Consider the following 72089-nt stretch of genomic DNA (forward strand, 5'->3'; position numbering starts at 1 on the left):
TGCACATGTGAGCGTTGGAAGATTACAGGAATTTTAAATGGAGATCAATCCCAAAATTATGTAAGCGATTATAGTTTATTTGGTATCCCGACCCTTGCTTATAGCATCCCAGTTCTGAGAACTGTGTTTGTGGATCGTAGCCATATTTTTTTACTATGTATTTCAGGAAGTTTGAGTCATCGTTTTTTTGCCAATATCTCAAGTAATCGATTGGTGGTATGGTACTAAACAACTTCTCACACCCTCCCGCATAATTTCTGATAAAAAAAAAAATTTCGTATCAAGAAACAGATTTTAAAAATATGCTCTTGAATTTTTGGGATACAGCTAAACCCTAACCAGTCAAGATTTACGAATTCATTCGGATAAGCACTCCTGGGGTGCTTGTTCCTCCCAACACCGACCCTTCCTCATTCTCTAAACCTCACTTCCCCGTCTGTTTTCATTCACTTCTGTGTTTTCATTCATTCCCCACCCTCTCTCTCTCTCTCTCTCTCTCTCTCCTCAAATATTTGTTATGCAAAGGAATGTTTTCAGGCACATATATGTATTTATAATTTTCAGCTGAGCAATGTAGGATGAAATGAGCTAACAGCCTATATGGTTATACAGAATTTAGGAGTTTCCGAAATCTTTGTAGTTGATGAATGAAATGTCGGGTTAAATGACGGGTTTATCACTTGTGAATCCAGTAACTATAGAAAGGTTGTCTCGTCGCTTTTCAGACTTATTTAATGGTTGAAATATCTGGATGCAGAAATGCATTTGCTATACTTCTTCTTGAAGTTTACAGCCGGGAGAAAGCTTGCTCAGAAAATTAAGAATAAATCTGAATAGGTAAGATATTGCTTATGGTGATATTTCAGGTCATATGTATAAGGGAATAAGGAAGGTAAATTGATTCATTTGACATACATCTATGATATCGTAAACATTGTCTCAAATGAGTTATAAACTGTTCTAATGATTTTCATCCCACTATTTTTATAAAATATAGTAGAAACAGTGATTTAGAATAAACATGAATAACTTTTCATCACTGAATTATGTAAAAACAAAATAAAACAATCACATTCATGAAGAATGTAACATACGCCACGGGGTGTAATGACGCGAGGAAGAGTAGGGAAAAGAATGGTGAGTCGAGGAGGAAAGTTGGGGGTAGTGAGGAATTTACACTAAGGAAAAGTTCAGTAGTTTCCAAGCCTGTGTGTCCGAAAGCGTTAATCAGTTTGCTGGCTACCCCATCAAATTCAGAAAGTAACACACCGATCCATCAATTAATTTGAAAGATATTGGCAAAAAACGATGACTCAGACTTTCTGAAATACATAGTAGTCAATTCAAAATGTCGTGAAACATAGAGATGATTTCAGACATTGCCACTATTGCCTTGCTGCCATTTATTAAATCTCACTTACAGCTAGAAAACAGCGTAGATGTGGTAGCATGTTCTTGTTTATTTTTCGTTGCTTCTGTTATTTATCAGTTTTACTTTGATTGCTATTTGATGTAAGTTATGTACATTCAGATTTTTTTATATTTACTTTTTCTTTGTTACTGATTTTTTTTTTTTGCAGGCATTTTGTTCGGCAGTTTTTTCCTTCGGGAGTAAGTTAAGACGACCCCAGGCTCGCTCCATAGTGATAAAAATCGAAAATGACTCTCAGATAAAGATTCTATTAAAATCATTGGGTCGATAACACTAGTTCAGGATAACAGTTATATCAAGCATACGACGAAGAACCTGATTTCGATAAAGTTTCCTGACGACGACTGGGCTCATAACAACGGCCATACTGAAACGAGTCGAGAGAAAATCATTACCAAAGATGGACTCCTCTGAGAATCATCACGGGCGGGTCTCCATCATTTCCGACGGAGAATATGGGGCTCATTTTCAACAAAGGTATTTGAATTATTATTAATTTTATATCAACCTTTTTAGTTTTACACGTTTTCAAGTTGAAAGTCTCTATGTAAGTCAATAAAAGTACATAATCGTTGAATAACTTTTTTCGTAGAAGGACGAGAAAAATAACAATTGTACGGAAGTGTGCATGTAGGAATTTATATAGAATATAAATAAAGCATGTTTCATTTAAAAATATCATAAAAACTGAAATTTGGACTTCGATGGTTCTTCCATAACTTTTCTTGTACCGAATGAGATTCTTTTATGTCTATGTTATAACGACCAACTAATAGCTCCAGTCGTATCTCATACATTTATCGCATCGTTTATTTTTTATTTGTCTAGGACCGATTATATTCTGTAAGCCGTACAAATAACTTGGCTTTATCCTTCGGATTATAATCAGTGGTCTTCCCCCGGTTGCTCCCCTTCGATGTGGTTGTTCTTGAATAGACTCAGAGTAGTCAGCATTCCTGAAGGTAGTAGTGAAACTACAGCAGCAGATATAGAGATTATTGAGAGTACAATAGCCCTGAAGTTGGTCAAGTGACTAGAGAAAAGCTAATGGAACTGCAGAAGAAGGATACAACGTTAGCTGATTTATTCTTCAGAGTTGTTGATCAAGAAGAGATGCAACAAACTCCTTCCTGTTATTATCTAAAGGAAGGATTACTAATGAGGAAGCATCGACCTGTAGATATACCAGGAAATTGCTGAATGGGGTGAATATCATCAAATTCTGATTCCATATCCATTGAAGAAGCAAGTGGTAGCAGTATTGCATGAGTCTGGACATAAGGGAATTAGGAAGACTCTTGAGAAGATTATGAAGTATTTTTTGTCCTGGACTTCACAAGGATGATAGCAGGTTCTGCCGAGAATGTCACACCTGCCAGATAGCTGAAACCTGAATGAAACCATTCAGAAAGCCCCCCTACAACCCATAGAAGTTAGAGGAGAACCCTTTATGAGGTGATTATAGTTGTGGATTTGGGCCCTCCAAAAAACAAAAAAAGAAATTAATAATTGTTAACATTAATGTGTTCAGTGACAAGGTATCCTGAGGCAATTCCACCAGTAAGAAGTATAAAGGTACAAAGGTAATTGCTGAGAAGTTGGTGGAGTTTTCTCCAAGTTTGGAATACTAGAAATTGGTGCAAAGTGATATGGAACGAACTTTACTTCAAAATTGTTCCAGGATGTGATGAACTTGTTAGGAGTGAAACAACAGTTATCAACTGCTTACCATCCAGAGACCTCAAGAGGCCTTGGAAAGGTTCCACCAGACATTGAAACGTATGTTAACTAAGTATTGTTATGAATCAGGAGAATGGGATGCTGTTTACCCTTGATGTTTTTGAAGTTAGGAATGCTTATCAACAAAAGTATGGGATGTTCACTAAATGAAATGATTTTTGGTCAAGGATTGAGAGGTCCATTGAAGATGCTTGAAGAACTGGGAAGAAAAATCAAGAGGAAAACCAAGGAGAATAAGTGAAGAATTTTGAGGAAAAGGTTAAGAGAAATTAGAAAATTCTCTTTAGAAAATCTGAAAATAATTCAGAAAATGAAAAGAAGATATGATGCTAAAAACTAAGCTAAGAAGTTTTGGTGTAGGACAGCAAGTTCTAGTGTTCTTACCAGTGAAAAGATTTCCCCTTACAAATAATTTTCCCGGGTCTGGTCACCAAAAATCCTATTGTCACTTCAGCCAGATATCTGAACTCTCATAACAATAAAATTACAACTGAGTACTCTAAAGGTAACAGTGATTCCTTAACAAACTTATTAATCACATAAAAAATCAAAATAAGTTTATCAAAACAAGTGTGAGGTATCAGCAATTAAACAAGAAATATACTAAAGTAAAAGGGCATCACTCCATCAAACAAGTTTAATTGTTTACCTGGTCTTAATTGACTTCAGCAAATCTAAAGGAACAAAACATGTTAATCATTTTGCCTTGTGCACACAATTCAATAAATGAAACAGTTTTTTAAAATTTTAAATACAAGAATTTATTTTTGAATTCAAAATTTATAACTATAATTCACATTCTGAAAAAATTTACTATTACTTGTCAATAGCACAAAATTTAATTAATTCCCCAACGATTCAAACCTGGGATAACTAATCTTCTGGGGGGAGGAATTTCATGATATTGCCTTGTAAAATGTATATCTTTCCATAGTTTTGATATATTTACTCTTCTATTTATCATGTGTTATGCGTAATAATAATAACTGTTGAAATATCGTATGTAGTGTGATGTAAGATCTCAAAAAAGTTAATGATTTAGATAACTTAACAGAGCAATTTAGAAGTAATAATATCTTTTTTGATAATAGTAAATGTGAAAGAGAGATACAGTTTTAGACCAGATGTGCCATCTGTCATCAGTTAAGATAAACAAGCGCTTTGTGTTGGGTTATGTGTTGACAGGTCGAGATAACAATAGCCGCTTTCCATTCTAAAGAAACCAACCAGGTTTTTTGTTTTGTTTTAAAACATGCCAATCATAATTAATCTAAAGGGTCTGTTTGGTCGTGCTAAGATTTCTGTAAAAGTTTTGTCCCATTTGAGAAAGAAGAGTAATGGTTTTGCAACATTACATGTGTTCTATATGATTTTCTGTAAAACATGTACCTTTTGGAAAAATATGAAAAAAAAAATGTTGTACTGAAGTACATGGCAATTGCATTCGATGTTTAAGATTATGTTTGCTCTGATCACGTATTGTTCTAATGCATTAGTTTTGGCCCCAAAAACGTTTTGCTTGGAAGTGACAGCATATTGCTTTTTCTAGAACTTTCTCTCATACCTCGTTCCCAAAATGCCTTAATAATGACATCATTTGATTGTTTCATTTGTTGCTGGAATCCTAAAGTTTGTTCACTCTACTTTCAGAGATCATTCTTATTGGTTCTCTTCTCAAAGAAAAATGGTTAACGTGCATGTTAGTGTGTCACTGGTATTAATCTAGCTTTGAATCTGAATATAGGAAGAAGTTGTAACAGTGCATGAAAAAAAGTTTTGTGAATCTCGAGCAGCTGCATTTCAATGATTTGCAAAGGTTTTCACATGCTTCTTGTGTGTTAAAGTAAATTTACTTATTATTACCATGGTATAATAAGGTATTAGGAAATTTTGCCTTAGTGAAATTATTATTGGTAAATCTTTTGTGTATTTTTGCATGTTATTGTGTTTGCAATCTTATTTTTTCACATTTTATATATTGGTAATTTAACATTTATTTACTTAGCATTTTTAAATATTTCTTGATAATTTAATACTGCATGCTTGATTTCATTTTTCATTTACTAAGATTTTCTTGAATTTTGATAATTCTTGATAGTTTAAATTTTGCTTGATTAATTTGAATTTGATAAATTGAAGTTTTGTGATTTAGTTTTGTTTAATAATTTAACTCAGGAATTAATTAAATTTTTGTGTTCTTTCAAGGAATGGTAAATTTTTCAGATTGTGAATTCTATTTATAAATTCTGAATTTAAAGATAAATTTTTGTATTTAAAGAAAAAAAAAGTTTCAATTTGTTGACCGCAGTGAATAGAATTAATTGTGTGCATAAGGCAAGTGATAAACATGTTTTGTTCCTTTAGTTTTGCTGAACTGAATTAAGACCAGGGAAACAGTTAAAGTTGTTTGATGGGTAATGCCTCTTGCTCTAGTATATTTCTTGTTTAATTGTTGGTACCTCACACTTAGTTTGATAAACTTAGTTTGATTTTTTCTACATGATTAGCGCTTTTAGGGATCTACTGTTACCCCTTAGAGTACTCAGTCTTAATTTTATTGTTATGAGTCAGTGTATCTGGCTGAAATGAGGTAAATTTTGAATTTTTTTGTGATTGGTTGTGTATTAACCAGGTACTTGGTTTTATCGTGAATATATATATATATATATATATATATATATATATATATATATATATATATATATATATATATATATATATATATATACGTAGGAATTTACGTACATTCTTTTTGTCTTACAGAGCCGAAAGGATGGGGTTGCAGAGTACACACTGGTGGTCCTCGGCTTCACAGGCTTTACGTCACGTACCTAAACCGGACCAACTTTGAGCATAAAGGATTTTTGGGATGGTTGCTGCTAATTCCTCTCTTCTGCAGAAACAACTCCGAGATCACCTGTTCCCTTCCGGACTGGAACGCCACGTCTAGAGACGCTTTACGGTTAGTTGAAAAGTATGAATTGATATTTTATTCATTATATAACGGATATTTAATCTCTTTTAACTACTGGAACAGACAAAATGAAAGCTAATTTCCTGCCGCCATATTGGTAAAGAAACCACCTTTGAAAAGATTACTTTTTTGACAGAAAGAGAAAAAAAAAGTCCTCACCAACAGAACGAAGGCGAATTCCACTGGGATGAGGCGACCCAGGCATCCTCCTGGGCTGTTTTTCCATGGCTACGCCGTCTCAACTTCTTCGGCGGTCTCGCCATCGAACGTTATGGTTTCGCCTTGTGATGACCTTTCAGCGTCTTTATCTTCCTCGTGACATCATATCTCCCATCTGCGCCAGGACTTCATCGGTCTCTTTATCGGGGCAAGAGTCCTTCAGGTCTGGCTCAGGTACTTTTCCCATTATTCGTCACTTGCCTTTGTCTATAACCAGAAACGGTCGGGCCATGACGTCGCCGATAAACCCTTGATTCGCTTTGCAAGAATTGGTTCGATATAGTCTTTCATTCTTTCCGCGCATCTTTTAACTGATGTGACTATATTTATGAGAGACCAAAGAAAAGAATTGGTTTCTCATGAACATTACTGCACATTTATAGTACACTTTACGGGCAGGGTAGTAAGAGGCAATTATTCCTGTGTTGCTGGCTTATAACAGAGCGTGTTTATCGTGGCTGGCGGGTCTAGGGCAACTGGCGTTCGCACCAATAGCTTGGGCCTGCTTTATGACAGAGCTAGGTAATGTGTATTAATCATAGATATAATAATAACACCTGATTGGGTAGTATTATTAATATCAGTGACATGATACATTTTATCTCATATATTCCTTTATAACCATTCTTTACCTGAGATACAATATGTTTACAGCAAAAGAACGATTAAAGAGGATAAAATTATCTTTGTTGGAAAATCGTCTGCTCTCTTAGAGCTTATGTATCTGTTCTTACTTGGAACATTTCTGGTATCTTATGCAGATTGCAAGCCTCTCTTCTTCCTTACTAATATAACAACTCAGCCAAAAGCAGATGTACAAGACAGCGTGGGTCTTTTTTGAGTTGGTTATGTAAATACTCGTATACGTAGCAAAATAAATTTACAACTCCATACACAGTTTCAAAAAAGGCATGGCAGTGAAAACTAACAGTTTGTAATTAAATGGGAATCATGTCATCATCAATTACGTGAAACGGTTTTAGATATAACTGAAAGAAAAGCTGAGTACTGCACGCAAAGACATCTTTTTATCTCAACTATAAATAACAATAACTTTTATATAAATGAAGTACATGATATATTTACCATCACGCCATCCATTAGAATAAGAGTAGTTTTAATCTTTCAATGATATTTTCAACTGCAAATTTAGTTGAGCCAGATCTAAATTGTAGCCTCTTTCGTTTTTGCAAGTTTAAAGAAAAATCTCTCCCTCTCTCTCTCTCTCTCTCTCTCTCTCTCTCTCTCTCTCTCTCTCTCTCTCTCTCTCTCTCTCTCTCATGTAAGTGGTAGTCAGTTCTAAACATACAGTAGTAACGAAAGTCAGCAGCGTTGGTAAGAGTGTTATTCGGCACGTAAACAAGAGGAATGTGCGATGATAAATCGCCTTACACAATTTTAAAAAAGGGATGCTAGAAAATTCAAATGAACTGATATTCTATTGGTCTGTAGGTCGTCTTTACAGTGAAATGTTAATTTTCAACTAGCATGATCTTAAATCAGTGCACAAGCCATATAAAAGGACTAGCAAAGCATAAATACCAGCGGAATGAAGTGAACGCCAATCACTGTAGGCCTACTCTATGACATTTAGCAATTTGAAGCTCCCATTCTGAGTAATCTATAACATCAAGTTGGGTGCATCATTCAAACATACATCCTTTACCCCTGCTGATTCACTTTCATTGCTCCAGGGCCCTACGTTTCCGTGCATACACAACTTACTAGCAACCTGGAACCCACCCCAGGATAGAGCTCGCTTTGCGTCAGTGCTCTTCTCAGGTAAGGGTGATTCACGATTTGTCAGGGGATTAGGCCTCCCGGTTGCAAGACTTGCCAGTGAGTTTTTAGTTAAAATGTAACTATTTTGTGTGTGTGTTTTTTTTTATTGTAAGTTTCCCTATTGTTTCTTATATTTTGTTTCATCAGGCGCTAGAAGTCGTCTGGGGGAAATTGTGGAGGGTATTATAATGACATGCTAAGGTGGTTTACGCATGAACAAACTGATTTTCCGCCTCATTTTTGTGGTTTTCGGCTGATTATTCGCATTCATACCCATTACCATGCATCTAACTTATTAAAGTGTGTGTTTTCGTTAACAGAAGAAGAAATTAAAATAAATGAAACATAAGTAAAGTATGGAAAACCAAGATCCACAAGCCAAGTTTCTATGTCACTTAGAATTGAAAACTTTATACTGTGTTTCCAGTATCTGACCATAGCCTGTATCTTTAAATATATCCAGTTCATAAATTTGTCATAGTCCTCATCATGGATAACCTATTAATCAGTGAATCGACGTATTATTATTATTATTATTATTATTATTATTATTATTATTATTATTATTATTATTATTATTATCATCCAGAAAGTGCAAACTTCAACACAGAATAAGCCTAGATCATCATGAGCTTTCGAAGCAAGCCTGAGCAGAACATAACGCCAGGATATCATAATGGCAAATAGAGCGATAAATAAAATAAATGTTTAAAATAAGTAGACATATAAATAAATATCTGTGAATAAACAAATGAATGAATAAATAAAAATTATGTAATCTACCTTCCTTCTCCTCCAAGGACCCGGCACAGGCACGATCATCGCTCTGTCTCTCGGTGGCTTGATGAACGAATCGGACTTCCTCGGAGGATGGCCGTCGATCTTCTACGTCTTCGGCATCCTTGGAATCCTGTGGTGTATTCCCTGGCTCATTTTCATGCGGGACTCACCCCAGAAGCACCCCAGGATATCTGAAGAGGAGCTCCGTTACATCGAGGCAAATGGGTCTACTGTCAGGACTACCATGGTAAAAAAAGGAACTCTTTATAGTCGGTTAATTTCTGGTCCCATCTCATGCTGAAACTATTGTCGTAATAGCAAGTTACCAGGTCCTTGTAATTAGATATTTCAGACTTGTTTAGCGTTAGAACCACTGTGGTTGAGATACGGAATATTATTGCAACGAAATCGGGAGTTTCAGACTCACCTGATGTCAGTACTACTACAGTATATTTAAAAGGGAAAATACCAATGCATTTCAGTTATGGATTGAGTTCATCATTTGTCAGCACCATTATAATAAACAAAAAACTGTACCTAGTCATTTCAGTTAGTAATTTAAGACTCGCCCATTGTCAGCTAATTGGGAAATATGAAATAAATAATTTCAGTCAGGAATTTCAGACTCGTCAATTCTGGAATTGCTACTGAAGAGAAAATAGAATTTCAGCCTCACCTATTGTCAGAAGGAAAATAGAATATTAAGGTCTTGTAGCCAGGGATTTCATGCGAGCTTATTATTTTTCTAACCACCAGAGGCTTAAACTTTGAAATGCCTTTTGCCACTTCATTTTGATGAATTATCGACCAAGAGTTTAGTCTGAACTGATGAAGAGGACAATATATAATAAGTCATGCCAAAATCACACAAACATCTTGTTTAAAAAATTGTCAAGTTAAGATACAGGAAAACGTAAATTCCATAGGGTCAAGTGTTTTTAAAGAATGTTAAAAGAAAGTGAAGTCTTCAGTGACTCCTACATACTCTCTTCAATCACTTTTTTTTTTTTTTTCAGAGAATGAAAGTCCCATGGCGTGAGAGATTCACCTCCGTCCCTTACTGGACACTGATTGTTATCGCCTGGGAGGCAGTTTCGGATTCTACACTTTCCCGACAGAAATTCCCACTTATTTGAAAAACATGCACAACACTTCGGGTCAGCAGACGTAAAGAGAATTAGGTTTTACCTTAATGGTTAGCATACCTACAGTACGCTTAAGATCACTTTATAGGTTTCAGCTACTTTACAGGTTTGTCTTTCACTATAGTTTTTCCTGTGAGTGAAATAAGGTACTGTTGGGTTTAGTCAGTGGTCGAATGGGTGGACACTGACCACCAAAGGATGTTGGACACCTCTAATCTCTCGATTACTGAAGCACCTAGACCAGGTGAGTCTGCAGATGGGTGACCTGTATCAGGTGCCAAAAAGCGTTAGTTCTAGTTGCCAAAGCCATAATGCTTGGAAACTTAAACAGACTCCAGGAGTCTGGTGCAAGTGGCACTGGGTTATGCTAAGACCAAAGAAGCCATTTAATTAATTCATTTAGTTCACTCTCGTCAAAATAATGGCTTTATTGCAGCGATAGCCCCTTACTTGTGCTAAGGAACAAAGGAAAATATAAACTAAAAAGAACTGAAATTGAACACTCGACGTTTTGAAAAGAGATTACCAGTACAAAGGAAAACCAAAGCAGGGTTAGAATACCAGATTTCATGGCGAAACCTGTTACTGTCTTAGATTTTCTTCTGTTCTATATTGAACTTTCCCTTGGGTAGTATTTATCCAGACCTTTCCTGCGTAGGAGTTCAAAGCTTTTCAGCACATTTATTATCAGGGTGCTTTAAATTTTACAAACGAAGCATTTTAGTAACTTATCTTTATTTTCCTCTCCTATAAACCTTAGGTTTTTTAACACCAGTTTAAACTGGTAGTGTCTCCTGATTTACGGTGGGGTTTTTCAATGAGGTAGGTAAGACCACTGACAGAATATCAGGTCTTAGAAATCCATATTCTATTTGTCTGGATTTTGTTTTCCCTTCTAACGCTGTAAATCTTGATTATTCATCCCTATCGCCTCTAATTCCGTGCTTCCTTTCAGCCAGATTATTCTTCTTTTTTATCAACTCCATTTATTCTCCTTGAAATTTATTTATAATGTCTTTTTCATTTTCTCTTTTTTTTGTGTGTGTGTACTCCGTTATTCGTGAATCAAATCAGGCCATAACACTGAAAACGTCATTCCAGTTTTCTTTATTTTCTTGGTTAGTTTAAAGAAACCCAGCCTTCCGTCCACACTAACTCATACCACCAGGGAATTTAAGATGTGTAGGGAAGTAGAGGGCCTGATGTGGGCCTACTGACTCTGACCGGCCAACAGAGACGTTTATTTCGTGACGTTTTTTCCTCTTTGCAGACGGGACTGACCTCTGCTCTTCCGAACCTCATTGGCATTCTCGTGTCGCTTGTCTGGGGTGCGACCGTCGACATTTTAATCACCAAAACGAGATTGTCTGTCACGTCTGCGAGGAAGCTGTCTACTGCAATTGGTGAGATAGCAAAATGATATCCAAGCTCTCTCTTTCTCTCTCTCTCTTTCTCTCTCTCTCTCTCTCTCTGCATTTATATATATATTTATATATATATATATATATATATATATATATATATATATATATATATATATATATATATATATATATACTGTATATTATATATATATATATATATATATATATATATATATATTATTATATGGCAAATTTAAAGAAAAATGTATTTGTGAACATTTTCTTGTTATTTACTCTATAGAAGAACCTCAAATAGTGAAAACTTTATTTATATATATATATATATATATATATATATATATATATATATATATATATATATATATATATATATATATATATATTTATATAATTTATATATAAAGTTCTCACTACTATGGGGTGCTTATAGAGAGAAAATAACATGAATGTTCACTTAACTCACAGAGTTCTAATTAACAACCTATGAACACTTTCTCCAGTCTGATCTTTCATTAATCTTTTTTTTTTTTTAAAATCGAAGGCCGTTTTCTTTCTCGTAGTTCTGATGCAGTGTAGTCTGTCTCTCTTTCGTTACATCTCGAGTTCGTATAATTATTCATTTTCATGTATTTATTTTACCTGAAATTTTTTATCACACCGTGATTTATATACAATCATGAAGCCACAAAGTATTAAAATATCAAATTCACATGCCCGAGTAAGCGTGAATTTGATATAAGCGACATTTGTAGCTCTCATGATTATTTTTACCTGTTCTCTGTATGAGAACACCCAAACACACCCCCGCCACACACTCACACACACACACACACACACTTTGCCCATCTTTTATCAAGCCATTTCCTTGTGCCTCCCCCCTCTCCTGTTCATGGGACCCACAACGATGCCCCTCCCCACCTCTCTTCACCCTCTTTACTGTATAAGTGCTTCGTACATAATTCCTTTTAAAAGATAAATCTCTCCTTTCATACACAGACTAGAATCACACGCCGTTTACTTTTTAAATCTTTTAAAAGATAAATCTTTCTCCTTTCATACACAGACTAGAAACACACTCCGTTTACTTTTTAAATCTTTTAAAAGTTAAAACTTTTTCCTTTCATACACAGACTAGAATCACACGCCGTTTACTGTTTAAATCTTTCAAAAGATAAGACTTTTTCCTTTCATACACAGACTAGAATCACACGCCGTTTACTTTTTAAATCTTTTAAAAGATAAAACTTTTTCCTTTCATACACAGACTAGAATCACACGCCGTTTACTGTTTAAATCTTTCAAAAGATAAATCTTTCTCCTTTCATACACAGACTAGAAACACACTCCGTTTACTGTTTAAATCTTTTAAAAGATAAAACTTTTTCCTTTCATACACAGACTAGAATCACACGCCGTTTACTTTTTAAATCTATCTCAATAATCCTGTAACGTTTTGCTTCCATGTTCGAACCTATCTCAATAATTCTATTATGATTTGCTTCTCTAGACACTAAAAATTTTGATGATCTTCGTCTTCATTCCAGAATATAGAGGTTCCAATATTTTTGTGTCTCTCTGCAAAGGTATGTACGTGCCTTCTCTCAGCTTGGTAGCAATGTGTTTCGTCAACTGCAATTCGACGCTGGCCATAATTGTCTTGTGCCTTCGGTGGGGAATCAGTGCTTGCAGTGAGCTCGGAGGACCCTCTGAGCAGGACATGGCACCTAACCTGACGGCGGCGCTTACGGGGCATCACGAACGCTGCCCGGAGCCGTGTCAGGAATAATAGCGCCTCATCACGGGACTCGTCACTGAATAATGTGAGTCAAGGCCTTGGGCGCCTCAGAATGAGGAGTTAGGCAAGCACTTGCCCCACCCCTGAAATCCTGAAAATATATATATATATATATATATATATATATATATATATATATATATATATATATATATATATATATATATATATAATTGTTTTTTTCATTAAAGAAATGCAGGTGCTGATACTGTTTCCGAATCAGCCTGCTAATTCAAATTCAAAGGTTTATCTGCTTGATACCAGCAACTGTCCATGCATGTGTTAAGATTTGCAACTCCTCCCACCTTGGAAAATATGCTGATGGCGGTCATGGTCAAGGCAGCCATCTTCATTTTTTTTTGTGTGTGTGTGATTATAAATCATAATGTTACGAAATAGCGTTGCTTATCTCGAGTGTTTCATTCTTTTATTATCACTTCGCCATAACACGGTCATCTGAATAGCTTTTGATGTGATGTAATGTCACACCTGTCTTGGAAGTTGTACGTATGTAAGCGGGGATGTTTTAATGAGACATCACTTGCCTTAGGAGTTTATTATTTTTTTTTTTTACCTATAGTTCAAAATGGTGTAGCAGCAGCAAGACCTCTCCAATGACTTTTTTTACTGAAATAATTCAATTCCCTTTGAAGTATTGTCACACATTATTCGGGTTTTCTTGATCATAAATAAAAATGCCCTATAGCATAATATTACTTGAGATTTTTTGTTATTCCCAATGCTAACGCATTATGGCAAAAACTTCAGAATACATCTTTCTCCATTCTCCAGAATTTACAAACCTTCGCAGTTCATTTTTCCTTCTGAACTTGTAGATAATAATTGCGGCCAACATGTCTGATGGTTTCAGTATCGTTCTGCAACCTACCACAAGAAATCGAATTTTTGTTAGCTTGCTGTAGCATTTTTTTTTTTGTCCTCTGCTTTCATTTCTTGGCAAACAATAGGGGCCTGGGTACTGTGTTCCTGACAACCTCTGTGACTTCCATTTCGTCAGCTGCCTTGCTCTCTTTGGAACAAGCAAAGTCCAACCCTGAATTTCTAAAAGAGGAAAAGAAAAAGGTCTGTTTTACATTTTTTCTTTCATCGTTGCATATTTCTGTGGATGATGATGATATTTCTTTTTATAGATTTCCCCGTGATATATACAACGGAATTAAGATTTTGGTACGTGTGTGTGTGTGTGTGTGTGTGTGTGCTTGTGCGAGAGCGCATACATGTGTTTGTGAGTGTGGTTGCTGTTTGTGTCCCATAAGTGGCAATACTTTCATTACCTTCAGCATGTCTGTAGCAATGCATTCCTGCATGAGCTTGTCAAATCGCTGAAAAGGACTTTCTGATACTCTTAATAGGCCAACGCATCTGTGTTTTTTTGTGATACAAAGAGAACGGCGAAAATGGAGAAAAATATTCATGGATTTCCGCAACTGGAGTTTCAAAGTTAAATTTCTGCGTTGGAATGGTCTCGCTATTAATTACCCTATTTTTTCCGAGTTACCCTAATAAGTTGTTTAGTATAATCAATAATCAGTTGCTTAAAATATACCACTTTTCAAAAAGAATTACGGAAGTATTTTAGTACGTTTCTAAAGAACAAGAAGAAACGTATCCAAAGCATTAATAGAAGGCCGGTGTGATGGACGAGGAACCGTCTACAAACCTTAACAATAGATTCCAGTTAATTATGTGTCAGCATGATAATTAGTATCATAATCAGATATTACTTAAATTAAATGTTTGCACCTGTCACGTGAAAGTCACCTACGAAGAAAAAAACTGTTCCTTGAAAGCTCTCCCAGTCTGATGTTGTACTTTTTGATTCCAGAACAAAAACAAGCCCTAAACCCCAGAGTGATCTACACGTGAATTTCACCGAACCTCTGGCGCGGAGATGAAGAAGGTTCAAGACCTCTATTCCCTGCTTTTCGAGGATTCCGAACCGTATTTCAGTGGGTTCAAATACTTTTGAGCCTTTCTTCGCAGGGATTTGGAATAACTTCAGATCTCGCTTCCCAATATGTTCAGATGATTTTGAACCTCACTTCTCTAAGAATTCAGCATGCATCCCCTTTCTTCATTCACGGTGGGTTCAATTTATTCCGAACGGTCACACAAAATGGCACATGTTCGCAAAGTTATTTTTGTTTACTCCGAGATGAAATCTTTCTTTAAGTATAACAAAAGGTCCATAAATATTTAAAAGTCTCTTGATAACATTCCGTAAAATAATTGCATCTATACGTGGGCCATGTCGATGCTTGTAAATATAGAGTTTAGCAAATGTCTTAAGGTAAATACAATGATAGTAATTTTAAACGTTAGAGAGTTTGTACAAAAAATAATGAATATTATTATGACTTATTATTATCATTATTTTTGTTATCATAATTATTTGTATGTGTACGAATAGTCCCTTTGTGATTATGATAATAATTTTTTTAATATGTTTAGTTTCTACATGAAATTTTTCTGACGAACATTTTCCGAAAATAAAGTTTAATGCATAATCATTATTATCATCATTATATGCAACATAAATGTCATTCAGTCTTATTGTTTTCCAATGCGTATTATCTTTCGTAAGAGAACAACCACAGAAATCAATAAAATAATTTTAATTATATGATGCTGAACAACGGGCAAAGAATAATGATTTCATTATATTCATTATATATTCTAAATAAGTTCCTAAGAAACTGAATGCGGGCTTTCTTGGTGATTTATGGATGATGTTTCTCAAAGAAAATCAGTTGAATATGAATGATAAAAAACAGAGAGAGATGACTATTACTTTACCGGGGCCAAATTCAACCTGTCGCTTAATCTTTGATCTGGAAAAATAACCTTAAATTTAATCTGGAATAAATGTGACCTAAAATCATGATAATTACATTTTCGTGTCTTTAATAGCCCTCACTAGAAGATGGCAAATAGTTTCACATCCCCATTTGATTCTGGAACACAACCAAAATGGCGGAATTAACATAAGAAAATCTGGGCCATGAATCACATAAAATCAAAATGGCGAATCAACAGAAGAAAATCAAAATGGCAGAATCAACATAACGAAATCAAAATGGCGGAATCAACATCACAAAATCAACATGGCAGAATCAAAATGGCAGTATCAAAATGGGAATAAATAAAGAAGTATTCTGGAGGGTTGTTGTAGATCGAGTTAAGATTGTGACTTCTGCACTATGCCCTATAATATAGGCGTCTAGTGCAAGATTATCGCATTTCTTTATTAACTCTACGTATCATTTCTCGTGTTCCTCCTCCGTTTATTGAACTGATCTACCTACTGCCTCATCCGAAAACAGAAGGATAACTGAAAACCTTCAATCAGACTTGTTGAATTGGAATGGACACTGAATGAACATCTGCACGGTCAGATTTTCCACAGCTATAAAGGTCTGAAACTTATCAACCTTTGTGTTTGAATGGCTTACAAAAGTCTTGGTTGTAAAGTCAAATAAAGTCATCTGAAAACTGGACGAGAATTATGCAGCCATTTTGATCCTTCATATGCAGTTACATAGAAGGGGACTAGATTTATTAAGTAGATACGGAAAATCTGAAGACCATTCCGAGTATCTCGTGGACTTGAATCGATGGCTATGATGAGGGTGCCAGTGTCAAACATTCATCACACACACGCACACACACACACACACACACACATATATATATATATATATATATATATATATATATATATATATATATATATATATATAATCTCCTCCAACCTTTTAGATGACTTTATTTGACTACGAACCAAGACTTATTTTGTGTTCATTTAAACAGGTTGATAAGTTACAGACCTTATGGCTGGGAAAATCGCCCAATTGCAAAGGTTCATTTGATTCCATTCCAGTTCACTCACGATTGAACTGAATTGAATATAGAATTTAGGCCAAAGACCAAACACTGGGACCTATGAGGTCATTCACCGCTGGAACAGAAATTGACAGCAAACGGTTCAAAAGGTGTAACAGGAGGAAAATCTCGCAGTTGCACCATGAATCAATCGTTAGAGGGGTGGAAAGTAAGATGGAAGAAAGAGAATATGAAGGAGGTATTCATTCATTTGAACCCTGAGAAGAGGGGGTTCAAAATCGTCTGAACTTATTGGGAAGAGATGTCTGAAGTTATTCCAAGTCCATGAAGAAAGGTTCAAAGCATTTGAACCCACTGAAATAAAACGTTCAAATCCTCGAAAATTAGGGGAATAGAGGTACTGAAAGAGAGAGAGATATTGATATATACATATTAGGTGAGGTGTATGAACAACACATGTAACTTTAGCATATATATAATTTATTTAAATATGAGAGTGTATAATTTATTAAAGCATGTAAGTCTATAATTTATTTAAATATAAAAGTATTTTGTTTCCAGCCAGTAAAAAATAAATCCTATCATATCTATTTCCTTTTGGGCTCATTCCATGGCTGCACTTTGTCCGTCCCAAACATCAAATATGCCGACCCTCCGATGAAGTAGGCCGCCGCCGAGATTCCAAAAACAATCCTCCAGGCGCTCAGTGTTTGCTGAGAGAGAAACGCTTGTATTAGATTACATTAAACGCAATAGTTCCATGGGATGGTTAAAAAACGATCGACTATAACTGGAATGTTTCGAGAGTAGCTCAGATTTTGAGTTAGCTTGCTTCACAATCTGCTAAAATGCCCATGTTTCTTGAATGCATTAACTAAAATTACCTATATAGTTCACTTACATCAAGTGAGCCATTTACCTTAAGAAACAGGTAAATAAAAGTCTAGCAGATTCATAGTACTTGCTCATTTATGAGTAATGCAAACAACCCTTACTCCAATGTTATGTTATTGAATAAGTTACCTATTTGTACCTGTGTGACTAGCCTTAGATTTGCGTATCGTACAATCAGTTGTCATTTTGGAATAGAATATACAATTCAGGCCAAAGACCAAGCGCTGGGACATAAGAGGTCATTCAACGGTGAAAAAGAAACTGAATAAAAAGGTCAAGGTGTAATACAAGGAAAACATTGCAGTTGTACTATGAAACAGCTGTTATGGGAGGATGGAAATTAAGATGGAAGAGCAAAAGGAACGGAAGGAGTTGCAGCTGGGGGCCGAAGAGACACGGCAAAGAACCTTAAGTAATGTCTACAGTGCACACCATGAGGTTCACTGACAGCACTACCTCTCTACGGGGCAGTTGTCACCTTGAAAATCCATTTGCTAACGTTAGACTCACATTGCCAGTAGTAATCACTCCTACAACCAATGGAGTGATAATTCCAACGATGGAGGCCATAGAGTTTACCATTCCTTTCAACACTCCGGCGAAGTTAGGGGAGATGTCTTGTTCACCTACACAAGCCCCGCTGTACTTGGCTCCGTTGAGACCCACTGCTAGACACAGGAACACAATTGCTAACGCTGCGTTACAGTCCACGAAGCACATGGCTATTAGGCATACGCAAGATGAGTAAAGACCTGTGGACATACACGAAATTAGTTGGGACCTGCATTGAAGGATCTCATCCCTAGCTGTTAGTTATGATGGTGTCTGAAATTTGAAAAGTACCTCTGCGGGTGGAGTACACACACATGACAACTTTGGAGTTAGCTGGTAATTGAAATCAGTGTTTCTCGCAACAGACTGGCATCTCTGGTGATGTCTTCAGTCGAATTGTAAGACTGATCCAATCTCTCAAACGTAGTTTATAATTTACACTTCTGCTGGCCGCCAAAATTGACCTGTTAACTCACAAGAAATGAACTCGAAACTAAAGTTATGGTTTTCTCACACTTGTGTGAATCTAATCATTTCTAATACTGAAAAAATAACGGTTTTATAGGATAAGCAGAGATCCATGAAAATAAGTTAAAGTAGTTTGCAACTGAATTTATGAGTCTTTTACTCTTATTTATTGTTGGCCAGCTGATAGCCAATGAAAGGCACACACAGAATAACTAATAGACATTGATAACTAAAAGGCATATCAAACGTATATTTTTTTTTATAAATGAGACACTATAAAAGTTTTTAAAGAGCTGAATGTATTATAAATAAAACACCACCAATGACTGTGCAACGACTGTCGATACTGAAATGCACAGGTTCATGGTGTATTAATTAAGAAATATAAAAGCATATGTAACTGCATTGCAATCTTGGAGTGAATACCAGTTTTATGAAAACAGGATAATCATTTCAAATATCTAACTGATGGTGACAGACTTAGCTAATCTATCTCAGCCTAATTCCTTCTGAGTGTTTCAGTGGACGCCTCGTGTTAGTAAAAATAGTCTTTACGTTCTTATTTCAAAGAACAATAAAATACGAAGATTCTTGTCAAAAAATAAAGCTAACAATTTTCTTGATCTAAAAACGTAATATAGAAATTATATATGTATATATATATACATATATATATACATATATATATATATATATATATATATATATATATATATATATATATATATATATATTCAATATCTTTCATTCATAAAATGAAATTAGGGTCAGGTCTAGAAGTCAAAATGCCAGTGGAACATTCATAAAATGAAGTCTAAGAACAAGATACGAATCATTACCGAATGCAGGATGAAATTAATAAAAAAAAAAATCCTTCTATCACTCACATTAATGTCATGTCTGCAGAGTAAAAAGAAGGAAAACGACAAGGACATTTTCTGGACTATGTACTGGAAGTACAATGACCAATGTGTGTTGCTCTGAGCAGGACAGTCGCAAAATAAAATACCTTTTATTTGTAACTGGTGCAGGAAACTTACCTACTCCCGTAGCCAATTTTCTTGTCATTTTCATACTGAGCCATTTCTTTTCGGATATCTTATCTGCGATGGCTCCAAACAAAGGGCTGGTTATAAGTACACACACGTACGGTAAAGCAGAGAGTACGCCGTTCTGAAAGTAATAAAAATAATTAGGTAAGAATAAGCATATTTAACGCTAAACTATTATGTATTACGATAGACAAAATACAGTTTTATGGTTGTCTTTAATAAACATTTTGACATGACCACAGGAGGATGATATAACTAAATTTATAGTTCATGCCTTTTAATAAATGAGTTATAGAATGACTCGCTGGTCAAATAAATCATAACAAACTTGAGAGGTAACAGAAAACAGTGTTTCCACATCAACTTACACTCGCCAAGTCGAAGTGTTGTATATTATTAAGGTAACTAGGGATCTCAGTCAGGATGGTGAAGAATCCTACGCCATCCCCAAAGGCAAAGATAATTAGACACCAGAAGGGCATCGACGTGGCTATATCCTTCCACGGGACCTTCAGAGCCTGAATTGATTTAAAAGTGAAAAAAAAGGAATAAATGCATGATCCTAGTTTCAACAGAAAGACAACTGGAACACGGGATCTGTAGAAAATATACTGTTTATATTACTTCTCTCATTGTCAGCATTGTGCTACAGACGAACATTGAATTGAAAGTTCCAAGAATATATCCTTAGGTTTCCTACTGTTTTTCCTTACAATTCGTTCAATCCCATCCAAAAGCACGTTCAACAAGCAAGACAGATCGTCACCAAAGAATTTCTCTCACTCCAAACACATCACTTTCAATGATACCTTTTTGTCACATAAAATTTAAATGCTCCGTCATTAGACATCTGTGTCTCACTCTTCTTGTTAGCAAAATTCCATCGAAAAATAGATATAGGGAACCTCGAACACCATTACCTTTGATGACTTAACGATGGGTGAATTAGACCTTATGTAACTTAGTTCCTTGGAGGATATCCAAGGGTGCTTCTCAGGCTGGTCGCGAATAAGGATGAACCAGGCTACGCTCCAGAGTACACCTACGGCTCCGAACACGTAGAAAACGGACGGCCATCCGCCAAGGAAATCGGAGCTTGACATCACGCCCCCCAAGCCCATTGAAATGACCGTGCCCATATGGTTTCCTACAGATGGTGGTAGGATATGGAATAAAGAAAAAATCCTTTTTTTCTTTCAACGGTAAATGTCATTATCTGGAGACTGAAAATAATGCCTTAGGATAATAAATTAGCATAAAACTTAGACATTAAACTGGTTCCTTGAGAGCAAAATGTTCGTTCCTTGTACCTGTTTAAATAATGACACAAGAAAGGAAATTAACAAAAAATGAGGCATCAAATTTCGAAAAATAAATTTTAAAAAACGAAAATAATGAACTGTTGGAGGACCGCTAACGTTATCAAACCATTAGTAGAGTTTCGTTGACATCAGTGAATATATCACTAGATTAGCAAATCAATATTCTCAGCTTTGGAACTTTCTCCTTTCATTTTCCTAACCTCTGTCTTTCAAAAGGCAGAACTAGCTCTAATCTTGTGACTAAACCACACTCTTCTTGATGCACATCCTTTTTCTTTATCTTCTGGCTGGGCTAGGTAAGGTTATATAGGGTCTCTGCGTCATTGCCTTTTGTATTAGAAAATTTTCATGAGTTTAATGTCTTACCCACTAAAACTATAGAGCTGAAGCTGGCTTTGTCCTTAGGGGTATCCTGAATGCCATGAGAGTGAAATTGAAGGGAAGAGGGGTCCCTTGCAGAATACGATAATGTGGTCAGTGTTTTATTTTTTGATAAAATAGAGTAGGTAAGAAATAAAAAAGTTTTAGCATTATGTCAAAAGAGCTCACTCACCCACTCACCATACACATACACACATTATATATATATATATATATATATATATATATATATATATATATATATATATATATATATATATATATATATATACATACATATATATATATATATATAATATATATCAGTCAAAGCCACAGGAAATGTTTAAAAAGAATGGCCGAGTGCCAAGTACTTTCGTGTACTTGACACATTTTCGAGGCATGTGTTAACTACAAAAAAATACTTAACAATATGCCATTTCCTTTTAAACATTCCTCGTGGCTTCAGTGACATTCAGACACAGTCACATTTGTGACAACTATATAATATATATATATATATATATATATATATATATATATATATATATATATATATATATATATATATATATATATATATATCTTTGTGTGTGTATGCGCACGCTCGTGAAATCGTGCATGACAGCAGAAGTGCGTCCATACCCAATAGTACAAACACACCCCAAAATATAAACAATCATTTTCAAGAAAACTAATGGTAGACAAGACCACCTGAAAAATCCCGGACACAATCCTGAGACCCATGTAGAGCGCGGTTGAGGTCCTGACACAGACGGGGGATAAGAGGCTTAGGATGGACGTAGATAAGACGCTGACCCCGAGCGTAACCCTTCCCCCTAGGTACTCAGAGGCGAAACCTCCTAGCAGGTTGCCCACCGTGTACCCGTAGAAGAAGCAGCCCAGGATCATCCCTCGGGTTGTTTCGTCCCAGTCGAATTCTCCCATCTAGCAAAGTGAGAGAGGATTGCCAGTCTTAGTCAGTTTTGGAAGAGTTCGTTCAGCAGGTTTTCTACCAACCGGGAATCAGTCAGAAGTCTGGGTATTACAAGATGTTTTTAAAAAGACGCTGCCTTGATCGTTTCCGGAAGAGGTATCGTTCAGTGGGCTTTTAAAGCAGTCCCCCAAAAAGTTAATTTTTTAAAAAATCAGTTTTAATACTTTTAAAGTAGGCTTTTTCAGTAGGTTTTAAAACTTACCCAGAAATGAATGAAAGTCAACAAGTTTAAGATTTTTCTGAAGGGGGCTAATGCTGATCAACTCGGGATAAATTTATTGATAAATTATGTGAATGTTTGTAAATAGAAAATAGTACTTGATTGTTATTCTTTTTGTTATTTATTAAATATATCATATGTTAATGTTTCCTTCTCTCTAATTGCAGCAACTGCCTTAAAAAATCGAGGAAGAGGTTACAGTAAAACAAAGAGATAACTTGTCAGCCCAGAAATTAATTATATGTTGAACACGCCATGAATGGAACACAAATACGGTGATGACAATCTACAGCGATGCTCGAAGACCACTATTGCAAATAAGGGTCAGGAGGTCACGAAAACTACATAATCATATTTTAAATGAAGACCTTCCTGGCGGCTTACCGGAGTATCGGAACTACTTTCATTAGAGGAGGAGCGCAGCGGACAAACGTCCGTTAGATCTGTGACGTCAGAGCTGTTCGAAGCGACCATGGCGACTATGGCTATGTTGATGTTGTTCCTGTTCATGTAGCTGACGGTGAGGGCGGAAAAGGACAGCAGGCCGAAGACGTGACGGAGACCCCAGCCTCCGTCCGCTGGAAACACGAGAGACAGAGACGGAAATATGCATAGGGAATTTATTGTGTATAATTTATGAACAAACTTTACATTTGAAGGAAAGTGAAAATGGGCAAATAATAACGTTAATCAATTATATTTCACTTTTTTCGCTCTTCTGTAAACGGGGATCATTGTTGGTTTTACTAATGCACAATGGATTCATCTTCCATTCAGCAGTCTCCCGGAATGAGTCCTATTGAAATATATATGTGTATATATATATGTGTGTGTGTGTGTATATATATATATATATATATATGTGTGTGTGTGTGTGTGTGTGCTATACAAATACATTACACTAGGGTATACTTACTAACGACGTCATCCTGATCCAACTTGCCCGCCGCTCTTGCACCAGAGGAAACTGTTTCTCTGTATGGGCTCTTCTGTTCTTCCAGCACGTCCAGATCCAATCCTAAAAAAATTCATTTTTTCAGTTAGGTCAAACTGTCACGTTGTTTGCAAAGTTTTTTTTTTTTATTTGTGCGCTTGCATTCTGTCTTGTTATGTTTCAGTTTAACCTGCAATGGTACCTTTGTCTGTAACGCTCAAGTCGCGTGTTATCACTCTAATGAGATTTTGCCATGGCTTTCGTTACAGTCATCACGGATCTTTCTTTGTGCGTGATCCAGCAAACGAAGACAAACAAACAGGCAGACGAAGTGACAAGCAAAGATAAAAAGATACAGCCAAACCGAAGCAAAAACGTTTCATTCTTAGGGGCCGTTCAACATTTGCGTAAGACTTTTTTTGGTAATTCTTTACCGCCTCACCACCTTGTCACGCCTCTTAACACATGTCCATACATCCCCACCCCTGCCTCTAGTAAATTATGTAACATCAGCTAATACATCCCACCTCTCAATTAATGTTTCCTTTTTTTCAATGCAATAATATATTAAAGTCTAGCCTAATACCAGGAAATTATTCTTAATTCTTTTATATTATGACATATTAAAGAATCACAGATAAATTTGAAATGAAAATGTTCTATTTTGCCATCTTTAGAAGAGGATTAATCTAATTTGTGATATTTTTCTGAGGCATATTAATGCATAAATTAGAGAATGTCGGAGCTCAAAAAAGGGATGAGTTTGTGATATTATTCTATGTCATGTAATACATAAAGTAGAAAACGTTGAAGTACAAACGAGGGTTGAGTTTGTGATATTTTTTAAACATATAATTATACAAAAAAAATTAAATACCACTTTCTCACTATTACTAAAATATAATAAAAGTCTGTTACAGAATCTTTACTGTCTCTCTTTTGTCCAAAAAGAAACAAAGGGAAAAATCTGAAAATGTTATATAACTTAAGGCTGCACCCCTCCCCAACTGTCACACTCCATAACACTTCACCCCCCTCCCCGCTAAGGCGTTACGTAATTTTTAAACGGCCCCTTAACAGAGGCGAAGATTTGGGTCAACATTCGTCTTAGAAAAGCGCAGGTTTTTGAGGTCAGCAATATTATTTACGTGATGCATACGTTTTTTTTTTTTATAGTTATGTTTATATTTTGGAGAGATTGCTTATAAATTATTTCATGTCAAATAAATGTATTCAATATGTTTCCATAGTCAAAAATACTCTTTAATATGACCTTATATTCCAACACCTAAGCCTCTGCAGTAATAATTATAGCATCGAGTTCCTTTTCCAAGGCTTGAGTAGTTCACACGCTAAATACCAGAGGTGAAGATATGCTCTAGTTGCGGCTTTTATTAATCTTAAACACGCTCTTGTCATCTGGGAAATTATATCTTGTCACTTGATCGTTTTTGCATTACTTGTATTTGGAATTTAACCTAACCAAAAAAGTGATGACAGTATATATAATATTGTATGATATCATGACTCCAAAGCATTATTTATTATAAATAGCGCCACTGCTAATCATCAGGACCCTCTTGTCTCTGGTGATAATGATCTGCATGACAGGTCTTTTGAAACTTGAAAACCATTTTTTTTTTCACAGTTCCAGAAGCCTACTGTTATATTAGGTAATTATTAGACAAGATTTTAGTCCTACCAAATGTTTCTAACATAACTCAGGTCGATGTTTCTAAATCGTACCTCCTCCTATAATTAAGACGGTGATTGTACTGTTATCAAAACAACAAGTCGCAGAAATTCACACTCACTGTCTTTCAGTCAACATATTTAATGGGATTAGCAGAATTTCAGAGTGTTAAGAGTTCCCACCCACACAACACACGCACACGCTCACAGAATCACCCACCCAATCCCCACACACAAAAACAAGTTTGAAAGGTTATAGTCAATTGGTCCCTTTCGGCATAACGACTCTTGCAGACGGACTCACCAAGACAAACAGATTGCGCGACAGGCGTTATGTTTGCGCAGAGTTAGTGTCATGATATTTCTAATGTCTCAGTGAAGACACTAAGTTTGAAATATAGACTTTAATTGTGATTTACCAAAAAGTGCGTTTGAACTAATTTACGTTTACCCTTTTTAAGGGCTAAGTTCAGTAGGTTGAAATCTTCCACGCTTTTTGCAAATTAGAAACTGGTGGAAGAGTGTTCACTAACCCGAAGGAGAAAGCTTAGTTATTTGCGCAGTTTAAAAGATAATCGGCACTAGACAGCTAAAAATGAAATGATGTGATAATAAAGATGATATTCGCTATAAGAAGAGGCGGAAGAACCACCCAAGTTAAAACTTCAGTTTTCCCAGTGGTTTCCCCTCGTGCGAATTTTAGGCTTTAAAATATGTTTCCTAAAGCGAATGTGACAAATTTATATTAGCCCTTTTATTTATGCTCTGTGTAAATTCATACAAGCACATTGCCAAACACTGTCATTTTATTGTCATCATCCCCCCGCAAAAAAGTCATTCAACAATTATGTACTTTTACTGTCTTTTACAGATATTTTCAACTTGAAAATAAAAACGAAACAAAACATGTTGACATATAAAATAAAACACAACTCAAGAAGATTCAAATACCTTTGTTGAAATGAGCCCCATATTTTTCCTCGGAAATGACGGAGATCCGCCCGTGATGGTTCTCAGAGGAGTCCATCTTTGGTAATGATTCTCTCTCGACTAGTTTCAGTATGGCCGGTGTCATGAGCCCAGTTGTCGTCAGAAAACTTTATCGAAATCAGGTTCTTCATCGTATGGCTGATAACTCTGTTATCCTAATCTAAGTGTTATCGGCCTAATGTTTACCGGGAATAGATTTTATTGCTATCGTTTGGAGCGAGACTGGAGGTGCTAGCCTTGCAATTGACAGAATCTACCGAACAAGATGTCCTTCAGAAGAACTAAATAACAAAGATGAGCTGAGTAAAAGTGAGTATAACAAAAAAAATTGAGCGTACACAGCTTACATCAAATAGCAGTCAAAGTAAAAATATGAAGTAAATACCAAAAGCAACAAAAATGTTTACGCATACGTGAGGGAACTCCAATATGAGGTGAGATAAGGCAACAATTAGAGCAATGACTCAACCCAAGGGTTAATAACACCAGCGTAAAAAACTATTTTTTCGTGTGTGTAACTCAGATGCTCTACAGATGACGAATTCCTTGTTTTCTTACTACATAAATCTCGATACGAAATTGTAGAGAAACATGATGAATGTACTTGACTTGCAAATGTTTTTGAGGACAGGTACTCCAGTAATAGTAATATCCATAATGAAAAACTAATTATTATTATTATTATTATTATTATTATTATTATTATTATTATTATTATATGAGAACACCGCTTTGCAATCGATTAAGATAATGATGAGCTCATTATTCTATATAAGTACCTTTTAATGGTTTTTGTTTTATCTTATCGCTGACCTCATCATAATCGGTTGAATTATGTTTGTGAATTCGTACGCAATACAAATTTTCGATAATGCTGCAATTGATAATGTAATTGTTATTTCATAATACTTACTTTGTTTTTAATATTATGATCACGAAAAAATTTATGAATTGCCAGTGTCATTCCCACCTACATATGCATATATATATATATATATATATATATATATATATATATATATATATATATATATATATATATATATATATATGTGTGTGTGTGTGTGTGTGTGTGTATTTATATATAGGCCTCGTTCTGATTACTCAGGATGGGGTTCGATTCCCGCTACCATACTTCAGAATTACTTCATATTTCTCGTGTTTGGATCGAAGACTTTGTAGTGACAAGCGTATCCAAATAGTGTGAAGAATTCGGGCGGTCAAGAGGCCATCGTGGCTATTACATTTACATAGGTATCTAAGTTAGCTTGACAGGATGAATTTGGCCCCGGTGAAGAGTAATATTCGTCTTTATTTTTATCATTCAAATTCAACTGATTTTCACACAAGAAACATCATCAGCTACATTCAGTTTCTTCGGAGCTTATTTGGAACATATAATGAATATAATGAAATCGTTATCTTTGTTCGTTATTCTACATCACAGAATAAACATTATTGTATTCATTTCTGTTGTTGTTCTCTTGCGAAAGATACTACGCATTGGAAAACAATGACTGAATGACGTTTATGTTGCATATAACGATGATAACAATGATTATATATAAAATTTTATTTTGAAAAAAGCCTCGTCAGAGAAATTTCGTGTAGAAACTAAACATATTAAAAAAATTATTACCATAATCACAATGGGAATATTTATACAGATACAAATGATTATAATATAAAAAATAATGGTAATAATAAGTGGCAATAATTTCAATTATTTTTGTTACAAATTGTAACAATTAAATTACTGTTGCTACTACTATCATTATCATTTACCTTAAGACATTACTAAACTCTAGATTTAGAAGCTTCGACATGGCCCACGCATCGAAGCAATCATTTTACGGAATCTTATCAAGAGAGTTTTAAATACTTATGGATCTTTCGTTATACTTAAAGCAAGATTTCATCTCAGAGCAAACAAAAATAACTTTGCGAACATGTGTCATTTTGTACGGTCGTTCAGAATAAATTGAACCCACAGTGAGTGAAAACAGGGCGTGCATTCATTTGAACCCTGTGAGAAGAGAGGTTCAAAATCATCTGAACATATTGGGAAGAGAGGTCTGAAGTTATTCCAAGTCCCTGAGAAGAAAGGTTCAAAGTATTTGAACCCACTGAAAAATAAAACGGCTCAGAATCCTCGAAAATCAGGGAATAGAGGTACTGAGAGAGAGAGAGAGGGATTGATATATGTGACACATATTAGATGAGGTATATGAACAACACACGTAACTCTAGCATATAATTTATTAAAACATGAAAGTTTATAATTTATCTAAATATGAAAGTATTTTGTTTCCAAAGTCAATAAAAAAATCCGATTACATCTATTTCTTTTTGGGCTCGTTCCATGGCTGCACTTTGTCCGTTCCAAACATCAAATATGCCGACCCTCCGATGACGTAGGCCACCGCCGAGATTCCAAAAACAATCCTCCAGGCGCTCAGTGTTTGCTGAGGAAGAAACGCAGGTATTAGATTACATTAAATGTATTAGTTCCATGGGATGATTAAAAAGCGATCGACAATAACAGGAATGTTTCGAGAGTAGCTCAGATTTTGAGTTAGCTTAATAAAATGCCAATGCTTTTTGAATGCATTAACTAAAATTATTTATATTAGTTTACTTACACCAAGTGAGCTATTTACCCTAAGAAACAAGTAAATAAAAGTCTAGCAGAATCACAACACTTGTTCATTTATGAATAATGCAAACAAACCTTACTCCAATGTTATGTTGTTGAATAAGTTACCTATTTGTACCTGTGTGACTAGCCTTAGATTTGCATATCGTACAATCAGTTGTCATTTTGGAATAGAATATACAATTCAGGCCAAAGGCCAAGCACTGGGATCTATGAGGTCATTCAGCGATGAAAAAGATATTAAGAGTAAAAAGGTCAAGGTGTAATACAAGGAAAACCTTGCAGTTGTAGGCTACTATGAAACAAATGTTATCGGAGGATGGAAAATAAGATGGAAGAGTAAAAGGAATGAAAGGGGTTGCAGCTGGGGGCAGAAGAGACACTGCAAAGAACCTTAAGTAATGCCTACAGTGCACGCCATGAGGTTCACTGACAGCACTACCTCACTACGGGACAGTTGTCACCTTGAAAATCCATTTGCTAACGTTAGACTCACATTGCCAGTAGTAATCGCTCCTACAACCAATGGAGTAATGAATCCAGCGATGGAGTTCACAGCGTTTGTTATTCCTTTCAACACTCCGGCGAAGTTAGGGGAGATGTCTTGTTCACCTACATTGGCTCCGCTGTACTTGGCTCCGTTGACACTCACTGCTAGACACAGGAACACAATAGCTAACGTTGCGTTACAGTCCACGAAGCACATGGCTACCAGGCATACGCAAGATGAGTAAAGACCTGTGGACATACACGAAATTAGTTGGGACCTGCATTGAAGGATCTCATCCTTAGCTGTTAGTTATGATGGTGTCTGAAATTTGAAAAGTGCCTCTACAGGTTGAGTACACACACATGACAACTTTGGAGTCAGCCGGTAATTGAAATCAGTGGTTTCTCACAACAGACTGGCATCTCTGCTGATTGTCTTCGGTCGAATTATAAGATCATACAGGACTGATCCAGATCTTTAAAACGTAGTTTATAACTTATACTTCTGCTGGCTGTTAAAATTGACCTGTGAACTTACATGAAATAAACTCGAAACAGCCTTGGTGTAGTGCAGATCTAATAGTGACTCAAGAAAAGGGAATGCAGCCATAGTTGTCGGTGTCTCCAAGTCCACTTAAGTGTTCCCTTTCATCTTGAAGTTCATTTAGGGAAATTCCTTTAGGAGATATGCATATCTAAATGTAAGGAGAATTTCTTGAGGTGTGCTCAAAGCACACCTCAAGAAATTCTCCTTACATTTAGGTTACGAAGTGGAGATTGTGCTCATGCCCGTCTGATTCCAATTCAAGCTAGGACTGTTAAGTGCACCATTACAAATAACAGTAAGTTTATATTGTTTTATGTCTTGGATTAACATAAACAACGGAATGCAGTGATTTAATTGCAACTTGGAATAGCATATGAGCGCAGTAACCAGGGTGTCATAGTATAAGACTTAGGCTACGTTTTCCCCGTTGGGGAAGTGGGTTCCGTTCTCAGCTAGCACTCTGCTGGCAGCGAGTTCGAATCTCCGACCGACCAATGAAGAATAAGAGGAATTTATTTCTTCTGCTAGAAATTCATTAAATTCATTTCTCGGTATAATGTGGTTCGGATTCCACAATAAGTTGTAGGTCCCGTTGCTAGGTAACCATTTGGTTCTTAGCCATGTAAAATAAATCTAATCCTTCGGGCCAGCCCTAGGAGAGCTGTTAATCAGCTCAGTGGTCTGGTAAAACTAAGGTATACTTAACTTTTGAATCGTTTAGGTTATAGATAACACTTACGATTTGAAATGCTCTACTTATTCTGGGATAAGCAGAGATCCATAAAAATAAGTTAAAGTAGTTGGTAACTGAATTTATGGGTCTTTTACTCTTTTTTTTTTTTTACTGTTGGCTTGCTGATAACTAATGAAAGGCTCACAAGTAGAATAACTAATAGACACTGATAACTAAAAGACATATCAAACGTATGTTTTTTTTTATAAACGAGACACTATAAAAGTTTTTAGAGAGCTGAATGTATTATAAATAAAACGCCACCAATGACTGTGCAACAACTGTCGATACTGAAATCCACAAGTTCATGGTGTATTAAGAAATATAAAAGGAAATGTAACTATATTGCAATCTTGGAGTGAATGCCAGTTTTATGTAAACAGCTTAATCGTTTCAAATGTCTAGCTGCTGTTGACAGACTTAGCTAATCTATCTCAGTCTAATTCCTTCTTGAAGTTTCAGTGGACGCCTCAAGTTAGTGAAAATAGTCTTCAGGTTCTTATCACAAAGAACAGTAAAAGACAAAGAATCTTGTGAAAAATAAAGTTAACCATTTTCTTTATCTAAAACCGTAATACAGAAATTATATGTATATATATAGATATATATTATATATATATATACATAATATTTTCAATATCTTTCATTCATAAAATGAAATTAGGGTCAGATCTAGAAGTCAAAATGCCAGTGGAACATTCCTTTCATAAAATTAAGACAAAGACCAAGATACGAATCATTACCGGATGCAGGATGAAATTAATAAAAAAAAAAAAATCCTTCTATTATTCACATTAATGTAATGTCTGCAGAGAGAGCAAAAAGAAGGAAAACGACAAGGACATTTTCTGGACTATGTACTGAAAGTACAATGACCAATGTGTGTTGCTCTGAGCAGGACAGTGGCAAAATAAAATACCTTTTATTTGTAACTGATGCAGGAAACTTACCTACTCCCGTAGCCAGTTTCCTTGTCATTTTCATACTGAGCCATTTCTTTTCGGATATCTTATCTGCGATGGCTCCAAACAAAGGGCTGACTATAATTACACACACGTAAGGTAAAGCGGAAAGTATACCGTTCTGAAAGTAATAAAAATAATTAGGTAAGAATAAGCATATTTAACACTAAACTATTATGCACTACCATAGACAAAAATACAGTTTTATGGTTGTCTTTAATAAAAATTTTGACATGGCCACGGGAGAATGATATAACTAAATTTATAGTTCATGCCTTTTAATAAATGAGTTATAGAAAGGCTCGCTTTTCAATTAAATCATAACAAACTTGAAAGGTAGCGGAAAACAGTGTTTCCACATCAACTTACACTTGCCAAGTCGAAGTGTTGTATATTATTGAGGTAAGTAGGGATCTCAGTCAGGATGGTGAAGAATCCTATGCCATCCAAAAAGGCAAAGACAATTAGACACAAGAAGGGGACCGATGTGGCTATATCCTTCCACGGGACCTTCAGAGCCTGAAACGATTCAAAAGCATAAAATAAAAGGAATAAATGCTTGATCCTAGTTTCAACAGAAAGGCAACTGGAACACGGGAGCTGTTAAGAATACATTGAATACATTAATTCTTCATGACTCATATTTATATTCATTTTAATTTTATTATCTACTTCTCTAACCATTCATCCACCTCTATATCTTTCTTCTTGATAATGTTGACGATATATTCTACGAAAATTTCTCCAACCTTTCACCAGTCTTTACAAGTTTTCCTTTCCGTTCATTGTCAGCATTGCGCTACAGACGAACACTGAATTGAAAGTTCCAAGAATATATCCTTAGGTTTCCTGCGGTTTTTCCATACAGTTCCATTCAACCAATCCAAAAGCACGTTCAACAAGCAAGATACATCGTCACCAAAGGATTTCTCTCACTCTAAACATGTCACTTTTAATGGTACCTTTTTGACGCAAAATTTAAATGCTCCATCATTAGACATCTGTGTCTCTCTACTTTTTGTCCGTAAAATTCGATCGAAAAATAGATATAGGGGACCTCGAACACCATTACCTTTGATGACTTCACGGTGGGTGAATTAGACCTTATGTAACTTAGTTCCTTGGAGATATCCAAGGGTGCTTCAGGCTGGTCGCGAATAAAGGATGAACCAGGCTACGCTCCAGAGTACACCTACGGCTCCGAACACGTAGAAAACGGACGGCCATCCGCCAAGGAAATCGGAGCCTGACATCACGCCCCCCAAGCCCATAGAGATGACCGTGCCCAGGTGTTCTCCTGAAGAGAATAGTAGGATAGGGAATATAGAAAATATCCTTTTTTTTCCTTCGAGGGAAAATGTCATTATCTGGAATTGAAATAATGCCTTAGGATAATAAATTAGCATAAAACTTAGACATTAGACTGGTTCCTTGAGAGCAAAATGTTCGATCCTTGTACCCGTTTAAATAATGACACAAGAAAGGAAATTAACAAAGAAAATGAGGCATCAAACTTCGACAAACAAATAAAAGAAAAATAATGAACTGCTGGAGGACCACTAACATTATCAAACAATTAGTAGAGTTTCATTGACATCAGTGAATAGCACTAGATTAGCAAATCAATATTCACAGCTTTGGAACTTTCTATCTGCTTTCATTTTCCTAACCTCTGTCTTTCAAACGGCAGAACTGGCTCTAATCTTGTGACTAAACCACACTCTTCTTCATGCACATCCTTTTGTCTTTATCTTCTGGCTGGACTAGGTAAGGTTATAGGGTCTCTGCGTCATTGTCTTTTGTATTAGAAAATTCTCATGAGTTTAATGTCTTACCTACGAAAACTATAGAGCCGAAGCTGGCTTTGTCCTTCGGAGGTATCCAAGCTGCCATGAGAGTGAACATGGAAGGAAAGAGGGGTCCCTGCAGGAATACGGATAATGTGGTCAGTGTTTTATTTATTTAATAGGATAGGTAAGAAATAACAGAGAAATCTTGGCATTATTTCAAAAGCTCTCGCTCACCATACACAAAATACAGACACACACACACACACACACGCATATATATATATATATATATATATATATATATATTATATATATATATATATATATATATTTATATATATATATATATATATATATATATATATATATATATATTTATATGCAGTATATATATACATTAATATATATGAGTTAGGCACAGGAAATGTTTAAAAGAAAACGGCTGAGTGCAAGTACTTTCGTGTGTTGACACATTTTCAAAAATGTATTGCTGCAAAAAATACTTAACAATATGTTTATTTCTACACATTCCTCGTGGCCTCCAGTGACACTCTGACATACGTTCACATTTGTGGCAAATATATATATATATATATATATATATATATATATATATATATATAGTATATATATATATATATATATATATATATATATATATATATATATATACATATATATATATATATATATATATATATATATATATATATATATCTTATATTTGTGTGTGTGTGCAGAGCTTATCGTGAAGTGCATGATTGCAAAAGTATCCATACCCAATGGCACAAACACACCCCAAAATATAAGCAATCATTTTCAGGAACACTAACTGGTAGACAAGACCCACCTGAAAAATCCCAGACAAAATTCTGACACCCACAAAGAGCGCGGTTGAGGTCCTGGCGCAGACGGGGGACAAGAGGCTTAGGATGGACGCAAATAAGACGCTGATCCCGAGCGTAACCCTTCCCCCTAGGTACTGGGAGACGAAACCTCCAAGCAGGTTGCCCACCGTGTACCCGTAGAAGAAATAGCCCAGGATTATCCCTTGGGTTTCTGCGTCCCAGTCGAATTCTCCCATCTGGCGAAGTGAGAGAGGGTGGTCAGTCTTAGTCGGTTTTGGAAGAGGATTCGTTCAGCAGGTTTTCTTACAACCGGGAAACAATTAGAAGTCTGGGCAATACAAGATGTTTTGAAAGATACGCCGCCGTAATCGTTTCCGGAGGAGGTGTCGTTCAGTGGGTTTTTAAAGCAGTCAAAAAAACGTTAAAGTCTGTATGAAAAGCAATCTTTTTTTTTTTTATCAATTTTATTATATTGAAAGAGAGAACTTTTTCAGTGGGTTTTAAGACTTTGAATCCACTATTCAAATTGAAGTGGGAGGAGGGGAATCAGTCTAAGTGCCTAGGGTATTACAATATTAGTTTTATTATGAAAACTTCATATTGCAATACACTCCCTGGTTACCCAGGAATGAATGAAAGTCAACGTATTAAAGATTTTTCTGAAGGGGGCTAATGCTTATCAACTCGGGATAGATTTATTGATAAGTTATATAAATATTTGTAAATAGAAGATAATACTTGATTATCATTGTTTTCATTGTTGATTAAATATATCATATGCTAATGTTTCCTTCTCTCTAATTACAGCAACTGCCTTCAAAACTCGAATAAGAGGTTACAGTAAAATAAAGAGATAACTTACTGTGTAAATCTTCCCATTTTGAAATGTCAGCACTTCCCAAGAATTTTATCAACTACTTCTCAGCCCGGAAAGTAATTATAAGTTGAACATGCCATGAATGGAACACCAATACGGTGATGACAATCTGCAGCGATGCTCGAAGACCACTATTGCAAATAAGGACCAGGAGGTCACGCAAACTACGAAAACATATTTTAAACGAAGACCTTCCTGACGGCTTACCGGAGTATCGGAACTACTTTCATTAGACGAGGAGCGCAGCGGACAAACGTCCGTTAGATCCGTGACGTCAGAGCTGTTCGAAGCGACCATGGCGACTTATGGCTATAATTGATGTTGTTCCTGTTCGCGTAGCTGACGGTGAGGGCGGAAAAGGACAGCAGGCCGGGAAGGACAGCACCGAGACCCCAGCCTCAAATCCGCTGGAAACACGAGACAGAGACGAAATATGCATCAGGAATTTATTGTATAATTTATGAACAAACTTTACATTTGAAGGAAAGTGAAAATGGGCAAATAATAACGTTAATCAATTATATTTCACTTTTTCAGCTCTTCTATAAACGGGGATTATTAATGGTTTTACTAATACACAATGGATTCATCTTCCATTCAGCAGTCTCCCGGAATGAGCTCTATTGCATTATATATGTATATATATACAGTATATATATATATATATATATATATATATATATATATATATATATATATATATATATATATATATATATATATATATACATGTGTGTGTGTGTTATACAAATAGGCCTACAGCACGCTAGGGTATACTTACTAACGACGTCATCCTTGATCCAACTCTGCCGCTGCTCTTCCACAGAGGAAACTGTTTCTCTGTATGGGCTCTTCTGTTCTTCCAGCACGTCCAGATTCAATCCTAAAAAAATTCACATTTTTTCAGTTAGGTCAAACTGTCATTGTTTACCAAAAGTTTTTATTTTATTTGTGCTTGCATTCTGTCTTGTTATGTTTCAATTTAACTCGCAATGGTAACTCAAGTCGCGTGTTATCAACTAATGACATTTAGCCATGGTTTTCGTTGATCATCATGGATCTTTCTTTGTGCGTAATCCGCAAACGAAGACAAACAAACAGGCAGACGAATTGATAAGCAAAGATAAAAGATACAGACAAGCCGAAGCAAAACACTATTCTCCGTAACTGAGGTAAAGATTTTGGTCAACATTCGTCTTAGAAAAGCGCAGGTTTTTGTGGTCAGTAACATTATTTACGTGATCTATACGTGTTTGTTTTTTAATAGATATGTTTATATTTTGGAGAGATTGCTTATAAATTATCTCAGCTCAAATAATTGTATTCAATATATTTTCATAGTAAAAAAATACTCTTTAATATGACCTATATTCCAACACAAAGCCTCAGCAGTAATAATTAGTGGCATCGACTTCCTCTTTGAGCTTGGAGTAGTTGACATGTGCTAAATACCAGAGGTGAAGATATGCTAAAGTTACGGCTTTTAATCTTAAACACGCTCTTGTCATCTGGGAAATTGTGTCTTGTCACTTGATCATTTTTGCATTATATTTTTCTTGTATTGGAAATTTAACCTAACCCAAATAGCGATGACAGTATACTTAATATTGTATGATATCATGACTCCAAGGCATTATTTGTTATAAAAAGTGCCACTGTTAATCATCAGGACCCTCTTGTCTCTGGTGATAATGATCTGTATGACAGGTCTCTCGAAAACTAATTTTTGTTTATTTACAGTTCCAGAAGCCCACTGTCGTGTTAGGTGATTATTAGACAAGAAGATTCTGGTCCTACCAAATGTTTCTAATATAACCCGGGTCGATATTTCTATTATTGGTCACGGAGGTGTCTCAATTTATCGGTATATTTTCGGTACCAATACTGAAAGTACTGTTGTCTGAGTATCATACCTCCTTCTATAATTAAGACGGTGATTGTATTGTTATCAAAACAAAAAATCGCAGAAATTCATACTCACTGTGTTTCACTCAACATATTTAATGGGATTACCAGAAATTTCAGAGTGTTATGATCTCCCACCCACACAACACACGCACATGCACGCAAAAGCACCCACTCCATTCCCACAAACACTAAAACAAGTCTGAAAGGTTAGTCAGTTGGGCCCTTTTGGCATAACGATTCTTGCAGACGGACTCACAAGACAAACAGATTGCGCAACAGGCGTTATGATTGCGCACAATGAGAGTCATAATATTTCTAATGTCTCAGTGAAGCCACTAAGATTGAAATATAGATTTTAATTGTGATTCACAAACAAATGTGTTTGAACTAATTTAGGTTTGCCTTGTAAGGGCTAGGTTAAATTCCTCCACTCTGTTTACAAATTAGTAACTGGTGGAAGACTGTTAACTAACCCGAAGGAGAAAGCTAAGTTATTTGCACAGTCTAAAAGCTAATCGGTCCTAGTCAGCTAAAAATAAAATGATGTGACAATCGTATGAGATACGGCTGAGCATATTTATTAGCAATTAGTTCCAATGGAGAAATAAAAAGGATATTAATCGGTACAAGCAAAGGCGGAAGAACCATCGAAGTCCAAATTTCAGTTTTCGAAATGTTTTTCCCTCTCGGCAATTTTGAGCTTTAAAGCATGAAATTTTCTAGAGCGAACATGCCATATTTATATTATCCCTTTTATTTATACATTACATAAATTCATGCATGCACACTTCCAAACACTGTCATTTTATTGTCATCATTCCCCCACCCCTCAAAAAACGTTATTCTGCAGCTAAGTACTTTTATTGACTTTTACAGATATTTTCAACTTGAAAATAAGAACGAAAAAAAAAATGTTGACATGTAAAATAAAACACAATTCAAGAAGATTCAAATACCTTTGTTGAAATGAGCCCCATATTTTTCCTCGGAAATGACGGAGACCCGCCCGTGATGATTCTCAGAGGAGTCCATCTTTGGTAATGATTCTCTCTCGACTCGTTTCAAGTATGGCCGTTGTCTTGAACCCAGTTGTCGTGAGGAAACTTTATCGAAGTCAGGTACTTCGTCGTATTCTTGATAACTCTGTTATCCTACACTAAGTGTTATCGGCCTAATGTTTTTTAATAGAAACTTTATCGGGAATAAATTTGATATTTATCACTACGGAACGAGCCAGGGGGTCTTAACCTTGCAAATGAAAGAATCTACTGAACCAAATGCCCTTCAGAAGAACTAAATAACAAATGAATATAAAAAAAAATTGAGCGTACACAGCATACATCAAACAGCAGTCAAAGTAAAAATATGAAGTAAATAACAAAAGCAACAAAAATGTTTAAGCATACGGAAGGGAATTCGAATATGATGTGATAAGGCAACAGCTGAGAGCAATGACTCAACCCAAGAATTAATACCACCAGCGTAAAAAAACTATTTTTTCGTGTGTGTAACTCAGATACTCTACAAATAACGAACTCTTTGTTTTATTAATACATAAATCTTGATACGAAATTGTAGAGAAACATGATGTATGTACTTGACATGCGAATGTTTTTGAGGACAGGTGCTCCAGTAATAGTAATATCCATAATGAAAACTAAAATTATTATTATTATTATTATTATTATTATTATTATTATTATTATTATTATTATTATTATTACAGAACACCGCTCTGCAATCGATTAAGATAATGATGAGCTCATTACTCTATACAAGTACCTTTAAATGATTTTTTCTTATCTTATCGCTGACCCAATCATAATCACTCGGATTATGTTTGTGAATTCGTTCACGTAATAAAAAATTTGTGATAATGCTGTAACTGATAAGGTAATTGTTATTTCATGATACTTATATACTTTCTTTTTAATGTTATGATTATAAATGAATTTATGAATTGTCTGTGTCGTTGCCACCTACATACATATATATATATATATATATATATATATATATATATATATATATATATATATATATATATATATATATATATATACATGTATATAGTATTCATTCTGATTGGTCAGGGCAGTGGTTTCGATTCTCGTTACTGACATCAGAAGAGGGCATCATCGTACTTATAATTATATATATATATATATATATATATATATATATATATATATATATATATATATATATATATACATATATATATACACATATATACACGTATACATACGTATATATCGTACTTGATTCAAGTGCGAGATACTCGGAATGAATGTGAATTTTCCGTGTCTGGCAATAATCTACTTCTATGCAACTACATATAAAGGATCCACATGAAAACTTGCATAATTCTCTTACAGTTCTCAAATGACTTTATTTGACTTTACGAACCAAGGCCTTATTTATGGCTTCATTCAAACTAAGGTTGATAAGTTTCAGACCTTTATGGCTGTGGAAGAACTTGGCCAACTGCAAATGTTCATTCAGAATCCATTCCAATTCAACAAAGTCTGATTGAAGGTTTTCAGTTATCCTTCTGTTTTCGGATGAGGCAGTAGATAGATCATTCAATAAACGGAGGGGGAACACGAGAAATGATACGTAGAGTTAATAAAGAGGAAATGCGATAATTCCCATTTGATACTACCATTTTGATTCTGCCATGTTGATTTTGTTATGTTGATTCCGCCATTTTGATTTTTTTATGTTGATTCCGCCATTTTGATTTTTTTATGTTGATTCCGCCATTTTGATTTTCTTATGTTGATTCCGCCATTTTGGTTGTGTTCAGAATCAAATGGGGAGGGTGAAGCTATTTGCCATCTTCTAGTAAGGATAAAGACACGAAAATGTAATTATCATGATTTTAAGGTCACATTTATTTCAGATTAAATTTAAAGGAAATTTTTCAGATCAAGAGTTAGCTTGGCAGGTTGAATTTGTCCCCGGTGAAGAGTAATATTCGTCTCTATTTTTATCATTCAAATCCAACTGATTTTCATACGAGAAACATCATCAGCTCCTCCTGTCACCACGAAAGCCACATTCAGTTTCTTAGGAACTTATTTGGAACGTATAATGAATATAATGAAATCATTATTCTTCGCTCGTTGTTCAGCATCTCATAATTAAAATTATTTTATTGATTTCTGTGGTTGTTCTCTTACGAAAGATAATACGCATTGGAAAACAATAAGACTGAATGACATTTATGTTGCATATAATGATGATAATAATGATTATGTATAAAACTTTATTTTCAAAAAAGCTTAGTCAGAAAATTTCATGTAGAAACTAAGCATATTAAAAAAAACTATTTTCATAACCACAAAGAGACTATTCGTACACATACAAATAATTATAATAAAACATCATTATAATAATAAATCGCAATAATTTTCATTATTTTTGTTACAAATTATAACAATTAAATTATTATTACTATTGCTGTCATTATTATTTACCTTAAGACATTACTAAACTCTACATTTACAAGCTTCGACATGGCCCAAGTGTCGATGCAATCATTTTACGGAATCTTATCAAGAGACTTTTAAATATTTATGGATCTTTTGTTATACTTAAAGAAAGATTTCATCTCGGAGTAAACAAAAATAATTTTGCGAACATGTGCCATTTTGTATGACCGTTCAGAATACATTGAACCCACCGTGAGTGAAAGCAGGGCGTGCATTCATCTGAACTCTGAGAGAAGTGAGGTTCAAAATCATAAGAACATATTGGGAAGCGAGGTCTGATGTTATTCCAAGTGTCTGCGAAGAAAGGTTAAAAGTGGCGAACCACTGAAAAACGGTTCAGAATCCTCGAAAAAGCAGGAATGGGTCTTGAACCTTCTTCATCTCCCGCGCCAGAGGTTCGGTGAAACTCACATGTAGATCACTATGGGGTTTAGGGCTTGTTTTTTTCTGAAATGAAATAGTACGACACCAGTCTGAGAGTGCTTTCAAGAGGACAGATTTTTTCTTACGTAGATGACTCTCACGTGACAGGTGCAAACATTTAATTAAGTAATATCTGATTATGATTACCAATTATCATGCTGACATATAATTAACTGAATCTATTGTTAAGGTTTGCTAGACGGTTCCTTGTCCGTACACCCCCTTCTATCAATGCTTTGGATAAGTTTCCACTTGTTCTTGACACGTACTAAAATACTTCGTAATTCTTTTTGAAAAGTGGTATATGATATTTTAAGTAACTGATTATTGATTATACTAAACAACTTATTAGGGTAACTCAGGAAAAATAGGTAGTTAATAGCGAGACCATTCCAACGCAGAAATTTAATCTTTGAAACTCCAGTTGCGAAATCCATGAATATTTTCTCCATTTTCGCTGTTTCTCTTTGTATCACAAAAACAGATGCGTTGGCCTATTAAAAGTATCAGAAAGTCCTTTTCAGCGATTTGACAAGCTCATGCAGAATGCATTGCTTACAGACATGCTGAAGGTAATGAAAGTATTGCCACTTATGGACACAAACAGCAACCACACTCACAAGCACATGTATGCGCTCTCGCACAGCAGCACACACACACACACACACGTACTAAAAATCTTAATTCCATTTGTATATATCACGGGGAAATCTATAAAGAAATATCATTATCATCCACAGAAATATGCAACGATGAAAGAAAAAATGTAAAACAGACCTTTTTCTTTTTTATCTTTGGAAAATTCTGGTTGGACTTTGCTTGTTCGAAGAGCAAGAAAACTGTGCAGCTGGATTGAAGTAAATCACTGGCTGTCAGGAACACTGTACGCCAGGCCCCTATTGTTTGCTAAGAAGGGAAAACAGAGGGCGTAAGAAAAAAAAATGCTAGCAAACTAACAAAAAAATTAACAACTGCCGTAAACAATGAGCCTGATGTTTTCAGTATTATGCTCTGGTATGCCGGTAGAGAGTGCGTCCAATTTCTTAACGGTAGGTTGCTAAGGCACGATACTGAAACCATCAGACTTGTTGGCCGCAATTATAATCTACAAGTTCAGAAGGAAAAATGAACTGCGAAGGTTTGTAAATTCTGAGAATGGAGAAAAGATGTATTCTAAGTTTTTGCCATAATGCGTTAGCATTGGGAATAACAAAAATCTCAAGTAATATTATGCTATAGGGCATTTTTTATTTATGATCAAGAAAACCCGAATAGTGTGTGACAATGCTTCAAAGGAATGAATTATTTCAGTAAAAAAAGTCATTGGAGGTCTAGCTGCTGCTACCATTTTGAACTATAGGTGAAAAAAAAATCAACTCCTAAGGCAAGTGATGTCTCACTAAAACATCCCCGGTTACATACGTACAACTTCCAAGACAGGTGACATTACATCACATCAAAAGCTACTCAGATAACCGTGTTATGGCGAAGTGATAAAAATAGAATCAAACACTCGAGATAAGCAACGCTATATCCTAACATTATGATTTATAATCACACAAAAAAAAAATGAAGATGGCTGCCTTGACCATGGCCAACAGCATATTTTCCAAGGGGGTGGGGGCAAATCTTAATACATGCATGGACAGTTGCTGCAATCAAGCAGATAAAACACTTTTTGACCTTTGAACTACAGGCAGGTTGATTTCGGAAAACAGTATCAGCGCTTTCTTTTAATAAATAACACTTATATTATATTATATTATATATATATATATATATATATATATATATATATATATATATATATATATATATATATATATATATATATGTATATATATATATATGTATAAATTTTTTCCAGGGTCTCAGGGAAGGGAAGTGCCCCTCCCCATACGTGCGGGCGCTCAAGGCCTGACTCCACATTATTCAAGTGACGAGTCCGTGATGAGGCGCCACTATCCTGATACGGCTCCTACAGTGTTATTGATGCCCTTCAGCGCCGTCAGGTTAGGTGCCATGTCCTGCCTGGAGAGGGCCTCTCCGAGACCACTGCAAGCGTTGACCACCGAGCACAAGAAACGGCCAGCGTCGAACTGCAGTTGATGAAAACACATTGCTACCAAGCTGAGAGAAGGCACGTACATACTCTTTGCAGAGAGAGACAAAAAATATTGGAACCTCTATATTCTGGAATGAAGACGAAGATCATCAAAATTTTTAGTGTCTAAAGAAGCAAATCATTATAGAATTCTTGAGATAGGTTCGAACATAGAAGCAAAACGTAACAGGATTATTGAGATAGATTTAAAAACAAAAGCAAAACATAACAGGATTTTTGAGACATTTAAAAAGTAAACGGCGTGTGATTCTAGTCTGTGTATGAAAGGAGAAAGTTTTATCTTTTAAAAGATTTAAAAAGTAAAAGGCGTGTGATTCTAGTCTGTGTATGAAACGAGAGATTTATCTTTTAAAAGGAATTATGTACAGTACGAAGCACTTATAGAATAAAAGAGGGTGAAGAGAGATGGGTGGGGGAAGGAGGTATCCTTGTGGGTCCCATAATCGGGAGGACGGGAGAGGCACAAGGAAATGACGATAAAAGATGGGCAAGCGTGTGTGTGTGTGTGTGTGTGTGTGTGTGTGTGTGTATGTGTGTGTGTTTGGGTATTCTCATACAGAGAGACCAGGTAAAAATAAATACATGAAAATGAATAATTATACGAACTCGAGATGTAACGAAAGGAGACAGACTACAGACTGCATCAGAATTACGAGAAAGAAACGGCCTTCAAATTAAAAAAAAAAACATTGAAGATTACCGAAAGATCAGACTAGACAAAGTGTTCATAGGCTGTTAATTAGAACTCTGCAGGTTAAGCAAAGGTTTATAACATGATGGCCATATATTAATCAATTAGAGAACGATCTCTGCGGGGACTGCATCATTGCTGTGTTGGTTTATGTGTGGAATTTTCTGGTAAGGGGTCTTTCTTGATACGGAAATTTAATGAAAAATGTATTTGAAAACATTCTCATGCCATTTTCTCTAGAAGCACCAAAATAGTGGAAACTTATATATATATATATATATATATATATATATTATATATATATATATATATATATATATATATATATATATATATATATATATATATATATATATATATATATATATATATATATATACCTTTCTTCTTTCCACCATTATCCCCACGTTTAAGGGGTCGGTTGCCTAATGCGCTTCTCCACTGCCTTCTACAAGCGCAATATCTTCCATCAAACCTCTTCTCTCCATATCTTCCTTCACTTTATCTCGCCATCTCCAATTCTCTGTCTCCTCTCGATCTTCTTCCTCCTAACAGGTTCTTCTTTTGACCCTCTTCACTCCCTCCTCGTCATCCAAATTTAACACATTACCCCATAACTGCATCTCGGATCGTGACTCTCTTCTTATCACTTCTGCTATCTTTACTTGCCTGCTCTTGCCTCCTATTTCATCATTTTTTCCAATCTCCCAAGCAGCGATATTCCTATTAATCCACCTCAGTATTCTCATCTCTCTGTTCTCTCGAGTTTTGCTTCTTCTTCTTACAGCCCATTTTGCGATCTATACATAACACTGCTTATCACTGTGCTATAGATCTTGACTTTTAGCTTGTTTGGCGTTTTCACTTATCACAGACAACTCCAGCTACATCTCCACTTCACCCACATACTTTTATCATACTGCCCACTTCAGCCTCACATCCTCCTCTTGGCTTAATATATATATATATATATATATATATATATATATATATATATATATATATATATATATATACTCTATATATATATATATATATATAGGAATTTCTGACTCATCAGGATCAATCCCAGGTCTCTCAATTGAAGGCAAAAGGCGCTTACCCACTATAGGCCATACAAGCCATAAAGAAGCTTGTAACCTGAGAACCACTGCACTCACGTGAATTACCTGGGCAAACTAACTGCTTTACTTGCATTCCCGTGTTGTCCCCAGCTCCCAACTCAGCAATGACCTGTTGACAGCACACTCAGGTTCCAACTTTTATGGCTTAACAGTATGGGCCCATTGCAGTGCCCTTGCTCAATTGAGTGACCTAGGTCTGATCTTGATGTGAGTAGAAATTATTTCTGGTCCAAGTACATGATTGTGTGTTGATTATATATATATATATATATATATATATATATATATATATATATATATATATATATATATATATATATATATATATATATATATATATTCTATGCAGATTATTGTATGGGAAAATACACTGTAACGACAGGGAAACGTCTTTGTCAGCAGGGCAGGCCAGGCATTTCAAATATGATGATCACAGCAAGACTAGGTAGCATTAGGGACCTAACTCTATAGGAAAAGTTTCCTACAAGGAACCTCTACTGAAGGTGTATTCAAGTCATTTTTCCTGTACTATGTTCGGCGAATGTTTGACCAAAATTTCAGACCCGAGGGCATAAGACGATACCCTGTGTGTGACCAGAGAATGGAGAGAGAAGATCCTATCAGAGCCCAGCACGTCTGTTCTTCCGACTCGCATCCTTTGTCTCTCCATCTTTATGTTATTAGTGAATTGGGAAGACTGCCATTATCGAGACTTCCGATCGTCCGTTGTATGCGCAAACAACTAGTCGTCCATGCAGTATGAAATTTTGGGCAAAGTTCGCCGATTTACTAGCATCTTTTCTGTATTTCCAGTTTCTTTGCTTCTCCTTCACCACCATCTAGATCTCAGATATACGATATAAAACAATTTACACTCTATGAAGTCTAGATTAAGAATAGTTTATATTGCTTCCAGAAGACACTCAACTATTCCCGTGAAGTAACCTAGGGAATTAGGAAGATTAAAGAAGTCATTTACAGCATTTAGACAGCCTTGTGTCTCGATCCCATTGTCCAGAAGAGGATAGTCTTTTACCAGCGCTAACTGCGTATGCTATAAACCATTGTGTTACAAATATTACTGAAGAGAAGGGAAAATTGGCTGCATCCGAAGTTGGGCGACTGTTAAAGTAATTTCTTAGCTAACTGCATATTCTTTGTGTCGAGTTTCCTCTCGACTGGCGACCTTATTCCATTAATAATCATCTGTCTTTGAGGTTAATTTGTAGCTTCAATTGACAGGTTACGTGTGTCCTTGGCATTCAGGGCCTTATTAATTACGGTAATCAAGTAATAAACTCATCAGCCAAGCTCCCATACTTAACAATATATATAAAGCTTTCACTATTTGGGGTGCTTCTAGAGAGAAAATAACAAGTAAATGTGAACAAAAATACAATACATATATATAAATGCAGAGAGAGAGAGAGAGAGAGAGAGAGAGAGAGAGAGCTTGAATATCATCTTGCTATCTTACCAATTGCAGTAGACAGCTTCCTCACAGACGTGACAGACAGTCTTGTTTTGGCGATCAAAATGTCGGCGGTTGCACCCCAGACAAACGACAAGAGAGTGCTAATGACGTGCGGGAGAGCAGAGGTCAGTCCCGTCTGCAAAGAGGGAAGAAACGTCACGGAATAAGCGTCTCTGTTGGTCGGTCAGGGTCCGTAGGCCCACATCAGACCCCCTACTTCTTTACACATCTTAAATTCCCCGATGGTATGAGTTAGTGTGGACGGAAGGCTGGGTTTCTTTAAACTAACCAAGAAAATAAAGAAAACTAGAATGATATTTTCAGTGTTATAGCCTGATTTGATTCACGAATGACGGAGTAAAAAAAAAAAGAGAGAGAGAGAGATAAGGAAAAGACATTATTAATAAATTTCAAGGGGAATAAATGAAAATGATAACAAAAAACAATAATCTGGCTGAAAGGAAGAACGGAATTAGAGGCGATAGGGATGAATAATTAAGACTTACAGCTTTAGAAAGGAAAACAAAATCCAGACAAATAGAATATGGATTTCTAAGACCTGATATTCTGTTAATGGTGTTACCTACCTCACTGAAAAACCCCACCGTAAATCAGGACACACTGCCAGCTTAAACTGGTGTTAAAAAACATAAGGTTTAAAGGAGAGGAAAATAAAAATAAGTTACTGAAATGCTTTGTTTGTAAAATTTAAAACATCCTAATAATAAATGTGTTGAAAAGCTTTGAACTCCTACGCAGGAAAGGTCTGGATAAACACTACCCAAGGGAAAGTTCAATAAAGAACAGAAGAAAATCTAAGACAGTAACAGAGGTTTCGCCATGAAATTTGGTATTCTAACCATGCTTTGGTTTTCCTTTGTACTGGTAATGTTTTCAAAACGTTGAGTGTTCAATTTCAGTTCTTTTTAGTTTATATTTTCCTTTGTTCCTTAGCACAAGTAAGAGGCTATCACTGCAATAAAGCCATTATTTTGACGAGAGTGAACTAAATGAATTAATTAAATGGCTTCTGGTCTTATCGTAACCCAGTGCCACTTGCAGACTCCTGCAGTCTGTTTAAGTTTCCAAAGTATTGCGGGCTTTGGCAACTAGAACTAACGCTTTTGGCACCTGACACAGGTCACCCATCTTGCATACTCACCTGGTCCAGCGCTGATAATCGAGAGATTAGAGGTGTCCAACATCCTTTGGTGGTCAGTGTCCACCATTCGACCACTGACTAAACCAGCAGTACCTATTTCACTCACAGAAAAACTATAGTAAAAGACAAACCTGTAAAGTAGCTGGAAACCTATAAACTAATCTTTTAAGCGTACTATAGGTATGCTAACCGTTGGGTAAACTTCACCCTCTTACGTCTGCTGACCCGAAGTGTTGTATGTTTTCAAATAGGTGGAATTTCTGTCGGGAAAAGTGTAGAATCGAAACTGTCTCCCAGGCGATAACAATCAGGGTCCAGTAAGGGACGGAGGTGAGGACCTCACGCCATGGGACTTTCATTCTCTGAAGAAAAAAAATAAGTGATTGAAGAGAGTGTGTTGGGAGTCACTGAAGATTTCACTTTCTTAACATTCTTTAAAAAAAACACCCTTGCCTCTATGGAATTTACGTTTTCCTATATCTTAATTTGAGAATTTTTTTAAACAAGACGTTCGTGGCATTTTGGCATGGCTTATTTATATACTTGTCCTCTTCATCAGTTCAGACTAAACTCTTGGTCGATAATTCATCAAAATGAAATGACAAAGGACATTTCAAAGCTTAAGTATCTGGTGGTTAGAAAAATACTAAACTCCACATGAAAGCCCTGGTTAAGAAGACTCAACATTCTATTTTGCTTGGACAATAGGAGGGGCTGAAATTTAGATTTCTTCAGTAGCACCAGAATTGACGAGTCTGAAATTCTGACCGATATTATTTTTTCATATTTCCCAATTAGCTGGACAATGGATGAGCCTTAAATTACTAACTAGAAATGACTTAAAAGCAGTTTTTGTTTTATTATAGTGGTGCTGACAAAAATGATGAACTCAATCCATAACTTCAAATGAATTGGTATTTTCCTTTTAAATATACTGTAGTAGTACTGACATCAGGTGAGTCTGAAACTCCCGATTTCGTAGCAATAATATTCCGTATCTCAACCACAGTTGTTCTAGCGTAAACAAGTCTGAAATATCTAATTACAAGGACCTGGTAACTTGCTGTTGACGACAATAGTTTCAGCATGAGATGGGACCAGAAATTAAACCGACTCATAAAGAGTTCCCTTTTTACCATGGTAGTCCTGACAGTAGACCCATTTGCCTCGATGTAACGGAGTTCCTCTTTTTAGATATCCTAAGGTGCTTCTGGGTGAGTCCGCATGAAAATGAGCCAGGAAATGCACAGGATTCCAAGGATGCCGAAGACGTAGAAGATCGACGGCCATCCTCCGAGGAAGTCCGATTCGTTCATCAAGCCACCGAGAGACAGAGCGAGGATTGTGCCTATGCTGACTCCTTGGAAGAAAAGGAAGGTAGATTATATAATTTTTATTTATTCATTTATTTGTTTATTCACAGATATTTATTTATATGTGTACTTATTTAATTATTTATTTGTTTTACACATTTATTTCTTTATTTATCGCTCTGTTTGCCGTTATGATAGCCTGGCATTATGTTCTGCTCAGGCTTGCTTCGAAAGCTCATGATGACCTAGGCTTAGTCTGTGTTGAAGCTTGCATTTTCTGGATAATAATAATAATAATAATAATAATAATAATAATAATAATAATAATAATAATAATGATGCGTCGCTTCACTGATTAATACTGGATATATTTAAAGATACAGGCTAAGATCAGATACTGAAAATACAGGATAAAGTTTTAAATTCTAAGTGATATAGAAACTTGGCTTGTGGATTTTGGTTTTCCATACTTTACTTATGTTTCATTTATTTTCTTCTTCTGTTAACGAAAACACTCACTTTAATAAGTTAAATGCATACATAATGGGTATGAATGCGAATAATCAAAAAACCACGAAAATGAGGCGGAAAATCAGTTTGTTCAAGCATAAAACCACCTTAGCATGTCTCTACTAATACCCTCCACAATTTCCCCAGACGATTTCCCTAGCCCCTGATGAACAAAAATATAAGAAACAATATGGGAACCTTACAAATGAAAAAAAAAACACACACACAAAATACTTACATTTTAACTAAAAACTCACTGGCAAGCCTTGCAACCAGGAGCTAATCCCTGACAAATCGTGAATCACCCTTACCTGGGAAGAGGCACTGACGCAAAGCGAGCTATCATCCTGGGTGGGTTCAGGTTGCTAGTAAGTTGTGTATGCACGGAAACGTAGGCCCTACGGGCCAATGAAAGTGAATCAGCAGGGTAAAGGATGTATGTTTGAATGATGCACAACGATGTTATAGATTACTCAGAATGGGAACTTCTAAATTTCAATCACAGGTAGGGCCTTACAGTGATTGGCTTCACTTCATTCTGCTGGTATTTATGCTTTGTTGTCCTTTTATATGGCTTGTGCACTGATTTAAGAGCATGTTAGTTACTCTACCCACAAAGCTTTAAGGGAAAATTAACATTTCACTGTAAAGACGATCTACAGACCAATAGAATATCAGTTCATTTGAATTTTCTAGGCTCCCTTTTTTAAAATTGTGTAAGACGGTTTATTCCTCTTGTTTGTGTCTAATAACACTGTTACCAACGCTGCTGACTAATTATCACTTACATTGTTTACCCAAATTTTTTCTCGAGAGAGAGAAAGAGTGAGAGAGATTTCTCTTTAAACTTTCAAAAACGAAAGAGGCTATAATATAGATCTGGCTCAACTAAATTTGCAGTTGAAAATATCATTGACAGATTAAAACTACTCTTATTGTAATAGGTGACGTTATGGCAAATATATCATGTACTTCATATATGTAGAACTTATTGTTATTTATAGTTGAGATAAAAAGATGTCTTTGCGTGCAGTACTAAGCTTTTCTTTCAGTTATATCTAAAACCATTTCACGTAATCGATGATGAAGTGATTCCCATTTAATTACAAACTGTTAGTTTTCACTGCTATGCCTTTTTTGTGTATGAATGGAGTTGTAACTTTATTTTTCTACGCATATTTACATAACCAACTCAAAAAAGACCCACGATGTCTTTTACATTTACTCTGACTGAGTTGTTATATTAGTAAGGAAGAAGAGAGGCTTGCAATCTGCCTCGAATAACAAAGAAATGTTTCCAAGTAAGAACAGATATATAAAGCTTTTATCCTTCTTTAATCATTCTTTTGTTGCAAACATATGCTGTCAAGCAAGAATGTTTATAAAAGGAATACTGTAGGATAAATATGTATCGTGTCACTGATATTTTAATAATACTACCCAATCGAGTGTTGTTATGTCTATGAATAGCCACTCATTACCTAGCTCTGTCCGCGCCAAGCCACTGGAGCGAGCCGCGAAGTTGGCGCGAACGCCAGTTGCCCTGGACCCACCTTACGATGAAGATGTTGCCCTGGACCCACCTTACGACAAAGATGTTGCCCTGGACCCACCTTACGATGAAGATGTTCTGTTATAAACCATCAACACGAAAATAGTGCCTCTTGCCTACCCTGCCCATAGAGTGTCCTATAAATGGGCAGTGATATTCAACAAGAACCAATTCTTCTTTGGTCTCATACATATAGTCACATCAGTTAAGAAAATAAGCGGGAAGAATGTAAGACTAAATGAACCAATTCTTGCAAAAGCGAATCAAGTGAGTTTTACTTGTTATGACGTCATGGCCAAGACGTTCCTGAATTACAGACAAGGTAAATGACGAATAATGGAAAAGTCCCTACCTGTGCCAGACCTGAAAGGACTCTTCCTGATAAAGAGACCTATGGGAAGTCCTGGCGCAGATGGGAGATATGATGCTCAATGAGGGAAGATGGAAGACGCTGAAGGCCAACACAGGAGGCAGAGTTTGCATCGCCCGACGGCGAGACCGCCGAAGAAGTTGAGACGGCGTAGCCATAGAAGAAACAGCCCAGAAGGATGCCCTGGGTCGCCTCATCCCAGTGGAATTCGCCTTCTGATTCTGTTGGTGAAGACGCATTTTTTCTTACTGTCAAAGTAATCTTTTCATGGTGGTTCTTTTACCAATATGGCGGCAGTGAAATTAGCTTTTCGTTTTGTTTGTCTCGTAGTTAAAAGAGATTAAATATCCGTTATATAATGAATAAAAATATCAATTACACTTTTCAACTAACCGTAGCGTCTCTAGACGGGCGTTCCAGTCGGAGGAACGGCAGATCTCGGAGTTGTTTCCTGCAGAAGAGGAGAATTAACAGCAACCATCCCACAATCCCGCTATGCCAAGTTGGCTCGGTTTAGGTACGTGACGCATGACCTGTGAAGCCGAGGACCACCAGTGTGTGTCTACAACCCCATCCTTTCGGCTCTGTAAGACAAAAGAATACGTAAACGCATGCATATATATGTATATATATACTGTATATATATATATATTATATATATATTATATATATATATATATATATATATATATATGTACCTATATATACACAATATTATATATATATATATATATATATATATATATATATATATATATATATATATATATATATATATGAAATATGTATATATAATTATCTATCTATATATATGTGTGTGTTTATTTGCACTTAAATAAAAATTTGTCAAATTTATAGAAACACATCATGCCCCATTACAAACTGTGAATAAAATTACTCAAACAGCCAGATACAATTACTAAACTAAAGATAAAAGCAGGTAATCATCACCGTCATTAAATTCTTATAACACTACTAAAACGGCGAGATACCACATTTACCAACTAATACGACAGTTAACTGGTTTGAAATCTGAAGACGAGAATACCACAAAAAGCCAACGCAAAAGTGAACCTACGGGGAATCGAGAGAATGTCTCCTTGTTTCGTCACTTCGGTAGAAATTGAGGAGACTCGACCCCTATCCTTGCTGCTGGTAACGTCATCCTCGTCGTCGAACTGGGCTCCTTTTTGTAATGGAAAGAAGAAGATTTTTAATAATTACAATACCAATGTACCAGTCGAAATGTAAACATTCAGAAAGCCTCTTCGTCGCTTTCTTTGAGACGCCTTTATAAAGACAAAGCCTCAACCTTGAATATGAACCTGAACCTGAGGGTTTGGATGGAGCCGTTTCAAAGGCAAATCCCACTTACTATTGCTACTACTACTATACTACTGGTTACATTCCTAATAAGAATGGCATACAAAAAGTAGTCACTCTAGCAGAATACAAGAACGTTCTCGTGTATTTTCGAGGTATATATTTGTATAAACATACGCAGTTCTACTAACGTTTCTCTGTAACCATAATTACTTGCCTTTTTTTAAGTTAAACAGATGCTAATAACGATAATATTTTATTCGCTTTATACAAATACTACTGGGTACCACATGCAAAATGTTATACATTATGTGGGGGAAAATTAATAATAATAATGTTGTTTAAAGCATCTTTTCATTATTATCAGGTTAGAGTAACTTTATTTAAGTAAACTGCTTGTTTAAGGCTGCTTGCTCCTTTCGATATATTTTAATGCTTAAGATTTTTTCTGCCTTGGTAGTTTTCATTAACGTAAGTTATGTTTGTATTTTTCCTAAAATTATATTTTGTATATTTAATTGTAAGATTTAAGTTTACGTACGTTTGGTAACAACGGATAAGAGTTCGTTATTTGGTTTTGCCGCCTCCTCCCCGCTTGTTTAGTGTTTTAACGACCTCATTAACGATTTTTACGTTTCTTATATTTTTGAGTGACGTGGTCGAGTGTGGAGAGTTTTCGTCGCAAAGGAATTGTGTTTACGAGATAACAGTTCTCATCCTTGCACCTCCCCTGACGGATTGGCTGTAGACGTAACTACCACTTGTTGTGCCTTTGCTGTATTGCCGGCTGCATTTGCAGGTCCTTTCGGTCACCTGCGACTACTGGAGCCTGTCTTTTGGTGCTGAAACACGTTATTGCAGGCGATTGTGTCACCCGCTTTGTTTCATTCCTGGCTTGGGATATTGAGCCGTGAAAGGGAATCGCCTATTTATTGTTCCCTTCATCTGATGTCCGTCACGCCTGTATGGGAGCCCTGCGGATGAGTTAGGAGTCAAGTAGTAGTCCAGCAGATATTGGCGTAAATATGACCAAATTGTGCCTTTTGATGATAAAAGCATGAAAGTTGGCAGAAATGTTCAGCAGGTCAATACAAATAAATTTAGCTATAGGGCCATCTCAGATTTTGCCTGCCAACAAATCTGGCAGCCATTTGTTCCGCCATTACCGAAAAATCATATTTGGCTTGTAAAATGAAAACTATGCAAGCTAGGATAACAAATAAAGTGTCTTTTCCTAGGTTTTCAGGGTCATGAGGCACTCTGAACACACAAAAGAAGCAATATCTTTGCTAGTTTTATACTATTTTGGTGTTTCAGCACACGATACATATACTTTATGGGGTTCGGAAAGTTCTTGTGTTGACAATATTTTGTAATTTAAGTCACACTGCAATCATTTATTATTGAATGTAAAATGAACTTTTCAGCAGACAAATGTTATTTATTCCTAAAAAAAAAAACTTTGATACTTCAGATTTGAGGTTATGCACTTATTATTAAACTGTAAGTCTGTCATTATGTGATACATAGATATACTACATGGAAGTTCTTTATTCTAGAATGCATTCTCCCATCTGCAGAGAGCTGTGCAAGGCAAAATTAGCCTTAATGCATTCACAGTGTCCTCTGCAACCCTTTGTCATCTACCTTAAGTAGCTCACGACATGCGCTTTAAGGCTTCAGTGTAATCCATAGAACTGCCCCAGTGTCCATCAATGTTCTTCTGCCATCCCCCACTCCTCTGGGGAAGGAATTGCTGGTTGTTGAATCATTGCTTAGCCCCAATATACAGCTTGATACACTGCCCTTTTGGTGTGCTGCATTAATGCAGCAAAGGTGGATGGGATGTTTTCTATCTGTCGTCCCTTTTGTGAAAACAAAGATTTTCGTGCCTGATTGGACTGAGGTCGGCTGCTTGTCCGGTCATAGAGCAACACCACAAACCTTTCTATATGGTTATCCATTCATCAATGCTTGATGGTGATGATGTCCAGTACTATGAAGGCCTCTGTAATCTCTGGGTGGTTATTCCATGCTTCCCAGGCTGTCTTCTTGCCCTTCAGCAAAGAATGACACTGTATCACAGCCTGTGAATGCATGGAACATAGGCAAAGCTCTTGGCTGGTCCCATTGCTCTTGCTGTCTCATGAGCCATGATGTGATGCACATTTTTTCTGTACCATAGATTACCACAATTGGTATATCCAGTCTAGCTGCACCAGCTACAGCAAGAACACAACACAGTGTCTACTGTACGCACCGTTGCAGATTGGGCACCATGATGTACCAGCATCTTCAAGATGAAGAATAATCCTTGTATCTGCTCTTCCTGACAACAAGGGCCAAACCATCCTTGATCTGGCTGGAGAACAGGGGACATCTTGATGGTAAGTACTAATGAGCTGTTTGCTGGTTTGGTACAGCTGCATTGGATGTGACAGCAATGGCAAGAAAGGCAAAGAGTTCAGCCTTATTTTCCTCATCTTTAAGGAACTGTTGCCAGTTTCTCAGGATGCATGTAGTGCCCTCCACTCGTCTTCTTATTCCAGTACCCTACGTTGCCTTGCCAAGCCTTTGACTGTGTTTTAAGTACTCATCCCATACAATATCTATACGAGATGTCTTCTCTGTAGCTGGCTTCAACATACTTTAAGAACACATTTAAGCATAATCACTGAATGTTTTGAGGACCAGGATGGAGCATGTGTACTATGGCAGCACCATCAGTATTATAACATAAGTGGCTGAAAGGGCTGAATCCCAGTGCTAATGTCTCTTGGTGGAACAAGATCCTCTGGCACCTTACAGAGTGAGAAAAGCATTAATTAGGACACAGTAGGATAAACATGTGCAGAAGTGCTTTATAATACAACTTTAAATACAACAGCAGAATGTAAAAGTGAAGTGAATGCATTTGACTCACCTCAGGCAGCAGTCCACATTGTCAGATATAGAATAGCAATAAGCTGTACATTGACATTTCAGTAATAGGGTGAAGCACATATGGTAGTCAGATATAAAAAGGGTCCTATTTGATAAAATATAATGCATTAATTATATTCTTAAACCTGAAGATATAGTTTTGACATCATATTTGTAATCTTAGCTCATGTGTTGTAAGATTTATAGACAACAAAACGATTTTTCGTTAAATGCAAGAACAAATATGGTGCCTATTTTTCTCTATCTAGTCATATCTGATGAAATATACATTTATCATATTCCTTGACCCTGAAAACCTAGGAAAGACACCTTATTTGTTATCCTAGCTTGCATAGTTTTTTCATTTATAAGCCAAATATGATATTTCAGTAATGGCGGAACAAAAATGGCCGCCATATTTGTTACAAAAAAATCTGAGATGGCCCTATAGCTAAATTTATTTGTATTGACCTGCAAACATTTCTGCCAACTTTCATGCTTTTATCATAAAAGGCACAATTCATGCCAATATCTGCTGGACTATAGGGAGGCTCTCGCCAGGTAAGACCACCTTTAGTTGCTATTCGTGTGGGCCCACCTTGGCGACGATAATCTTGATCTGGACTCAGAGCATCATTCGTCCACTTAGCAGGGGGTTGGAGTGAAGCCGAGTAAGAGTGTAATCTCTGAACATTTCTCCCTTTTTGTACGTGATCATGATTATAGAACTCATGGAATATTTATATATTTGGGTGTGATTTACTGTAACTAACCCAATTGTATTTTTCTGGTTTTGCCTCCTTTCGTGCATTTTTGTGGCTCTTCAAGCCTGTTATTAAACCTTTATAAATTTGTTATAATCATATTATGATGTATATCGGAGGCCTGTTGTTGTCTTTAGTGTAATTGTACATATTCATTATAGCTTTGTAAGACTAGGTAGGAATCTTGAGTTTTCCGTGTTTTACTTCTACCACTTCTTTCTTTCTGTTTAGTATAATAGGTGAGTGTTTGTTGGCCCGGCTTATTACACTATAAGTTATTTTGACTGGTTCTGCTTATTCTATGTTAGGGTTAGTTTCTTAGTTTTGGTGTTCTTGGGACGGGTTATTCCTTGGTATATTTTTCTGATATGTTCACCGTCCTGTTTGTTTGTACAGTGCAAGCAGTTCTTCTTCTTGTCACTTAATATTTGATTAGTGTTGTAATAATAAATATTGTTAACTTTTTTCTCTTGTGTTTGTTCCGCCCTGACCAGTGTACTTGAGGTATTAAAAACATTACTGCTCAGATTTCAGCAGGCTATATAACCTGCGTTACAACCTCACAATAAGGTTTGTAACAATTATAATGATATAAAGGACCAAGATAGTTATTACAACAATGGCAAGTGATCCGCTTGCAATATGTTCACCGCAGATTGTCGATATCATACTAATCAACTTTGTAATCTTACGTGTCCTTCTGTGCAACGCCGTGACAGCGCCCCCCCCCCTCTCTCTTTCTCTCTCTCTCTCATTTATACCGTCCATGGCGTTCCCTTATTCTGCGAACCTTGCTTTGTATTCTAAAGTTCTTTCAGCTTCTTTTCCAAAAAATCTTGGCATATTTCGATCAACAACCATGACAATTACGGCCCGAATAGTATAGACTAGAGAAGGAGGTATTTGCAGTGTGTTTGCTTATTGCCTGACATATGCAAAAGCATAACTTTTAGGGAAATTCACCTCTTCAGTGAAGTACTCTTCTGGTAATTTTGATACTGAATGATATACTTCGTCCTCTTACCTAAATTGTTTCATTCTTATGGGATCCGTTACTCTGGGAGTCTGAGCAGATAGATGTATTTGGAAACTTCCTCAATCTCCCAGTAAAGACATTTCTCTCTCTCTCTCTCTCTCCCCTCTCCTCTCTCTCTCTCTCTCTCTCTCTCTCTCTCTCTCTCTCTCTCTCTCTCTCTCTCCTTAACGAAGGGGGGATATAGTCCACATCAGCTTTTTAACAGTTACTCGCTCCCACTGAATATCATTAATTCAGACTTTTCTCCCAGAATACCACAAACCATGGTTTTAAATTATACACAAGATGTTAATGCCAAGTTTTCACTAGTACTACTACTGTTGCTGCACTACTTCTAGCATTTTTATTACTATTATTATTATTATTATATCCGAGCTTTATAGCCTACCTTTGCGAGTTGTCTCTCTTCAATACCATAAAGACATTCAGACTAACTAACCTTTATTACAGTGGCCTCCGAGAGCCCCGGAGTTCTCCATCTTCATGGGCAACTGCTTTGCACTTGTTCTGCAACTGCTGACTGGGATATACCTCTGGCCTCCGTCTATCAGGTGACGGTGGCACTGGCTGTCACGAATCTAGAACCTGCGCACTCTTCGAATCTAGGTAACGAGAGCATTAAATAATCGTTAAGATGAACCCTCTTGCCTCGTGATATGCATGGTGGCAATCGATATCTTGATTTCAGGAGAAAAAAAAAAATTTGTCTTATCTATCTAATTACGATTTTTAGGTTGTTCGAGTGTGACGAAGGTTGCCAGAAATTTTTTTTTCTTCTATGTTCTACTAATGCAGTTGAATCTGGGCGGGGAATTGACCAAACATATAGGGAGCATGATGGATTTTTTTTTTTTTCAGAATATAAAAACGTGGAATTAGCTATTTTTGTTTTAAGTATTATTTCAAATTTCGCTGAACTGATGGATACACGTGGGCGTACAGAGAGAGGGAGGGAGAGATGTTCGGAATAAACATTGTTTTATCTTACCTCTTTATGTTATTGACGAAATTCATTCCAATGTTTATATCAGTGGTGCGAAGGCTAAGTGCAAATTTTATCTGGATGATAATCAACGATGCCAAGGCAATGCAGAACGCCATTTATTTAAAAGCTTCCTTGGCAAAAAATAAATTAATGGGTTAATAGATAAATAAATAAAAATAGGTGTATGATTAAGCAGAACAGGAGGACCAACTGGCTATAAAGATCACAGATTAAGACTCAAGCGAAAACTTCATCACAATAAAGACTTGTTAGTGCTAAAATGCTATCAGAATGGTACTAAAGTGGTTAAAATGGTGTTAAATGTAATACTGGAATAGTGATATAAACAGAATTGACACGGCATTTGAAAAGGATGAATGAAAGCAAATGATAAAGACCACTGAAAACAGTGGCGATTCTAGGACTCTGAAAGTGGGGCCACTTCAGGCCAATATAAATTTTGGGGCATTTATCGTTGGTGGCTAGGTGGCGAGCGAAGCGATTTAAAACAACTGGGTTTTGAAAAGTAGATGTTCTATGTGCATTTTCATGGCACTCTGAAGACAATATTATGTCATTAATGAAATAACAAATGATAATAATAACACCTCATTACTTTCTAACTTGCATTTGTAAAACATATACATGTATGCCTACAAACATTATGATAATGGAGGTTATTCGTATTATTTAAAAAAATATATATGTATTTCTTGCAATATATTTTTAACAAAATCACAAAAAATATGGCAATGTTTCTCCAATGTACAGTTGGACACCTGAATATAGCATGTATTCCTTGAATTTTCGATATGAAACTATATGGTGGGATAGATGTCTGTTTTGATACCGGTATGCAGTAGTTAAATAATATGGCCAATTGACAATTGTCTTGTAAAATTTAATAATGTTTGTAAGTCCGGGATAAGAGTTTCGACTGCCCTTCATACACAATAATGAAATAAAGAGAGAAATCTCCATTGGCAAACTGTAGGCGTGTCACTTAACAAACAGTGATTTGCTTGACATTTCAGTACTTTTATTACTATAAATCATCTGTGAATCCTTATAATTAACCATTTTTCATTATAAACTACAAATAAAGGAAATTATTTTGGTGTTTGATTTTACTAAGTTCTTCGGATTGACAACTGACCTTGGTCAGACTTTTTAACGTGACTGCACCTATAATTGCATAAGCAAAATTTTCTATGTACAGCATAATAGGTCCACAAAATGTTATGAGTGAGCTATATCGCTATTGGCCTATATGACTATATCAACAATAAAACTATGACCTCGTGCAACGTATGTAATCTAGATAAAAATACTGAGACACAAGGCATGAGCAATCATGCAATGGCATGCTAATGGGAATGACATGATTTTCATATAGGCTAGTATAGTCGGTAGAGTTCACCTCAGGAAAGTGAAAATCACCCTGCTGGTAACACCCGTTGCTAGGCAACCACTTTTACTTTCTACATAATTATGTTGAAGGACAAACCTAAGTAGCCTACTTAAAAATTCATAAAAACTATCTTCAAAACAAAAATGAATCATGAGTTATGAATGTAATGTAAATATTATGTTGACAAAAACCCCATACAAACATGCATGAAGTAATGCAGTGTTGCCAACAGGGCAGTTCCCTTTCTAAGTGAAGTAAGTATAGTACGTATATTTAATGCAACAATTCTACGATTATCATGCCCGGCTATCAAATTCATCAACAAAACAGTCTAAATCAATTCCCTCGGCATTGCACTTTCAATGGACAGTAATGCGATATTACTCAATCTGGCACTGGTCATGGAATTTCTGAGAAATGTTTTCCACTAATTTCATTTTGAAAAACTTCTCAAGAAGCACTGGTAACAGGAAGAGTGACAGATATTAACAATAGTTTGTACAAACAGTCAAATGCAGCCTTATAAGGACTAAGGAATGACAGGAATTGTGTAATGGATGTAGGCTGTATTGGCTCTTTCGTGAGTAATTTCTTCACCAGAGGGATCTCATATTGTAAATCATTTTGACTGACCGAGTATGCCATTGCATATGCCTTCAAGTCTTCTTCTAACAAGAATGTCTGTCCTCCAGGACAGAGAGCTGAAAATACCACAGAAAATTGCATTTGACTCTTTGGAGAAACGACGGTCTAATTCACTAATTAAGCAGTCTAGGACTTCATAGAAAATCCTGATGTGTTGCACATGACATGGAACAGAAGATCATGACCACTTGTTTCAAACACGATAAATCCATCAAGCTTACGAGGTTTCTTTACGTTTTCTTGTTGTTGTTGGTGTAATGCAGCATTTTCCTGCAGAGTTCGTTAACCTTCTCAGGTAATGGTCATTCAAGTCAGAGTTGCGTACATTAACTAAATGTTCATGGGTGACGAAATTAGATTTGCTGCTTTTCCTAGGTCTGCTTGTTTATCATGTAGCTGTGTAGACACTTTATTAACTTTTCCAAGAATATCTGTGAAAATTGCAATAAATGAAGCAAACTCTGCATCAATCTGGGCAAACAAACCATGACGGATACAGCTCGGGCACCAATGTCATCTTCAGAAATTTCCTTCAAAAAGTCTCATTATGCATTCCAGACGGAGTAGAGCATTTTCACACAGAAGTGGCCGACACCACCACCTTGTGTCACTGAGATGCTGCAGTTCTCGTACTTGTTCTTCAGGCAACATTTCACGCTGTATCAAAATGAATTTCTCATGAACTACCGAGTTACTAGCAAAGATATAGAGTTCTTCAAGCAAACTAAAGAATTCAGCAGCTTGGGGTACATACTTTGCAACATTTATCAACACTAAATTGACCTGTCCATAGCAGTGTATATAATATGCAAAGGAGCTTTATCACGAATTCGTTTCTGAACACCACTAATCCCTCCACTCATCACTGATGCCCCATCAAATCCTAATCCTACAAGAGAAGATTTGTAATCCAACTGAGTTTATCCAAACTCTTCAAAATAATATCTGTGATAGAGCAGCATCCAACAAGTCCATCTGAGTGAAAGAAATGAAGCACTCCCTGAATACAATTTGCTATTTCATCATAAAATCTAATAACTAATGCCAACTGCTCTGCCTTACTAACATCATGGCTTCATCAGCTTGAACAGAAAAGTAATGACATGACCTAACTTTTCTGCAATTTCTTCCTTCACCATACATGCAAGTGTGTCAGTCATCTCATTCTGTATTGCCAGAACAAGTGTATTTTTCATTTTTGGACCACTTTCTACTCTATCAGCTATAATAGGATCACGTTTAGCAGTGAATCTGAGAATCTTACGAACATTTCCTGGATTCAGTTCATCATCACCTTCTCTATGTCCTCTCTGCGAAATGTCTTGTGTTGCAGTCAACAGGATTATTTCACCTAATGTCTTTATGTAATGACGATTTTTACGAACTTTCTTCTGGTATGCCTCACTTATACACTGAGCAATTGATGTTTTATCAGCTTTATTTCGTTGATAGTCCGCCCATGCAATACAAGAAGTTTTGTGGTACTGTGAGGAAATGTCTTTTCGATGGCACCATCTTTTCCATGTGCTTTCTTCCATCGTCTAAAGCCCTCTTGCGAGATGCTTCATCTGCATTGCCATATGTTGGTGGAGCAAAGTGCATGCATGCAAAACAGAACATTGCATCTCGTTCTTTAGAATATTCAGCCCATTCATATTTGTGAACCAAGCCCCCACAAAAAGACCGAGCATGAGACTTTCCCTTCATATGCCTTGGATACTCTTTTAAGCGTACCTGAATAGGATTCTCAGAAGCAGATTGAGAATGTCAGCTGGTGCAGAATCTTCCTTTTTCTGTTTTCTTTGTTGGATGATCATGTGAACTTGATCTTGCAGGATTGCCAATACTTTCACGATCACAGTCTCCCCTCTGACTTCTTAGCAGGTTTATCAGATTCAAGGTTTACTGTCAATGCGTGCATCTCATTCCTGCGTTTTTAATTACAAATTTATCCATGATTGTCTATATACAATAAAATTATCTGTAGATAGTAAGTTCTGAAAAAAAATTAAATTAAATAATCACACGTAATTCACAATTAACACAACACACCTGTCTACAGAAAATGTGATAAAATTTTGCCGTTTGCCGACTACCGACTGGAAGATGATGACAGCACACACACACATACACACACACACACACCCACACACACACACCCACACACACGCACATATATATATATATATATATATATATATATATATATATATATATATATATATATATATATATATATATATATGTGTGTGTGTGTGTGTGTGTGTGTAATAATAATATGTGTGTATATAACTCTTATATATACAGTATAATAAATATATGCACATATGAGCCTACACTATCACTGCCAACATTCACAAATCACAAAAATTATGATACAATTAGATTGTTTTTATTATTATAGGAAGTGTTTTCTATGTAAAAATAAAATGGGGTTAATTGTCACCCGACTCACCAGCTACTTGTATTTTGGCCTATTTAGTTATTTTCTTTCAAATATGGCTAACGACAATATTTATATTTGGCTTTTGTCAGATCTGAAGAGCCTCTGGGCTCAGTCGGTTCTACAGCAGCAGCTTCGGACTTCATAGAGGTCTGTGAGCGCGGGTTCAAAACCACGCCAGCCGACTGGGTCAGAGAGGTGACACCTTTGCTATCCGTGTAGACATCCCGGGATTATATATGTAATCAACGGATAGGTTTGCTTAAAAGCAAATGGATGTTACAGACTAAATACACACACAAAACAAAGCCACTACAACACCTTCTAAAAACATAACAAACATCTCACGTCTCGAACTCTCGCCATACCCGCGCAATAACTTCTCGCTGCTGGGAAGAAAGGGCGTTGGGTCGGGTATGATACATGAAACATACGTACCGGGGTCTAAGCGATGTCAGGCAGGGCAGCCGATCGAGACCACAGGTGTAAAGCCAAATCAAAAAGTCCTTCAAAAAGAAGGCATCATTTTACCCCATACAAAAATGGGAATAAAAGCACGTTAAAGAAGAAAAAGAGAAGAACTTTGTCAGATCTGTTTGTAAAAAGGTTAACACTAGGTTGAAGGGTTAAAACTTGAGTTGGGATATAGACCTACATCATATAACAAAAAAATTAGTGCATTGTTTGCTACTTTACACCCGCCTGTCAGATTCTTCTCATTCTTTTTCTAAGATTTCGTATAATTATTTTTTACTCTATTTTCGTATCCGCTTCTTATGTGAAACACCCACATACTGTACATAAAGATCGAATATCTCATAGCCACTAGTCTACTCCCACTTTGTATGAGACGAAATAATGAATACCACTTATGCTCAAATGCACTTATGCACAAATAATTATGCTTTAGACACTCAATAAGACACTAATCCAGGTAAAAACGACAATGACCGGCTCACAGTCTCACGAAACAGACTACATGTACTGATCACATCATCACATCATACATGGACGTGAAACATACGCGTCTGATTCGCGTCACACACACAAGCGGGCGAGGAGGACGGAGGTGTAAAAAAATTCAATAATTTTAATCTAGCAACGTTACCATTTTTTTGTGATTACGTCTAGTTATTGTGATGGATGGGATATTTGAGTATATATAGTATACTGTATAATTTATAAGGTATATATTTATATTATATATTATATTATATTATTATATATGCCTAAATCTAAGCTTATTTAGAATTAGGATATGGAAAACAAAACTGGGGCTGGCTGGGGGCCAGCCAAAAAAAGCACAAGCCATGGCCCCCTGGCCCCCTAGAATCGCCACTGACTGAAAATGCAAACCCATAAAACGACAAATGTAGTAGTCAGAAAATATGTTAAATATCAGTTTTAAAATGTATAACAGAGTATGAGCTTAAGCAGTTCAAAGGCGAGAAAATACGCCAGGCTAAAGGTTAAAGAGATGTGTATTGTCAGAAACTCTGGGAAACTTTCTCTTATAAAAACAAAGACTCCTTTATCTGGCAGCTTCATCCTCTCCATAAGAACTACTGATATGATCTCAGTCAGTTCAGGAAGCTTTAAAGCTAAATTTTTCTCTCGTAGACGAATCGGGTAACCCTGAGAGAAGAATTTACTTCTATGAGAGAAACGACTGACTGTGGCGAAGCCGACTGGAATTGGTTCTAACATTCTGCGCTGCTCATCATCAGCAGGTGCGAGTTTTGACTTGAAACTGGCGTTGCAAAAAGTAACGTCTTCGATACCAGAGATATGGTTTTAGCTATGAGTAATTTCAACTTAAAACAAGTGAAAAATACGCCGAAGTTTCTTCGGCGGCGCAATTGATTGTATGTACAGTATAATATATAATGCTGTATGAAACTCTGAGCTACGACCGCCGGTCGACCGGGCAGCACTCATTTTCTCCCCAGGTGCGGTCAAGTTAAGGTACGCCGGCGACGCCTCCTGAAAGCGCTGCTAGCCCCACGATCCATGACTAACCCAACTTTAAATAAAATAAAAAACTACTGGAGGGACTGGGGACTGCAATTTGGTATGTTTGATGACTGGAGGGTGGATGGTCAACATACCACTCAGCAGCTCTCTAGCCTCAGTAGTTTTTAAGATTGGGGGGGGGAGACAGAAAAAGTGCGGACGGACAGACAAATACCCATCTCAATAGTTTTATTTTACAGAAAACTAAACATTGGAAAGTATTGATAGCAACGTTTCGTGAAACATTTAATTTACATTTTGCATCACTACACTTTAGGACACGTTGTTTTTAAAATCGTCACTCAAGGAAGATCAAAAGATTACTATATTCCGAATGTCCCAGGATTTAAGCAAAATCATTTATAGTTTTTCTCATGCAAATCTGATGAATTTAAAATAATCGAAGTCAGTTATAACATACCTGTCTTTTTATAGATTCCGAAAAGTAGAGACTTGCTATGGAACAGATATAAGAAACGAGAAAGCTTCTAGAGGAACAGATATTAAATTAGTATGCACAATACAGATAGGGAAATAACAAGAGAATATCTAATGCGCGAATATTATTGTAATACTGCAATGAAAGACAAGGAGTGTGTGAGGGCATAAATAACAGCGCTATTGGGATCCGCAGTTTGTATAGAAATCATTGCATCAATAAATTTCTATAAGCACCGTTTGAAATGGGTCGAAGAAATTTAAAGTTTTGGTATTCATACACATTCTATGGAAGTTCGTGCATGCACCAAGGTCATGCAGCTGGAAAGAAATGTACATTTGTGCGTGCGTTTTTCCATTGCTGCTTCCGTATTCGAACAGTCAACACAACCTTCCGGTTAGTTACGTTTCTTTTAACGATACTTACAATTTTAGAGTGTAAGCTACAATATTAAACAACTCCTATTACATATGGTTGCACTGAACAAATCTTGATTATATTATAAGGTTTTCAAACAATAATTTACATGAAATCATATTTAATGATGAACTATGAGCAATTAATAACTTATCTTACAAATCAATGCTACATGGAACGCAGCCCTTCACAGGGGACTTTGACATTTGTATTAAAAAGAAAACATTGTAAATGTAGTTCGTATCGCTGTGCAGGTGAAGGTATACCGCAGTAGCTACGTGTCAAGTGATTATAGTCATAGTGTACCGGTAAAGGTTCGTATTAGAGTCTTTTTCTTTCAATCGATGTGACTGAATTGGGAATTTAGTGATTTATTTAGGGGCAACATTGGTAGCGACAATTAGGCCTGATTTTGACGTTGGCTGCGTGCAGTGCCACCTTTAAGGGACAGGTTACCGGGTACGCCAGCTTTAATTGAAAGTCTGTCGAACATCTTAAACCTAGTGGTTTATATTTCATTTTCGTATCTGCTATTAAGGAATCTGCCGTGCGTTAGATGTAAGTAGTAGCCCCGAGGCCGCGAAATACCTCTTCCGAGGCTAGGCTACGTGGGTAGAACCATGGGGTTGCTCCGCATCGGTTATTACCTTAGAAATTGACATTTCCTATTGTATTTTGGGTTATTCTTCGGAAGACTCCAGCCACCTCCCACATTATATAGTTTTTATTTTTCTTGGGTAAAACATATCAAAACAAAAGATTTCTTCTCAATACATGATCTTTGCAAATGCTTAGTAACAGAGAAAAATAATTAAATTACGATTTATAAGACAATACCAGACACCCACTCCCCTCCATACCTAATATGGCAAAATTGTAACCAGTAAACACCCCTAGGTTACCTTAGGTTGGTATTTTTAAGGTTCTCTTGGTGCCATATCATTTCCTAGCCATTTTTGCATGAAAAACCCAAAATGGTTTTTCATGCAAAAATGGCTAGCTGGAGCCTTCCAAAATGGCTGGCTGGAGTCTAACGAAAAATTACCGTATTTTGGTTGCTTATTAACAGTTTACCGTTATTTTTTGTCGGTCGACTGTAATTAACCTCAGAAGTTGTACGTTGGCCATCCTGGAATGCTATCATGGATGTGCAGTATTGTAGAGGAGGTTTTGTTAAAAAGTGGAGTTTCCTGCACCAGGGGGTCTTGTTGGTGGAGCCTCTCGGCTAAATAACACGCCTTGCTAGGTTAGGTTAGGTTAGTATAATTCCTTTTGTGATAGGTTTCCTTAGCCATTCCCTTCTTGAACATATGGCTCCCTAATGACTTGTGCATTTGCTAAACCATTCCATAACAACAACATGGCGGTCCGGTCTTTCTCCCAACGATTTCTCCCACCCAAAACCCCATGTTCCCAATGGGTCCCCAACCGTGTTGAGTAGATACGATGTTAATAATAATTGACCGATAATGAACAACACCACTTCCTTCATCAGCAACACTAAAAGTATAGAAAAAAACAATTTCCAAGATAATAATCCATGCAGAGTTACCTTGTAGTTTTACCGCTATGTGAACCAAATATTTTTTCCAGCTATACTTGTACTTTATTACTGGAGATTTTTTACCCAAAACTTATTTGTGTGTATGTAGGCTGTGTGTGTGGTTTCCCCCTACCTGTAGCCTAGACCTACATGTTACATCCAGCAATTGTGGATTTGGCATACCACTGTGGGGAGTTTTCATATTTTTTGTATTTGGGAGAAACAAAGGTTAAATTTTGAGTTTTTTATAATTAGAGATGTCATTTCTGTTTTGTTATTTCTCTTTAGTCCATCCTTTCATCATTTGTAAAAACTTATCAACCAAATGTCATATAGCTTAATCAAAAAGATATTGGTATGAGGCCAAGCAGAAATTATAACGTTTGTTTGTTTACCTACTCCAGGCAGGCTAATTAAATAAGTTAGTTCCAGAGTTAATTATGGTTTGAGCCTAGGCTTGTGACTAGAAGTAAGACTAGCTCAGGAAATTGATACATGAAGTTAAATTGTTTCTTCTATCTTTTCGTTTGATAGATGTCACAAGTGAGCTGACAGCTAAGTTGTAGTGTGATAGATTTATCTTTAAAAATACTTGTGACTGCTTTATCCCACACTAATGGTTATGTTTCACAAAGGTTAGAAACCCATAGCAGATTATCTACAGTCAGACACTGTGGCAACTGTTTAACTCCCATTAGCCTATACATGGTAATATACCATACACAGTTTAACTTACGTGGAAAATTAATGAAACTCAATTAGTGTTAACCAACACACTTTACTGAAGGTAGTGGCTAGCTACAGTGCCACCAAATTGTATAGCATACACCACCAAGTAATCAAAGTATGCCATTTTTTTTAACATTTTCGGGGCCATAAATTCCTTTACTTTTGAGTTTGTGACGTATGTCAAATGAAAAGATAATACAAGAAACACTTTAACTTCGGTTATCAATTTCCTAGGGTAGTCTTACTTTTAGTCACTGGCCTAGGCTTAAACTACTGTATAATTAGCTCTTGAGTACTAAACTGTTTAACTAACCTACTAGGACTAAGTAAACAAACAGGTCATAGTTTCTGCTTGGCCTCCTATTAATACTGTATATCAGTGTTTAAGCTGTAATACATTTGCATTAGAAGTCATAGTAAATAAGTTATTGCAATTAATGATAAGACACTCAAAATTTAACCTGTGCTTTTAATACTTTGACATTCATTAGGGCCATAGATGAGTTTGTCGTTAACAAAATAACAGTTATATAAAGGAAAATCCAAACATTTTAATCATGACATCACGGCTAGAAGTCTGTGACAATGTCCACTGCGATAATATTCATGCAACATTGGGCTGGTAGATCTCAGTGGGTGAATAAAACAATAAAAAATTTGCCCATAGACAAATGCCCAAAACTGCATAACTGGTGGTATATTTTTCCACCCAGACTCCAAAATTGTGAAATCTTTATGCAGTATGATATAGTTACGAATTAAGAAATTTGATGGTATACTTTAGCCAACCTTTAAAGTTAGTTATCATTACGATATCAAGTATTGACAGCTGTTAGCATCCTGGCATGTATATATCTTTGTTTGAGAGGCATCACTACAAAGCAAACACTCAAGAAGCTTAGAACTGTGATTTACCGAGCCAAAACAATAAAAAAAAATTAATCACTGTCTGGGTCTCAGAACTTCTTATGCAACAATATAGTAGTCCCAGTGTCCCCAGATTCACTTGTCTACAGTTTAACACAATTTACTTGAATAATGAAATTAAAAAATCAAGAAACAGAGTAAATATTTTGTACATTTTCATGTACCCAACAGTTGAGTACAGGATGTAAAATGTTGAAGACTGCTTGGTTATTTCTGGCTTAATATTTTTTTTTTCATTCTTCCAAATAAAGTTGGCTCTAACCTCTGTATGGGGTAACTGTTTACAGCAGGCCTAGCTTAATGCACTGCAGAGGCTACTACACCAAGGAACCTTTTGTGTTGTCTACAGTGTACTGAATAAAGGGGACTGAATGAAAAAGTGCTAATTTCATATGGGTGTGAAATAGAACAAAAGCAGGACAATTAGTACCAATATATTATTAAACATTAAAAATAATAACTAGGGCTGTAAATTATTTTTTTCGTCTTTAACATCATGATTTAAACACACGATAAATTTGACTGTCCTGTAATTAGTACATAGTCTAAAAAATTTGAAATTTTAAAACAATCTATATGATCACTTTGTTTCTCATAGCATAGAAATGATTACAGTACATTACATATGTTTTGAATGTAATTTATTGAAATGAGGCCATACTTTTAGAATTAGAATTCAGACAAAATAATTCTAGGTGACAGTAAATATTCATTGATAATTATGTGCTCTGAATGTGTGCCAGTAAGAGATCTCATTTATGAGCTGCCAATTCAGGCAGCACTGAAGATTCTCTGGAACATCCCTTTGGTCTTCAGATTCATTGCCTTTTGTATTTTGATTTTAATTAGTTCCCTCTGGTCCCTTCTCATGTAGCATTACAGTGTAACCACTTATGCTTTACCTGATTTCAGTCTCCATTTACAAAAACAAATCCTTCAGAGGAACCTTGTGATAATCCAGAAATGTGACCTCCGTGGAGTCAGTGGTCTTGTTAAGTTACTAGCACTTATGTCAGCACAGTCCCATTCTCATTTTAACACTGCTCGCTATCAGTATTACTCTGGGTGTCAGTGTCCCCTTATCAATTGTAATAAAGTTGAGACACCAAACACAGTTTCTGTGTTTATTCCATTTTTCCACAAGGTGTGTTCCCCTTTATTACAGTATGTTACTTTATTTGCTATCCATGGTTATAATGATTACAACTGTGGAGACTGAAATTATATTATGTTGGATAGTTTATTTTACATACAAGTAAGATTAAAGGAATGTCTTATGCTGTCTTTGTTTTAATTGGTTTTATTTGTGATATCTGGATCATTAATGTAGAAAAATTCGCTGTGCTCTGACTGGATTCAGCAGAACACATTATCACTGTGAGGTACAGCAGTGAATTTGCATTTATTCCAGAATTATGATTTTCCATGTAAATTTTCCTGTTAACAGATGCTTACAAGCCTTGTAAACAGATTACAGCAAGAAGACATTCTCCCTTGCTGTTAAACTTCTATCATTTTGTTTTGATAGCTGAGGGATCACTTAAGTGGATAAAGATTTCATCATTTCAGATGGCACCCAGCTTAATGCTGAACAAAATACCAATGACCCCATTTCGAGTGATGGTAGCTGTTTCTGGGGTCGCTGCCATTTGCCTTGTTATATCAGCCTTAAGTACCACTGGGCCAAAGCCAAAATTAGGAGCAGTGTTTCAGCAGGTTGCAAAGACTGTCAAGGTTAGGTTTTTATGCTTAAAAAATCATGTGTTATTATTGTAGCATCTATTTGTACCAAAAGGTTTCTCTTAGCTTTCATGTGTTTAAGCACCTTTATCTCTATAATATACACTTGCCCTGAGTGTTGAAGCACCTTTATCTGTATGACATACACTTGCCCTGAGTGTTTTTTAATTACAGTATCTTCCATAGATAAGGTAAGGGATCTTTCAACTCTTAGAATGCCTTTATATCTTATAATTTTTAACTTCAGGTTCCGTGTAGAGTTTTTCTTTCATTAATCATTTGAGTTAGAATTTTTGGTGAACAAAATTAGCAGCTTTTTAAAATGGTTCATCCATTTCATCCTCATTACCCCTCCATGCCTGACCTTGTTTTGAGACACTTGGCATATAATGTACCAGCCCTATGTATAACTATACTCACTAGCGTTCTAAAGACTTCTCAAGGTCAAGAGAGTAATGCACGCATAGTACAGTGTTTGGTTGAAATTAGAAAGCCAAACATGACTGTGGTTTTGTTGAAGTATTTAATGACGAGAAGAATGTCAATAAAAAAGTAATTTTTGTGACATTAAAAACAACTATGTACTGTACAGTTTAAACATGTGAAGCATTTGATTTCAGGGATGAATTGGAAGGTGGAAGAATTGAATGTAAACTATTACAGCATATTTATTGAGAAAGAGAGAGTGAGAATGTGACAGGGTTGAAGTCCATTTGTCAAGGTTGAGTTACTACATTGAGTGGGATGTTGATGTTTCATCTTGGTTGATTTTCTCTAAATACAGTATATTGTATGAATATGTTGGCATTTGAATGTTGAAGCAGTTGTATGAGTTAAAGACAATATTCTTCATAGGATTAGAATATCTGTAAAAAATAAGAAAGTGATGGAAGAAAGCTGCTATGCTGTACTTCATTTATGTGTATCCTTGTACATCTGGCAAGTCATGCTGATCTAGAGTGTCATGTATCCACTGTGGTTCTGTCTATTGTTGCTGTTGGCTGTCTCTGAGACAACTAGTACTGCAGAAAAGGTAATGTACTGAATTACAGTAATTATATTGCTGTTTTTGTGCAGCTGTTGATTGGTGTGTAACAATCATCT

At 36.0% G+C, this 72089-nt stretch overlaps 3 protein-coding genes across 8 annotated transcripts in view; 2 read left to right on the forward strand and 1 right to left on the reverse strand.

Moving 5' to 3' along the window:
- The first annotated feature begins 1832 nt into the window (after positions 1-1832).
- On the forward strand, positions 1833-11477 carry LOC136846905 (vesicular glutamate transporter 3-like). The gene is made up of 8 exons (XM_067118158.1): positions 1833-1909; positions 2369-2452; positions 6072-6134; positions 6446-6539; positions 8060-8147; positions 8948-9174; positions 9944-10094; positions 11343-11477. Exons 1-7 carry the CDS (start codon positions 1833-1835, stop codon positions 10061-10063), a joined length of 753 nt encoding a protein of 250 aa, XP_066974259.1. The 3' UTR covers positions 10064-10094; positions 11343-11477.
- A 6098-nt stretch (positions 11478-17575) lies between these two features.
- Positions 17576-35797, reverse strand: LOC136846906 (vesicular glutamate transporter 1-like). Its single transcript, XM_067118159.1, has 18 exons — positions 35707-35797; positions 34625-34858; positions 33820-33907; positions 33133-33281; positions 32354-32503; positions 31973-32105; positions 29750-29991; positions 29001-29062; positions 27377-27471; positions 23898-23999; positions 23366-23559; positions 22479-22712; positions 21771-21816; positions 21003-21229; positions 20451-20600; positions 20071-20203; positions 18521-18762; positions 17576-17829 (listed from the first exon to the last, which is right to left on the reverse strand). Exons 1-18 carry the CDS (start codon positions 35794-35796, stop codon positions 17704-17706), a joined length of 2697 nt encoding a protein of 898 aa, XP_066974260.1. The 5' UTR covers position 35797; the 3' UTR covers positions 17576-17703.
- A 30194-nt stretch (positions 35798-65991) lies between these two features.
- Positions 65992-72089, forward strand: part of LOC136847178 (putative protein-lysine deacylase ABHD14B) — a 31120-nt gene continuing 25022 nt past the window's right edge. For 3 of the 6 annotated variants that reach the window (XR_010855643.1, XM_067118606.1, XM_067118604.1), the window contains exons 1-2: positions 66217-66360; positions 70815-70979. Coding sequence is in view for 5 of the 6 variants with exons in the window: in XM_067118606.1 (XP_066974707.1) it covers positions 70815-70979 (165 nt within the window). In the remaining variant the exon portion in view is untranslated. Of the gene's footprint in view, positions 66026-66216; positions 66361-70814; positions 70980-71914; positions 72019-72089 lie in introns of those variants that run through there. The other 3 variants (XM_067118605.1, XM_067118607.1, XM_067118608.1) reach the window with 3 other exon arrangements.

This window comes from Macrobrachium rosenbergii, chromosome 16 (genome assembly GCF_040412425.1).
Source record: "Macrobrachium rosenbergii isolate ZJJX-2024 chromosome 16, ASM4041242v1, whole genome shotgun sequence".
Lineage (NCBI taxonomy): Eukaryota > Metazoa > Arthropoda > Malacostraca > Decapoda > Palaemonidae > Macrobrachium > Macrobrachium rosenbergii.

Coding starts and splice junctions, on each gene's coding strand:
- LOC136846905 (XM_067118158.1), top strand. CDS start 1,833: ATGGACTCCTCTGAGAATCATCACGGGCGGGTCTCCATCATTTCCGAC. Junction 6,135..6,445: donor ACGTCTAGAGACGCTTTACG/GTTAGTTGAAAA, acceptor ATGACCTTTCAG/CGTCTTTATCTTCCTCGTGA. Junction 9,175..9,943: donor CTACTGTCAGGACTACCATG/GTAAAAAAAGGA, acceptor TTTTTTTTTCAG/AGAATGAAAGTCCCATGGCG.
- LOC136846906 (XM_067118159.1), bottom strand. CDS start 35,796: ATGGTCGCTTCGAACAGCTCTGACGTCACGGATCTAACGGACGTTTGT. Junction 20,601..21,002: donor CCATCGTTAAGTCATCAAAG/GTAATGGTGTTC, acceptor AAATCAATTCAG/GCTCTGAAGGTCCCGTGGAA. Junction 20,204..20,450: donor AACACTTCGACTTGGCGAGT/GTAAGTTGATGT, acceptor TATTACTTTCAG/AACGGCGTACTCTCTGCTTT.